Here is a 50857-nt window from a genome sequence, read left to right as displayed (position 1 = left end):
CGCTCGTGTCTCGGCGGCTCGGCCGAGTCCGCACCTCATCTTCTCCACACGCGTCTAATCCATTTCCCGACAAAAGTCGACTCGGCGAAAACTGTCGACGGTCTGACACTAATAGGCTGTCTGTCCGTCCTTTTCATGCGTGCATCGTGGTCTCGGGAGAACCCAGTAGCTGTGTGTGTTCATACACTGAGCCGGGTTTCAAACTAGGGAGCCAGAAATCCTTCATGCTAATTTTAACTTCATTTGCTGAGGACAAGCGCTTTAGAAATGGACTGGGTGGAAATGGGGAGTTCTTAATCGATGGAGAAATGTCAAAATGCATGACGTACTCAGTTTACGGGAGTGACAAAAATGATGAGGGTCATTGCAAGATTGGAGGACAATTTAGGCACAAGCATCTGAAAAAAAAAACTCCATCGGAAATATTGCAATAGAAATCCTTCACACTTTTGTGTTATTCTAATGATGGTAACGGGTTTAAAACTCAATGATTTTTTTTTTCCTCGGGTACCTGCTAGCTGTTAGATGTTATTGTATATGTTAGATGATGCTCACTAACTGGCCAAGATTTACAGGACCTACTATAACCACACAAAAGAAAAAGATCTTTATCAAGATATTGTTTTCTGATCATAATAAGTAAAAATGCCACAGCCAACTCGTGCCGCTTTCCTAACAACGCTGCCAACACAATTTCATATTACACTCGAATACCGAATTTCTGAGCATTAGCAACACACGGTGTCATGTCAAACCTGCAAAAAAAGAAGAAGATAATTGCTTCACTGGTCCTCCTCATTGGTCACACTGATCAATTCCCATCATGAGAAATAATATATGCGTGGGTGCATGCCAGTCACACATCGCTCATCACGTGGTGTTCAATTCCCCGTCAGACTGGCTCTATTTGTCAAGTCGCAGCCGTGCTACTGGCTGGAGATGAATGAGCGCCGCCACCGCTGTGACTTTTCTCCTGGATCCCTTGGGTGTCATTCCACCTTGCTCAAATCTCTTTGGTCTTTTGCCATTATCATCAGCTAACACAATTGTCACGTTTCCATATCGCGAGTAACAACTCCCTCGTTCTAAATTCCAAACGAGTGCCATCGTGATCTGTTTTCTCCGTCAATTCATATCGCTTTGTATTTGTTCTGAAATAAAGCGAGCCTCTTGTGAAGTCGCGACGCATTTCCATTTGAAGGGGTGACAAGCCAGAACTGATATCTTAGACCATTTCAGACCTCCGGGGCCAAAAACATCAGCCAATTTCTACACTACATGTGATGTTGCTGGCAAAGGTTTATTAAATTACATTTACATTCATCTTCATATTTTCTTTTAAATGGGAGCACCGTGGCACGATGAGAAAAATAGTGATGCTCACATAACCTAATCATTGATTTTGGCTCCCAATAGTTTTTTGATGCGATTTTTTGAGGCGCAAACATAATCCGCACAAGAACCATTCCGACGTGATATAGGAATGAATCTGTGTGGCGGCATTAAAAGAAGAACCCAAAGGCATGTTGATGACATTTGCATTTCCAACAGGTGCTGAGCGAATCCTCCGCCTGAATGCCTCTTAAACAGGCTGCCCATGAAAGTTTATGTTCATTTTGCGTGTGGATGGGAAGTTAAACCACGTTGGCTTTGTATCGTGGCACTCAATTCACAATTGGACCGTCTCCTTTTAAACAGTGAGTGTGTGATCCCTCTAATGGGAAAGCGCAAAGGAATGCTAGAGGAATGTGTGTTATTCCAAAATGGAAGTGGGATTGAATTATGACGGATTCTTGGTGGGGGGCTGAGAACGGCGCCACAAAGTGACCGCTCTCTCACGCTTTTCAAGGTCGCCTTTGTCCAACCGTGTTGAGGTAAGAAGACTCTTCACTGAATGTACGTAGGTATTTCAAATTCAGTTATAAACATTGACATCTCATTTGTATCTTTTGTTGACTTTCTTTTTTCTTTGAATGATTCCAGACTCGAAGGGCAGTGTGTGGACCTGGACCTTTGGTGCTCACATGGACATTTTAGAATCATGGCCAGCGGTGAGTGTGCGCATTACCCTGACTCACTTCCTCATATATTTTCAATTTTGTCATTCAAAATTGGCAGGTTTACAACAGCATTCTTTTCGTGGTGATACAAATTTGCAACAAGAGATTTGGCATTTGATCAATCAGAGACTTTGTACTTAAGTATTATTATCGAATGGAATATTATTTGAAAATACATATGACCTAATAGTCCACACAGAACAAAATTCAATCAAGGAGTCCTTCAGGCTATTATATTCACAAGCACATTAATAAAGTGTCATTATAGGAGATGACACTATGCACGAGCATCACTCTGATTAATCTGTGCCTCTGTCAAGGTCTTTTTTTTTTTTTTAACTCAGTGGGTTGACAATAGAGAGAAATACATAGGAGAAAAATAAGTTGTCTCAAATTGCTTTGTGGTGACTTGATTGTGTTGAAAATCATATGGTGTTCTGACCCGATGTGTTAAATTGGTGATGGATTTCAAGCAGTGCCATTTTCAAATGCTGCAAGATGTCTGCAGTGGAAAACGTGAGAGTGGCAGAATCTCTTGTGTACGTCTCCATAAGTGGGTTAATCGTCCAGCTTTTCTCCACCCACCGCCATCCTAAAGTAATTCAAAAGGAGAATTGCTCTCTGATTAGTTCTGCACAAGAAAAGCTACATTTCTCATTTGTGACGCCCCGAGAAGTCAAGCATTATGGCTGCTATGGCATTATGATTTGTTCTTGCATATTGTATCCCTCTGTGCTCAGCTTGTTTATATACCCCCCTTTTCTCGCTTCTTCTCATGCTTCATAAAATTGCCCCCCCTCCCCTCATTTTAATCATCTGCCAGTCAATGCCTTGCACGGCGGGGGGGGGGGGGGGTTCGATATTACACATGAACTTGTGGAAGATGAACGTAGTGGTAAAGATGTGTCAAAGTCAACGGGAGTTACCGTTTCAATGAGTTGTGACGACTAAAAAAATGTGTGACTTCCAATTCACAAGGTTTGGTTTGGTCTAGGTAATCATTGGAAGTGCTCTCTTTGTGTCCTTGTCAAGATTTATTTGTTTGGTCAATATGTTTTGTTTTTGTTCTGTGTTCCACCGCTCGAAATGTCAAACAGGGAAGAGATCACAACCCTAACCTTGAGGTTGACATTGTGAGGTAAGTCTGGAAAGTAAGGCTGACCTCTTTGAATTCCACAAGGTGACTGAGGTGTTATTAGCATACTTTGAAATGTAGGTCATGCTGTGAAATATACGCTAGCAGAAGGCCACGCACAATACAATTTGATGCATCACAACAAAGACGACGTGGAAAGTTCTTTGCCTCAATAGGGCCCCCAGTCACCATCTTTTTTCTTTTTTTTTTTTATCGCTCTCGCTGGTCTCCCCAGCTTCCCCTTGCTTCCTGGTCCTCATTAGAAGGCCTTTCATGGCCAGGTCCAATAAAACTTCAATGGGAAGAAAACATGGCTGCTGAGCGTTAATTATACAGATCTTCATGGCAGACAGTGAAGGGCCAATCAGTTTCTCCACTACTGAACGATGGCCACATGTAGTAACACTCTTTAAAGCCAGCTTGTTCCTCTCTGCTCATATCACGTGACGGGGTTCAGGCCTATGAGCAGAATAGCCAACAAAAAGTAACATTGGTGATTTGCACATTGCAAATTGTAATAATGTGACTTCAAACCATTCAAAAAAGGCAAATATTTGACGCAATACATGAAATGGTTTCACAATGATGCTTAAAATGCCTTTGTGGGATAATTGGTTGGAAACATGTCTTTCCCATGCAATGTCATAGGCTAAGTAGGCTAACAATCAGTTCAATCAGTGGTATGTAGGCCCTATTCCATTCACAATATTTGTTGGGAAATGTTACTCTTTTCATGCTATGGTATGCCAATTTTGTGCTCAAATGTGTTCGTTGGTACAAATAATGCGATTTATTTGATGTAGAAATAAAAGTATCATCCACTATGACGTTTCAAGTTCTTTTCTTTGGTGGCATATTATGTGGCACACTATGACAATTTAGCCACGTAATAATGTCATCCCTCCTGCCGTTCCCTCCCTCCCTCCCTCCCTCCCTCTTTTGCTCTCTCTCTTTCTCACCTTTAGTGTTTGTGTGACTGCCTGATGCTTATTTCCAGCAACAAGCGAGCGTCTCCATGTGTCAAAGCCATAATGCGTGGTGGCGTCCTCGTCCACAAACAATCCATAAAAAGCATCTCCCACGCAAGTGGCATCATCAGACCGTCTGCTTCCAATTCACACACCCCGACGTGACTAAAGGGATTTTTTTTCCCCCCTCCCCTCCACATTGAATGAAAGTATCGTTGATAATCGAGTATGTGAATGAAAATGTCAGGCTAAAGCCATAGGGAGAGTTCACATGTGACTTGAATTTGACCTTTGAATCGATTCTATATTGCTGCACTAGATATGGTAGGAACTGAATTTTGGGACCAATGCTGTCCTTCAGGCCCTTGCAGGATGAAATTGATCCAGTTTTTTCTGCGCCTTGTGTATCCAGCCTCATTACAGTTGCAAGTGAGTTGAAGCCCATGCCAGCCGCCTTTGGGCAGGCAAACAACTTTTCTCACTCACGTTCACCCCCAGTGGGCAATTTCAAGCTGTCAAGGTGAAGAAGTCCTTTAGGCCTTTTTAGCCTGTGGGACTCCGGTGACAGCTGATGGGTAACCGGCAGGCCGAGCGGAATTCAACTTTGGTGGTCAGTGAGGGAGGATTTAACTTGGCGTGGGAGGAGGTCATTGAGGCCACGGAGAACCACGTACTGACGGCCCCCGCATCTTGGGGGCGCCGGTTCAGCATCAGGCTCCCGGAGGGCTCAGGAAAGTTGGCCCATAAAGTGCTTGGTGGACTTTTGGTGGAATATTCTAGACACTATGGGGTACCCCTTTTTTTTTTTTTTTTTTTATATCGACTGTTCAGTCCCTCTATGACAAGTCTCAGAATTTGGTTAGACTCTTTCCCAGTGAGGGGTTCGAGTGATTCCGTTCATATCCTTTGATAAGCGGATGAAAATGGATGAATCTCCCATGCATAGTTTTGTCATGGGGAGGAAGCCCAAGTATCCGGAGAAAAGAAACACAAGCATTAGGAAAAATGCAAACAGCGCACAGGAAGAGCGGAGCCACACACTAAAAGTGCCTGCCTGCCTGCTTGATTTTGAAATGCCATTCATTTTGGTGAAAAAAGAGCCATCATTCCAGTTTGTCCATACGTAGGCATGCACTGTCACCTACAAATGTGATTCCAATGTTTCTTAGTGTCTTAGGCCTCCTGCGCTGTTGGAGAAACTGATTGGAGCTTCTGTACAATGAGCACACAGCTGCTTGGCACACAGGAGAAGAACACAAGAAGAAACATATTAATGAAGGTGAACCGTGTCAAGCAAAAGCGGGGGAACTCCAGCAGGTGACAGGTGAAAGGCACGCTGGGACTCGTGGGCTGGCTGTTAAATTGCGCCGCGAGGAGTGATGTGGCCGCATGTACGTGTTCGGCAGAGTGAGGAGGAAGATCAGCGCTGACCTGCTCTGTACCGATGGTGGGAGGGCGCGGGATGATAGGGCGAGGCGGGGCGGGGCGGGGCGGGCACGTACGTACGTACGCACGCACGCACGCACGCACGCACGCACGCACGCCTACAGCTCACCTGGGACAAAATCAAGATGTCAAAATGCCTCGTAAACATTCCTACACCACGCTCAGCCTCAGCCTGCTGTAAAATGACACGTTTCTTTGAATAGCAATCGCTTGTCGTGCAATCCCAAAACATGGCCTGATTGTTGAGTTTGATGCAAATCGCCCTGCCTGGTTGTCGTAAAAAATGCAGCAACACATGTAGACTGTTAATGTAACAATATTCACATGCACATATTCTTTATCCTCTGTGGAAACATGACAAGCATCTTACTCATTAGTTGTGAAGGTCTCCGTCACTGCCAACTGCAGCCAGTCAGTCTCACATTTACACCTGGACAATTTAGAACAGCATGTTATGTTGGAGTAGGGAGACATATGTCCACGCCGGGTGCGCTGTATGTTTGGATTGAATATTTTGGTCATATTTGCATTTGGTTTTACCCCCTTCCCATACTTCTACAGCTAACCCCGCTTGTGTTCCCACGGCGCATCAGAGCATTTGACACCCCACAGAGGGACAAGCGTTAACTGTGCGCACCTCCCAGTTCAGATGAGACCCCCCCCTCCGCGCGCGCCTTAACGCCTCCTTCCCTCCCTCCTTCCTTCCCTCCCTCCCTCCCTCCCTCCCTCCTTCCTTCCCTCCTTCCTTCCTTCCCTCCCTCCCCGAGTCCTTCCTACCCTCCCGGCTCGTCCTAATTGCCGGTACAGACGTTTCGTGCATGGGGCTGCGCAAAAGCAGACCACCGCACATCGTCAAACTCCATGCCGGATTATTTCTGAGTGGACTGGTTGGGTTGATTCTATAGCTCATTGTGAGTTCCCTTTTCTCAGCAGGACCTCTCAAACAAAGTGCGGACTCGTTTTTAGCGCACCGCGTGACGCGGGTTTATATATATTTTCTCTCTCCCTTTTTTTGGGGGTGGGGGGTGGGGGGCACCGGACGTCTGCCGTCACTTTATTGAACGCTTCGTGAGACGACTGTCTTCAGTCTCTATTTTCCTCAATTGCTTTCCTCCTCAATTTTATTTTTGCACTTGACTGTTGACATTGTGCCGGGATGGATTCCTTCATCGTGGCAGCTCTGGTACTGTGCTCGCTCACGGCCACAGCCTGCGGGGACAAAGGCGCCAGCAAAGCCAGGAGTTGTTCGGATATAAGCCACTTTTATACCGGCAAAGGATTCGCAGTGAACGGCATTCCTCAGTCCGAAATATCGGGTGAGTGTGAACACATCCGACCCTTGACTCGGTCCCTGAATGCACCACGAGCTGTCAAAAATGATTTGAAAAAAGTGACACAAAACGAACAAAAACACTGTTGTTCTGCACTTCACTTTGTTAAAGTCTAATCGGGGGGGGAAAAAGGGCGCATTCAATTCTTATATTGATCCAATCGACGTCGTGTCAAAAACATGAGTTGCCTTGCATCAAATGAAGTTGAAATGCATTGTAAAACAGAGATGGTAATGAATCCTTTTAGTTGAAAGATCTATTTACCCCACATCTACGTGCAGTTCGAACACATGTTGCATAGTGTGTGGCAATGCAGAACTAAAATCAGTGAATAGGCATTAAGAGTAAGTAAGCATAATCGCTTCTGGGATGATCAGAAATGCGTTGAACACGTTGAAGCGGCCGTTTCTGTGCGGTTCTACGCGCGAGCGCGCGCCTGACTGCTGGGAATTGCTGCTTATTATAAATGAGCAGCCAGTCACTTGAGCGTGATCGGTGAGAGCACCGTGTTACTCATCGCTGTGTCATCTGCAGTCTCATGTCAGCCTCTCTGCAGCTTAGACGTGCGCTGCGCGTCTTCTGGAATCCGGTGGATGGCTTTTAAAACACAGTGGGGAGGGAACATGCAGTGACAGGAAAGACAGCAGGTCCTGATGATGCATGCTTATGCGATTTTCCTACATCGAAAGAAAACGCTTTCTGGACATAGGGCACCTACGTGATGTTTGAATGTGCCCTCAGTATAGGGGTTGTTGTCGGAGCGAAATAAATAGACAGGTATGTTCCCAAGCTGTCATTCCAAGGTATCACCTCCAGTGACAAGCCAATGGACCATGTCTAATCAAACACAGGAGAATATCTAAGGCAGAATACAATATATTTCAATCCATTTTTCCAATTCAAACATGATACAGTTTGGACGATAACTGCTAAACACATAAATGTGCGTCTAAAATGGGGCCCAGCGACACATTTGGGGCCCAGCATGAATCGCTCACTTGAGCCCATTCAGATTGTCCGCTGGCTCGGTTGCTTTAAAGCGCCACGTTGTCAGCCGTGAGTGTGTGCTCAGTCCTTTTTTCACACCCCCACTAGCTTTTTGATATACATAAAAAGAAAATGTCATTTTCCATATATGCTACGGACCGCTACAAAATGGCGGTTGGCCCGCAAATGGCCATCAGGCCGTAGTTTGGACACCACCGCTGGTGTAGTAGCTCACGTTGATCAAAGAGGAGGCCAGTTAGTATCACAACCCGGGCTTCCTTAGCAAGAATGTCAAGTTTAAAAGTGTGAAGACTGCTGGCTTTGTCATGAAACTTTTCATGTCACCATACATCAAAAGGTGCAAAGGACCAAGTAGTAACCCGAGACTTTATGGCCGACCAGCCGGCTGTAGTGAAATAACGAATGCCCGAGCTCTTCCTCGCTATGTTTTTCCCCCTTCGAATGTGTGTCATCCATAATGCATTAAAGAAAGACCTCCTCCTTTCTTGAAATCAATAAAACGGAGCTGTACTCAAGTTCAGGTGGCACAGGCAGAGGAACGGAAGCTTTGACCATTTTCCTCCTCCTCCTCGTTTCTCCGTCTCCAGCCTGGAGGACATAAATAAGCACTCTGGAGTGGCTCTCGTCTGGCATATTAAACACCTGGGTAAAAACATGAAAGCTTCACTTGATGCTTCTCAATTCTGAGCCACCTGAATATCGAGGCTGAGGATGTGACACCGGACTCACGGCTGCACTCGAGGTCACCCGGCCTGGTGTGTGTCCCGACCGCCCGTATACAAATATCCATTTGCGCCACTGACTCGCTGGTTCGTTTCTGTGAAATGTTGGCGCCAGGTTTAATGAAGCGAGCAAATCAGTCTGTTGGCCAGAAACAAAAGTCTTGCAATGAAGGAATTTCTCCGTAGAGTGTCATTAGTTGTGGACCCGGCTTTCTTGTCATTGTTTTGTCGAAAAAGAAGGATGATTGATTGTCCTCCTCCCGCGAGAGGATAATTAGCATCAGCGCAACTTCTCTTTTGCTCAGTGATGAATGCTCCTCAACTCACGTTTTCTTTCTTCCTTTCTACTCTGGAGTGCACTTGAAATGAGATAAAAGAGTCGGACCGTTGATTGCAAGAAAAAAACAAGACGAGCTGCCCGAGACATGTGCAGACGGGGCTGGTAACGTTTTGCTCCGCCAGTGCGGGCATCCCCGTGCTGCCTTTTTGTTGTTGTTGATTGCCGCTTGCCAGAGGCTGACAGTGTGCCGCTCTGTGCTCTGAAATGTCATCTGGAAGTGCTGTGCGAGATTGTTGCTCGCCACCCCTGCTAGGAGCTGCACACTGACTCCACTGTGGTAGAGTTGGAGCGACAGACACGGGGAGCGACAGACACGGGGAGCGACAGACACAGAGAGCGACAAAGACAGACGCAGAGAGAGACAGAGAGAGAGACAGAGAGAGAGACAGAGAGAGAGACAGAGAGACAGAGAGAGAGACAGAGAGAGAGACAGAGAGAGAGACAGAGAGAGAGACAGAGAGAGAGACAGAGAGAGAGACAGAGAGAGAGACAGAGAGAGAGACAGGCCGGTCGCTCGGTCGGTAGGTACGGTCGCCCACAGCGACGGGCTTGTTTTGAACTCGGCAAGCCCAGAAATGTTTAATAAACACATCTCGGCTTGAAATTGCTCTTATACGTTTGACGGAGCCTAATGATAAGACCTTAACTAGCGGATGACTTTGGTTAAAGTCCTCACTGATTCAATCTTAGGAATGGCATTTGTCGTGCATCAAACATCCTTTAGCCCCTTATTGGGAAATGTACTAAATTTGGTAACTGAAGCAGGAGCTGCTAAAGGAGCTGGCTTTCAGACAGGAGAAAAACAATCCTATTGGCTCATAGGTTTATCCAACTAAAATATGTCATATAAAATATGTATTTTCGAATAGGAGTTTTTTTTTTATTTGCTTTAATTGCGAGCCGAATTAGGTGGGACAAAAAGATCAATTCGGGACCTAAACATGACTGAGAGGCAATTCTCTTCCCTCCTATGAAGCCCCCCATTTAAAGGGTGCAAGGTGTTATGATGCCTTTCAGCTAGCGAACTTCCCCGAGCCCATCAGGCAGCCACGCAGGCAGGCAGCCACGCAGGCAGCCACGCAGGCAGGCAGGCAGCCACGCAGGCAGCCACGCAGGCAGGCAGGCAGGCAGGCAGCCACGCAGCCACGCAGCCACGCAGGCAGGCAGGCAGGCAGGCAGGCAGGCAGGCAGGCAGCCACGCAGCCACGCAGCCACGCAGGCAGGCAGGCAGGCAGGCAGGCAGGCAGGCAGGCAGGCAGGCAGGCAGGCAGGCAGGCAGGCAGGCAGGCAGGCAGGCAGGCAGGCAGGCAGGCAGGCAGGCAGCCAGGCAGGCAGGCAGGCAGGCAGCCAAGCAGCTACAGACCAGCACTCTATTACAGCGAATTCACAAAAGAAGAAAAGGCTTGGAAAAAAGGAAGCCTCAGTTAAATATGTTGAAGAAGCTTTTCATTCCATGATGATTTCTATGAATGAATGGCTTGTTTTCACCTTGTCGTGGAAATAAAACTTCATCTGGAATGGCACTCAGGAGTGCACAAATGGGTGAAGTCATTTATGCATCATCCTGCTTATTGGTGATAAAATTCAGGCTTGTTCAAAGCAGATGTAGAATAAAAAAGTGAAACGACAAGTGCCGATATAAAGCCGAGCTAAACAAAGGGAAAAATGGAGCTAAACATTTGGCATTCCAATTCCAAACAGATGTTCACACTCCACTCCATTCCATTCCATTTCATTCATAGATTTACATGAAACCGTGCCACGCGGCGGTATTGTGAGTAGAATTCATTAGCAGATAAGCCAGCGCGCCCAAGCCTAATTGGAGATTGTCAGCGGAAAGGCGAGGAGACATCAACACTTGTTTGTATCTTGACTTGAAGGCCAATCTTGCCATCGCGTCTCTTGTCTGAGCTTGTTGACGCGTGTGCGTGACAGCCTTGTGTGTGTGTGTGTGTGTGTGTGTGTGTGTGTGTGTGTGTGTGTGTGTGTGTGTACGGGCAAATTGCGCAGCATAGTTGTTTGCTTTTTTTTTTTTTTTTTATCTTAATTGTCATTCCAGTGTACAAAGTTAAACACTGCAACACACCTTCAGTTCCATTGTTCATTCTTTGGAATAAGTGCTGCCGGAAAAAAAAAAGCAAAAGGTTAATCCGTTCTTAACTGAGCTTCTACTGAGGTATGCTATCTCAAATACCGCACAAGGGCATAACTTTAAAATTAAACTTGTAGGATTATCACAAAAAAGAAAAGAAAGAACACACCCGACTACCTTACAGAAAACTTTACAGCAAGGCTAACTTTTGAAATGACTTTGTATTTATTGAAGATGTGACTTCACCGTTCAAGATGATCATATTCAGATCATCGGACGGCACTTCACAGCGCAGATGGATAATAACCTGAAGTATACTGTGAAAGCAACCTAGCACTTGATCTACGTTAAAGTAAGTGTAGCACTTTGCTATCATCTAGTGCACAGGCGGGTGTCAAACCCAAGGCCCGGGGAACACATACGGCCAACCATATGGACAAATCCAAATCATTCATTACATTTTAAAAAGAATCTTTTTCAATGATTTGAACAGCTTTTACTGGTCTGATTTGGAAAACCAGTTGTTTTTCTTTTGTCGCTTATATCGGTGGAATCGGGCGCTCTACTAATTAGCATTGCAAAGCCGAGATCGAAAAAAAAAACCATGCGATCGAGCGGTCGGCAAGTCCCAGCTTTTCCCATGTACTGTATATATATAGCAAATGCTCCAAGTGACTCATTTGTGGAGAGCAAAAGTGTTGAGTAAAAATGAGCGGCTAAATCACAAGCGCATACAGTCCACGTCTCGGTCCCGGCTTTGGCTTCTAAATGTGCGCCACATGTTTGCTGTTCATTTGGCACGCTTCCACACCACAGGAAATGTGCCATGAAGGCGTCGTTTGGCCACCGCTTCTGCTCGTGTCCTCCCTTCAAACAGTCTACTGACTGATCAAGGAAGTGCTGCAAATGTACTGATAAGGGACAACATCTGCCCATCTCTGGTTTTGGTTCGAAGATCCTTACAGTGTGTATTTGATTCACGTGGCTATCAATTTGAGCAAGTACGTATATCTTTGTTTCAACCAAAAGTAATTGGAAAAAACAGCTTTGAATCTTGGGTCCAGATATCCATTGTCGCGTTTCCATGTTCTTGCCTGGATTTTATTCCTCCATTCCCCAGATACTGCTGTTTCATTCTTAGCTACTTTCCACCATTGGAAACGTGAGATCAGAACTTCTGCCATCCGGCGAAAAATCATATGGAAAACATCTAAACGTTAACGAGCTTCAGTGGGATTTGAACCTACGCCTCGGCGTCGACGCTACTCGGCGACACTCGCTCGACCGTTAGGGCTTTGTTTTACGACCCTCAACGTCACGTGAACTTGTGAACTTGTGCGCTTCTGCTTACGGCCACGGTGCTGACCCGACTTTCGACGGCGTATTAAAGCACAGTGTGACGTCTGCAGGCCCGACACACGGCTCTGCAGTTGTGCAATGAACTTTCTGGCATCTGCTTCTTTGCACTGAGGGAGAAGTTGTCACTATGGCAACTGCACAAGCAATGACACTGCTTGATGATTTGTTACCTCCGATGTTTTGGTGAGTTGTTAGGTCTTCTATTCTTCCATCTATTTTCTTTGTCTTCATTACGCTCATGCGTAAGATGGAATGAGGCCAGCTAGACCCTTGACTAGCGTTCACTGTCATGGAGACTAAGGAATGAATGAACCAACCAACCAACCAACCAAGGCATGCGTACGTATTTTTGGTTTGTAGGCGAAAGCCTCAAATCTAAAATAGCCACTGCAAATCCCGAAGCACCCGTCACATTCAAAAGACAGCGTGTATTCCACTTTGACCTCACGGAGGGCAAATGGAAGTTTGCTCCCCACTCACTCCTCCTGCGTGGGCAAGTGCCGCTTATCGGAAGCAAACGCTAATGCGAATGTGTGTTTCCAACAACTGGCCGTCTTTAGCTTTGACTTAGACTACCTGACGTCGTCAAGCAGTCAGCTCAGAATCTTTGCTCAGCCTCGTGGCTCTTTGGCCCAGAGCACAAACAGAACAGGACAGAACAGGACAGAACAGAACAGAACAGCTCACTTTAACACAAGTTTTCAGAAGTAGGAAAAGATTCACTCTTTTCCATTCTTTATTTCTGTCACTATTGTATATTTATAGATATTGTAAATATATATATATTTATATGAGTGCTATTTTCCTCAATAACCCACATTCCCCAAAAATGTTTTTGGGAAGGCAGGAAGGGATTAATGGCACTTCCATTCATTTCAATAGGGAAAAGTGTATTGAGAATCAAGTGTTTTACTGTTGAATTCTTTTTATACAATGAAAAAAAATAATTTGTAAATTGAGAAAATCTCCTTTCATCTCTGATCATACACTGTATTTCTCTCTAGCCAAGATCCAGTTATTTGATAGGAAATGTAATCAATAGATTGACATCTTCTGCTGTTTTATTGCGCGAGCGAGTCAGACATCAAAAACCTGCCTGCCGATGGCTCGGCGATATCATCTGTTCCTGTCTCTTTACATTCAACACTATCTGCTCTCTTCCCCAAGCTTTTATGTGTGTCTCCACCACAAGATCTCAATTTGAGATCAGCGAGGTGGCGTCTGATCGGTGAACCAATCAGCGAAATATGTTTGGCTCCTGATGTCTGGCTCCCACGACGCCGATTTAATAAAGATGAGACGCGGCAGGCAGCTCGTGTCCTTTTTATGCTCACACTCTAGCTATTAACATAGACGATCTCACTGAGAGTGGAAATAATTAAGGGTGCGTGTTTGTCAGTGTGTGAGAGCAACGCGGCAGGTGGGTCAGTACTTGTGAATATGTTCTTTGTGTCCAGCTTGCACCCAAGAGGTGCAAACATCAGCCTCCGTAATCACTGGCAAAGCAGCTGCGTGTTTCCAGTTGCGATGCTCACTCACTCCCACATTGCTGCTGACAGCTCCTTCTGGCTAGTACAGTGGCGGGTACAGTTTTGGGGAAAGGAGCACACGTGGGATCTCACAGCCCAGAGATCCCAAGTTGGAGTTTTAGAAGGATTACAATGAGCATCAAAAAGCGCATTTTCTATGGGTGTGAATGAATGCTTTGGTCTGTCTGTTGACCAGTCCGGAGTGTGGAGTAGTCTGCTTTTCGCTGGCGCACTCAGCTGCCATAGCTCACCTAGGCCAAATGCCACAGCTTGATTTTAGAAATTGTGGTTAGTATGCCTGGCTCTTAAAAACACATTTTTCTCCTCTTCTTTCCCATTTTGTATTTATGTTTTTGAAAATTCTTTCCGACACACTAATACGCTTTGAATGTTTTTGGATGGCTGTTTATGGTTTTGCATCATCAATTTCCAGCAGGCTTTTTAATTGCCTCGAAGATGAAAGCAACTTGTTTTGACAGAAGAGTGTTTTATTTCACGAATGCTTTATTTTCTTGATCTTTCTGTGGGAATCTATTTCTCGTCTCCCCACCCGAACTTTACGGACTTTCTGGAAAGCAAACAAACGCTTCTTTGCATTTGAGAGCACTTTCATGGTAAGCCTTGAGATCAGCGCTTTTCCTCTGCATGAAGTTCTTCTCATGACTAAAGCACTATTTGCTGTATTTGTGGCGAGCTGTCTTCCACTTTCCCTCAGCTGCCCACTCCCATGCCAACTCGCATCCGCTATGCTGTCTTCAGCACATTTTTGGGCGTAATTCGATAGAAAGATCTGCTTTGATGCTGACATCATTTGTGCGTGGCTCACAAAAATCCCAGTCGTGGTTTTCTTGTTGGGCTTGACCATCGCGGCTCTCTGGACCATGGAAGTAGCTGATGGAAGAGTGGGCATGACCGAAGCGTTACGAAGGTCTCGGAAGACGCGTAACCCGTAGGCAAGCTTATAATTACAAGCAATTACTGTCAATGTCATCCTGTTTGCTGGTAAAAGATGTGTTTTCATGACCTAAATGGCCTTTTTTTTTTTGCTCGCTTACACTATGTCTCGTCTGGTCTGCTGCCTTGCTGTCTCACTTGTTCCAGTCCCTTTCATTTGTTCATCTTCCCCTCGGTTTTTATAAAACATTATTTTGATAGGTAGGGTACATCCTCGATCCGTCGGCAGCCATTCACTTTGATTTACTTGCAGGGATGATTTTGCCGGATCATCAAGAAACCAACTAAAATTACAAATAGATAAATTAAAGTAGATAAGATGTTGGAGCGGCTAAAAGCAGGCCCAAGTTGTGGCCCGAGGCCTAGATTTGATTGAGGGGCCGACCAATAGATGCCGAGTTCCACCAACATGATATTGGTATGGTATTCTATTCACGAACGTGGCAATCGTGTCCATCGACCAGTTAAGTAGTTGTGTAACTTTTGTGTTTGCCTGATCTTTACCAATATGAATAGATTGTATCTTTGAGTTGAGTTTCCTCCTCAGTCTGCTAGGAACATTTTAAAAATCAGTTAAGAGGTTACATCTCTGTGTCTTGCCTTAAGCAAGCTGATAGTAAGAAAAAGGTTCCCAGCCACAGTCAATTCTCTTGTGTAACTACTTTATTTTACTAGCTGAAACGTCGCTCGTAACAAGTGGTTCAGTCTATAATATGCACACCCGACAGACATCCCCCCACCCCACCCCAGCCCACCCCACCCCAGGGCTGAAGGCAAGCGGTGAGCTAATGAACTTGAAATGACAGTGACTGATTTAGATCTGTTTTTTCTCCCGCTCAGTCAAAACGGAGGACGCTTGGTTTCGTTTGTCTCGGCGTGCCGGCGTTTTGGTCTCCCCTTATTTTCCCATCTTCCTCGCTCCCTCCCCCAGCACAGTCCTCCTCTCTCATGCATATTTGACATCTTCCAAATGAACTCCCTCAACTTGAGCTTAGCGCATGGCTGCTCACCTTGTGCGCTTTCTTAATGCGTTTGCTTTGCCCGTTGGACTGTGTGGAGATTTCAATCCATTGTTTTTTGGTTTCGCTCCGATTTAGAAAGGTTCATGCGAGCCCCTATGTAAAGTGGTAAAGGCCATATCGAGGGATATCTATATGTCTGTGTATGGACGTGCGTGTTCACCTTTCACCTGATGACTTAACGCCATAATTTTTGTCTGTGATATCCTCTGCTGTATTTTGTGCGAGCGTGTGTGCTTCTCTTGGCCAGCATGTGGTTTTAACTAAAAGCCTCGGGTGTAAATCTTTCATTGGTTTTGCTACCTTGCAGCTGCTTAAAAAAAAGAGCGAGAACGACATGGTGCTAGGTTGGTTAAACTGCTACTTTAATGATGAGTCATTTTGTGAGTGCTTGTGAAAATAATAGTTATTAGTTTTGAAGATTGGTCATCGCTCTGACACAAATGATTTGTGTGTAGTACAAGTTGTTATGTTTCATCTGGCGCATGTTTACGGGATCTGTCCATATCTGCGGTGTTAGAGTGCGCGACTTCCCGCTGTGGTGTGTGTCTTCTTAGTGGGCCTGCTATACTGCTAACACCATCACATTCTTCCCTTGAGGTCCGTTCTATTGCTCAGTCAGAAGTTGACTCTCAACTGGAGATGTGCAATGATGGATGAAATGCCGCCCGTTGAATGAAATGTGGTTTACAGTGGTAGTCACGATTTTCACAGTTTACGGATTCGTAGGTGAACATTTATTCAATGATTGATTGAAAAAAAAGTTTGTATTATTTTCCTTTTTTTCTTTGGACCATATCCACCCTATTCGTTGATAAAGTCACATTTGTCATTTTTGTGTGTCACATTATGGCAATGAACTAAGTTATATTGAATTGGGGGGCTTCATTTTGGCAAAAGCGGTGCTTTGCCACCATCTCGTGGCATCTATAGGCAATATAGATTGATGATCCATATCTTGCCGGATATGTACAAAGGGGTTTCAATGGCTGCTTGCCAATCGGTCGAAAGGTGCTTCTTTCATACGCGTAGGATCAAGTTGAACAACGAACTTTAAGCGTCGTTTTCTCCTGAAAACATTGAATGCTCGTAAAGTTGAATTTGGGTTTTTCCCCGCATATTCACATCCCAGCTTGAAGCTCCCTCCCTCTTTCCTTCCAAGCTTCCTTGCCAGCCTCACCTCACCTCATCTCATCTCTGCTGGCTCTGTGTCCTTGATGAAGCACAGCTGCTCATCCCTTTTTTTGTTTTCCGACAGTCGGGATAAATGGCCTGGGCGTCTTTCACGTTGCTGATGTGGAAGGACGGCGAGACGTTTTGGCTATTTGTGTCCCCGCAGCTCCTTGCTTAGGCTCCGGTTTCTCGACTGCTACATAAGTGGATGTACGTGTTTGCGCTTCTAAGTTTGGATTCAAATCACTCTCCGCCTACAGTATGAATTCATTCAGTATCATCAGATCTAACTTATTTAGATGTACGTATTTATCAGGCCACGCAACCATTTGTGGATGGCAACAGTTTTCCACACGCTGTGTTTTCCATTCAGTCATCTCAACTTTCTGACGCCATGTGACATTGCCCTCGGTCCGCTGTTTGTAGCCGCACGTTTTACGGCTCTCGTTGTTTATATGCGTGTTTATATGCGTGCGGCTTGTGTACTGCAAGAATCCGCCGTTCTCTCTTGGTGCCAATGCCGCAGCGGTGCTGAGAGCCACCAAGGTCAAGCAAAGGTGAGACAACTTTGACATACGTATTTTTTCCCCATCTGTTTGTTCGTGATCTCCGTATTTGAAATGGTTATTGTGCAAGAAGGCGCTACCACAAGATGGCGATAAAGGGCCACCTTTTTGTCAATGAAGCTCCTCAGCTCGCTTCAACATAGTTTCCCGGCACCGACAAAAATGGTAAATAGTCCAATAACGGAGGACAGATTCAAAAAGACAACCAGTGAGCTGTGGGTTGTTTAAAAACAACAAATCGACTTTTGCTCAGTGCTGCATTTGAGCATTCCTAAGTCATGACATGATCAAACATCAGAGTGAACTGACAACAAGATACATGGCTATGTATGCTTTTTGGATTATATTTATAGCTGTGTGTGTGTGTGTGTGTGTTTTGTTATGGTTTCCCTCTATAGAATAGCATGGAATGGATTCTAAATGTAACCTCCAGGGACATTATCGACTGGAGTTGCTCTGATGAAGCGCATTCACCTGTCAGGTTGCAATCTCTCCCCGCATGCAGCTTTCGCCATTGTTACCTTTTCACAAAAGCACTTTAGTGTCTCTCCAACGGCCACGGATGGTTATTGTGTTTGGCGGCTAAATAACATGCTGCGGTCGGTCGCTTGCTCCAAATGGGCCCGCTTGTACTGACGCCCCCCCCCCACCCCGTGCATTTTGCAAATAGCCCACCCACATCCCTCTGGAGAACACTGCGGCTAATGCACAATTGCACTGCTATAAATACACACTCACTCAAGTAGTCTTATATGTGATTATTATTTTATTACCACCTGTGAGAAGGGCTTTTTTTTTTGTGGTCGGTCCCCGAACCGGAGCGGGGTTAGGAGAAAATCGATGACTTAGTCCCATGAGTCTGACTATTAGTAGCGTTTGTGAAGCAAATGGCAAATGTGTGTTAACAGCATCCCACTGAATTGTGCATTGCTAATTGCCTTGCCAGCAGACATTTTTATTGGTGTGCAAGAGCTCTGCCTGCTTGTGTTCAAAAGGATGAGCACTGTGCAATTGGGCAATAAATGGTGGCATCTGCACAATGTTGACTAGAGCTTTTCTCATAGTCACTTACAAAATGCACTGACTACCTGTAGTAGTCTTCTGTCACTGTCTGTCTGTCTGTCTCGCTCTCTCTCTACCTACCTACCTACCTACCTACCTACCTACCTACCTACCTACCTACCTACCTACCTACCTACCTACCTACCTACCTACTGTCATCCAGTGATGCTACGCGGGAATACCGCACTGAAAGGCCACACTCTCTGCAGGGATTGTGGAATATGAAGCGACCAATGTAGAAGCACACTCGGTGGGCGTGTATTCCCTCAACTGCTTTCATGTGCGTGCAAATTGAAATGATGTTTTTGCACTCAGCAGCAGGTATATATATTTTTTTAATGTTTGAATTTTTGCTTTCAATAACAGATGTTACACAAGGTCACTGCTACGTGTCCTCTGGAGATTTTTTGGTCAACTTGTTGAAATGATATTTTGCAGTTTTTTTTTGTTTTTTTTAAGAAATATGATTGATCGTACCTTCAAGGATGAGTGTGCATTTGTAAAACAACCCGGAGTTTTTATGAGGAAATGTGTCCTTGCTGTTCAAAGAGCCGGTGGCACTTTCCTTGGTTGCGCACACACACGCACGGTGATTTTGAGGACACACAAATTACCGGGTGAGCTGGCAAACCATCCCTGCAGCCATTACTGCAGTTGGGAAAGGAAAGCTAACGTGCTGCCTTGAGACACGTGCCATAATAAGACTCCCCAAAAGGTCTCCAAAGTAAATGTTTTTTTTCTTCTCCACTCAACTTCGGAACGTTTAAATTTTTCTCTCGAGCATTTTTCGACGTAGTAGTGAACATAGGCTGTAACTCCTGGCAAGCTCTGCCTCTATTTCTCACCCAAAGTAGACTTTGATGCTATTCTGACGTGATGTTGTTTTGCGGCAAAAGAAACACCTAAACTCTGTTTTCCCTCCTTAATGCCATCTTGCTTTCTTTTTCTTTTTAAACGCTGCAGCTTTGCAAAAACAAACCCAAAAAGCAATTTGTCTGCAATTTGTTCAGGTGTACCTTAAACTGGGATGTTCTGAACGCATGCCCTAGCAGCTAACATAAGCAGTTGCTGGGAAATAGCCCATCAACCTGAGCAGATAACGTTAGCACGGCGTAGGCAATTTTACTTATCCTATACTCGTTGACTTCTCAAACTCAAGTTCGAACTTTGAAATGAGCGCAAATGTTTCAGCAGCATCTGCTATATGGCTGAATATGGCCATTCAATGATTCCAAGCAGCAAAACACAGGCCTGGTTATGGGCCGTGACACTGGCTGTTACCGTGGAAACACTGCACTCTCCTTCAAAGCTAATGTGGTAACATATTTATGCGTGTACTGTAATGTAGGTCAGGTTTTGCTCTTGAGAAGCTCAATTTAATATTCGTTATCTACGTCTAATGGAGGAAACCATGGACTGAAAGTACTTATTAGTATTTATTGATTTGGTTTCTGCAGCTCCTGATGATTAACACAAGCCCTGCAGAGCAGTCAGATCATGAGAAGAAAATGTTGTTTTCCTGGTCCCCATATTACAATTGCTGCATTAATAACTGGGCTTGTAAATTGAACTTGCACAAAGTGATGACTCATTTGGGGGCATGAGCAAAATGACTACACTTAATTGTGGATGCCATCTTTCATTGAAATGGCATCCATCATTTGTGGGCGATAGGGACCAAACCCTGCTGGGAATAGTGGAAACACAAGGACGAATGATAACCGCAACAAAAAATGTTGATTCACTAATTGCCTACATTGATAGTTTACATCAAATTAAATGACACCAAAATGACTTGGATTTACGATCCATTACCCTGAAATATTGCCTACAGATTATCCATCCATTCATTCATTTTCCGAACCGCTTTGTCCCCGCGGGGAGGTGGAATCGAACCCGCACCCTCCTAACTGTGAGGCGGACGTGTTACCCAGTGCACCACCGAGCCGCCGCCTACAGATTATTTGATTTCGAAAAACATGTGCATGTGTATTTTTTTTTTTTAAAGTATGCACATGTTGTAATAAGATGTTTTTTTAATTCTATACAATGCTATTTTTATTTATTTAAAATATATATATACACACACACACACACACACTCATACAGTTTTGCTCTGGATGTTTTGATGCAGCTTCGTGGAGAGAAGTCGACACATCCACAGAACATCTCCAGTCCGGGCGTGTAGAAAGCTCAGTCTCCAGAAGTTGTATAAACACAGCACACCTGTTACACAGACGCAGCGGGGCGCACGTCTGAGATAAAAGCCAAACCGCGCCCTACGTCTTCCAATGTCAATCTGTGAAAACAACCACAACTTGCGGTGTTCTTCTCTTTGTCCACCTCACCACAAAGTAGAGCAAGATCTAACGTGCCTGCTCTGCCTTGGCTTGGTGCTTGCTGATAGATGTGAAGTTAATGAAGGGTGTTCTTTTTGTCTGATGACTGATGCCAGCGAGCAGCATTTTTTGTACAACGGTGGGCTTTGTAAGGCAGCCAGAGGCTACGTGATGTCAGACCAGCGCTGGCCTTGAGTCACGTATTGAAGAACTGCAATCTACCATCTAGTTTTTATTACTCCTCCTCACAGCTGGCTGAGAGTTAGGGGTGGGTGGCGGAAAAGTAGCGCTTAATTCTAGCGCTTGATATGGCGTAGACACTATGGAGAGTGAGATGTATTTTAATAGGGCTTTTGCGTCAGACGGCGTCACGCTCTTGGCAGTCGAGTCGCTGGTGGAGAGAGGGATCCACTGGCAATTCCCGGGAGCCAAAATAAATGGAGATGATTTATCACACTTATTTTAGCTTGTTGCCAGGCTTGCTTGCTTCCTTCCTCTTTTTTTTAGGAAATGACTTTCCAATGGACAGCAGAGCCAATCGCCATTTTTCCTTTAACGTATTCCCATCGCTAGTGTCCCTGCGACTTCAATATTTCAATTCATTCAATCTGTGGACCTTTTCGTTGTGATTAGCAAACAACTTAAGAGTGGCACTTAAGCATGCTGTGGAAAGTAGAAATTGTTCTTTCTACCCAAAAATACAGCTGGAATGAATGATCGCATATGCAAGTATCCCAATTGCACAAAGCAAAATGGCGGCGGCTTCCTTCAGCGTGTCAACATAGTCTCTGTGATTGTGCCCACCGACAGCCTCCCTCGCCGTCTTCCAGTCTAGGCTTTTGCTCAGAGCCATTGGCCTGTCCGTCTCCCTCCCTGCGGCCTCCCTTTTAGCGTTCCCTCGCTGCTTCTCAGGCAGGCAGGCAGGCAGGCAGGCAGGCAGGCAGGCCTTAACTCCCCTCCGAGAGGAGAAACCGTCAAAGCTTTCAGCCCGGGCCAGCACTTTCTAATGACTCTTTCCAGTGAGCGAGAAGCTTTGTCCCGCTCCCATTACCACATCCCAGTCATTCATGAAAGCTACATTTTTTCCAGCCTTTTTTTTTTTTTTTTGCTAACCGAGGAAAGGACATGATTCTGCTGTTTATATTGGGAAGATGAGCTGTGATCAAACTTTTTCCTGTCTAATTTCCAAACTTAGTCGTTCATTTGCTCTTCCAGCATTCAATTAGAAATCACATGGCTGACTACATCTGATAATTACATTTCTTCTCTGCAGCGAGCAGCCGCCGCCGGGATGCGTTTGGAAATCTTAATCCAGTGCAGTGAAACAGAAGGAAAACTATTCCCACCAATTTTGCCAGTTCTATTCATAATTCATAAGGAGGGCTTTTTGTTTTTGTCAGAAAACTACAAGATGCCTTCACGCAGGTGGGTGCTTGACAAGAACGAGGAGTCAAATAAGAATGGCAAGACTTCAAACACTTTGATACTGAGGGGAATCTAAAATAGAATTATTTTCATCTGAAAAAAGCGGGCGTGTCGAACAAAATCTAAGGATAACAGCGGCAGCGAGGAGCAAAGCTTTGCGGGGAACACAAAATCACCTGGCAAATGATGGAAAAAAACAACATCTAAAACCTTGAAGTCAAAGTGCACATAAACACAGAGAGGAAAGAACTCAAAGTTCAGCAGAGCAGAATTTCTTTCTTTCTTGTGTGTGTGTGTGTGTCAAAGAAGAACCTATGAAAAGGCCTCTTTCAGGCCGGGATTGAAAGAGGGATTAGGTGGAGGCACACTGAGCGAAAAACACAAACATTCCTTGGCACATTTACCTGTCATAAAGAAACTCTGGCATGGGAGCTCGGACAAGCCTTTCGATTGCAAATGCTTCAGGCGTGTCGCTAAAAGGCTTCATCGGCCGCAAATGACCAAATCCGAGCTAATATTTATATCGTGTGCAAAACACTCGGCAAGCATTTGCACTGAGAGTCGCAAATGAATGTTCCACTTTGTCACAGTCTTGCGTTCTGGTTTGAATTGCGAGTGGCTTGATGTAATTGCCATTTGGCCGCATGGTAATTTCCTCCAGACGTCTTGTTGAGGTGCTGTCACCTTCAAATATGATGACATGTATACAAATAATGATTGTTCAAGATGCATAGTCAGCTACGGGGATAAATCCATCAAATGACTCGATGGTGTTTTCCACCGTCACGATGGTACTTTCCTCACATATCGTGGAACCATGTCACCTCAAATGAATTCTTATGTCATTATTTTGGTGCACCGCAGACATCCTGAAAGGGCAGTACAACTTCCCACAAAGTTCAACTTCATCGATTTTTTTTCAAAGTAAGTAAGGGCACAGCTGGTGCTCACTGTTCAATGGCCACACTGTTGCCGGCCCGGGATGACATTTGCTACATGAACGGTGGCGGTGGCCTGCGTAAGAACAATGACACGAGATTGATCAAAATTGAGATCGTTGTTTTGGCGTCATCCCCAGCATTTGTCTTTTTTTGCTGGCCTTTTTACCTCTCTATGTCGTCAGTGCGTATATTACATTTTGCTGAGTGGCGGTGAGGAAGAAAGGCGAGAAAGCGCGAGCGAGCTTGTCCTGACCTGACTTCAAACTAGACAGCTTGGCACGCATACGCTTTGGCATAACAGTGCTTGCCTTGTGTCAGGCCTGTTTTCAGATCTGACTTTTGATGTGACTCACGAGTGATGAGAGCAGATTGAGAACATACACAAGGAGCGTAAAAGGAGGGAATATACAACACTCTCACTTTGGAGGAAGCCATTGCCTTGTTCATTTAGGATCAAATATTGATCCTGTTTTATTGAAAAATGATGATGCTTCAGGATCAGCGGCGAAGGATGACTGAATTGAGATTGAGAGATAGGGCCTCACTATCACCTGATAAGTTACAAAATTCCCTCTGGTCAGAGTGAATCCAATATTTAACATCATTCTTATTTTATGATGTGGATTAAAGCGCAGATTGATTGAAGTTTGAACTTTGGAATCGCTCACCGTAGAAGCAGCAAAGAGACATCAAGCGAGATTCAATCAAAGGACTGGACCGATGCAGTAGGCGTCTCCGTTCCATTTCGCTCATTTGTGTGAAAAGAATGAGGTTGAGTGGAGACGCTCGGGTGTGCTCGGATGTGCTCGGGTGTGCTCGGGTGTGCTCGGGTGTGCCTCGGGTGGGCCTCGGGTGGGCTCGGGTGCGCTCGGGTGCGCTCGGGTGCGCTCGGGTGTGCCTCGGGTGTGCCTCGGGTGGGCTCGGGTGCGCTCGGGTGCGCTCGGGTGCGCTCGGGTGCGCTCGGGTGCGCTCGGGTGTTTTGTGCTATTTCATTGAAAGTGAGGAATTGTTACAGTAAGACGCAAAGGTTGAACCTTGTTTTCCAAAAGTATTCAATAATGACAGGCTATAATTGGACTAACAATTGATGTTCTTTTTACTCAGTGGCTTGACTTTTCCCTTTGCATAAACCTTCCAACTGCTTTTCAAAAGTCCCAGCTCACACTGTGCACTTTAGCCGCACCCCAACGTGAGTTCTTGTTTCTTTGACTGGCCCAGACGACAGCGGGTCTTCTTCTATTCTGCTGAGGTGCACGGAGCAGCGAGCTCGACTGCTTTGTTTGCTCTGTCACCATCGACAAAGAAAGGCTTGGACGGGAGAGGAGTCAAATCTTTTTCTCTCTCTTGCATACCTGTGCACAAGCACAGAGCTGCCTGGATTCACTCTCGGTTTCTATGCCGCCGCCATAGTTAAACGTTGCAACAATTTCATAGTGTCGTAGCCATCTGTGAATGGAGCGCTTGTGTTATTCACAAGTGCTGATTCAAATACTGACAAAACAGAATGTTGGGAAGATGAAGAATGTAGTTTTGGTTATCTCAAAAGTTCCCGCCTAGCTTTTATTGACGTTACCCTACTGTATGTTGTCAAAGTCAATCCCGAATAAGAACGCCGACTTTTCCCACCTGGAGGTCCAAAGTTGTTGATTTTTGTGTGCACGTTATATGACAGTTGTGTGTCGGTGTTGACGGCCTCTGCCAAAAACTCCATCCGTCCGTCCGTCCATCCGTCCGTCCATCCATCCATCATCCATCCATCCATCCATCCATCCATCCATCCATCCATCCATCCATCCATCCATCCATCCATCCATCCATCCATCCATCTATCCCGTTCACACAAATACAGCATAACACCACAGCAGTCAGTTCTCCAGACTCTGAAATGAGGTCACCCTGTCCAAAGTTACTCCCTTTCTTTGACATTTGCTCCCTTTTTGACTTTGCACTCATTTTCCACCTCCCCACAAAATGACACATGGACAAGCTCAAGTTGAGACATGTATTCCATCTGCAAGAGAAGGGTACAACTGGGCCGCTGTGTGTGTGTGTTCTGCATATTTGCCTAAAATGAATTTTGGTCAGCAAACACATTCAGGTTGGGGGGGAACAGGCGAAGAGCGGAATAAACCAAGTAAAAATAAGACTTGTCGAGGGAGATTGCTGGGAAAAGCGTTTCTTGCTCAGTGTTTCCACCAATGAGAACAGCTGTCCACATGCGTTGGCTCGCTGCGTCCCAGCGATAGAACCGGACAAGAAAACAACACAAAGTACTTAGAGGGCAAGAAAAGTCGACACCTGTGTGCTTATCAGAGCAGTCGGTCGATCACAACAAATTCACTACCGACGCATTCTTAATCCCCTTTGTCACTTGTAAACGTCGCCGGCCCCTTTTGAGCACAGCGACGCAAATATTATTCAGTGTTCTGGGCTGAGTTGCTTAACCTTGGGAGGAGTGTTTCATTAAATCAGATTTGTGTAAGTCAGCTTGGGTTACGATACTAATATGGCCAATGTGCCGGTAGAGGTCAGATCAAGTTTTGAGAGCCAGGGGAAGATGCCTTTAACTTTAGAAGATTAACTTTCAATGTTAAAGAAGACTTTGACTTTTTAACTTGAAAAATTCACGTGTGCTTGAGTGTAGTTGTTGGGATGTAATCTTGCATTATCAATTAAAGCAAGGAAATGAAGCCACGAGAGCTTCTCAAAATACCGTCCCTCGTCTCCATGGCTCCATGGTTCAGTTGTCTTGAACTTGATGTCAAATATGTTAGCATTTCATCTTGGAGTGACTGTTTTTGAATTGAAATGGTCTTTTTTTTTTCTCCTATAATTAAGTGCACTGTTATTATTAAAACTATTTGAAATAGCATTTCCCTCTTAGTCTTGTTCCCACACTCAGTCTTTGCACCATTCCATGTTTTATACACACGTACATGTCACGTGTGTAACATGACCCGTGGCCATATCGAATCCATTTCCTCGTTAACGCTGACATTGTCACACTTGCTCTCAAGTCGGATATCACAGCATCTGTTTTACATTTGTTGCTATGGCTGATCATAAAAAAGTGCCAGTTGACACATTTTGTGGTTTTACATACCTTATGTTTACATTTAATTTCATGTTGCATATAAAATCGATAAAACATACTAGCTTTGTTTGAGCCAAAAGGTAATCGTCACTGGGCTGCTCTTTTTTGTTCTTTGAGCCTGCAGAATGTAACAACTATTTTCTAATCAAATTTGAAAAACATGATGATATACCATCACACACTCACTCGTCGTAAATGCGAGTGACCTATGGCAACCGTGAACTGTGCCTGAGGCAAAAAGAAAATCAAACCACATATTTGAGAAAGTAAGATGTTGAAACCAAGCAGGAAATAATGAATCCCCAAATGAAACTGTGAAGTGCACATAAAAAGAAGTGCTGCATCAGTGGGTGTCCAAGAGGAGTCACCCAACATAAATTGAATGTATCCCGATGGGGTGTAATAACGTGGCATCGCTTCTCTTAACGGTACAAAAGGTCGACTGCTCTGCCGGCGGAGCAGGATCAAATTATGATCAAAGTCTCCGTGCTGGAAGCTATTTCTGTGAGCCCGCCCGCGGTCGGTTTACGTTACCAGACCAGTCCGGCAGCCTGGGTCGGCGGCGGGGTCGTCGGGTATACGGGGGCCGGTGGGACACATTTCAATAGTGCAACATAGTCTTATGTCGGTGGCTACATTCGTAATGCCCTGTTCAAGTGCGCCTTTGTTTATTGTTCGCCAAGGAATGGATTCGGCCGCTAATCTCGGAGTAGCGTGGGTACCCATTTTTCTATGACTCTCGTCGTAGAGTCCAGGTTTGTTTGGAATGACTGAAAAGAATTCTAATTGTGAGCAAGATGCGTCCAATCGTTTGAACCTGTAACAGGAATTCACATTGTAAGTAGCATGAAAAGAACTGTGTGTTATCATCATAAATCTACTGACATCATACTGACAAAAATGTCAGTCATAAAAAAATCTGTTGAAACCACATGAGCAAGGCCATTAAAGCACACCATCACACTTCCAAAAACAATTGTCAAGACAAAGTGCACAATCCTGCTTGGATTAGATTTCTCCACGTCTGCTGTCAAAGGCCGTGCATTGGAACTGCTGTTAAATAGGAGCATTCCACCCCCGTGAACAACAATAAGCACATAGTTAAGGAATTCTTCTCCAGTTAGTTGGCCTGACGCAGTTAAGGGCTTCAAATGAAAACTAGCCCTTATTAAATAAATCATCACGCATGCACACACACACACACACACACACACACTCATTAGAGGGTCGTTCGGGGTGGCTGATTGGCTTGCTGCCTCCATGCTGATTGGCCTCACAGCGGGAGGTTGATGAAAGAAGAACAGCAACCCTGTTGATTTCAATATATTTGAATAGATCATTGAATTTGCTGCGGGTTATTCATGTGTGCTTCTGTGTATGCTCATTTGTATGCAGGAAGCGTTTGTATTATGAGCATGTTTGGCCCATCAATCATGCCTGCAATGACGTTTATTCAGGCTTCCGGGATGATTTGGAAGCAATAAAGACAGGAAACGACAAAAACAGGCTAATCTCCAATGTATGAGAAGCAGATTTTGACTATGGAATGAAAGCAGGCTTTTGGCTGTCGCTTCACGTCTGATATTGGAAGCGTAAACATCCCGAGTGGTGTTCATTCAAAACAGACCTCCGTCCGTCTTGGTGATTTTCCACTTCATCTTCGAGTTCTGCACCAGCATTCAGCGCAAACTAATGGTGGTGTTCTCATTCAAGAGAACCATCCAAATAAAGCATTAACTGCTGCACTGGCTCGATTGTTTACAAAAGGATGCTTTTAAAGGGTTAAAACAACCGATTCAAATCAATTGTTAGCTAGGTCATTCATTTTCAAACTTGCAAACCAGGTACTGAGCTCTGTACCTAACAAACAAGATACTATAGCTGCCCAGCCGCCAACGGAAGCCAGCGGGCGGGAAGCAAGGCGTCTGTCTGTTCACGCCCTCAACGGCGCAAACATCCGTTTCTGTGTGCAAATTCTAACTGTGTGCGTCTAGAAAATAGCACAGGGAAGAAAAGACTCAGAGATGGTGATATATTTGATATGATGACATTTTCAGTTGACAACGTATCAGACCGAGAGCTGTTTGTTCTGCTTACCTTCGAGGAGTCCAATTTGAAAACACGCATTTGCTTACTCGGAACACCTTCCCCGTTCACTTTGTTTGAAGTGCTTGAACCGATGTCCGCAAACACACCGATGTTTATAGAGTCGGCCGTGTTTGTGTCACGAGCCACCTCCGACCGTTATGCTCTATTGCAGCTGACCTTTTCTAGCTGTGAGGCTCGTGAGTGCGCCCTTATGTGTGTGTGTGTGTGTGTGTGTGTGTGTGTGTGTGTGTGTGTGTGTGCGTGCGTGTGCGCGTGTGCGTGTGCGTGCGTGCCTACGTGCTTGCGTGCGTGCATGCGCGCGTGGGTGTGCCCTTGCACGTGTGTTTACACCTACAGACTTGCTGGAAAACAATCATGCTGAGTTTTATTTATAGAGACTTGACACGAATACTGCCAGTGTGTGTGTGTGTGTGTGTGTGTGTGTGTGTGTGTGTGTGTGTGTGTGTGTGTGTGTGTGTGTGTGTGTGAGTATTCTTTGCATGTCCTTTCAAATGACATGCGGAGGGAGGGAGGGAGGGAGGGTGGGAGAGCAGGTTGTACTGGAGGAAAGTGGGTGCAGGTATTTCAAGAAGCAGCCCAGGGGGTGACAGATTGCAGCTGACCTCTGAACAGACTGTATATTATTTCAACCTAAATCTTCCCCGTTCTCATTCCCTTGTTTTCTCCCACTGTTTTCTTCTCTGCTTCTTTGCGCTCTCTCTCATCTGCACTAGGGTATGTACTTATTCTCCCTGGGCATATTCTTCCTCTTCTCACTCTCCACTGGCGGCGGTGTGTGTGTGTGTGTGTGTGTGTGTGTGTGTGTGTGTGTGTGTGTGTGTGTGTGTGTGTGTGTGTGTGTGTGTGTGTGTGTGTGTGTGTGTGTGTGTGTGTGTGTGTGTGTGTGTGTGTGTGTGTGTGTGTGTGTGTGTGTGTGTGTGTGTGTGGCTGAGAGTCACAGCGTGACCAGTTGAGAAGGTGCTGAGAGGTGGGCACCATTTTACTTTTGGTGTTTGAGCAGGGTGAAATTGCCTTTACATTTGGCCCCAATGAGGTGCTTGAAAGGCACTTAGCGAAACTTGGCAGACACATAATCATTGACACGCGCACACACACACACACACCGGGAGTATCAAATTCACCTGAGATGTCTAGCTTAGACTACTTATTATCTAAGTTGAGCCAAATCAGTTAATTGTGGCTGCAAACATGCTTACTTTTAATGATCTAGCTGCTCCATATTAAAGTCAAATGTTTTCTAAGGAGGAGGCGGGATCAATGTCACAGCAAAGTTTGTCAGGTTAACAGCGTTTGTCAGGTTAACAGCGTTTGTACTGTACAAAGTAAGCTAGCTGGTAAGCTTGTTCTTTATAGTCTACACGCATCAAGGGCCAAGTGACTCAGCAACCTACGATGCTTTTAAGATGTTCTAGTTTCATATTTCCCCTCATCGTAATCGACGGGTGAGAGATGCCGAGCATTATGATGATGATTATCTCTGCAAAGGCGACACCGTTCTTTGAAAATCTCCCAACACAATCACGTTAGACCGTGCGAGTGTGCCAGCGAGAGTTTGTGCCTGAAAAATGAAGTCGATCTCTTGAAATGTAAATGAACGCCGCCACGCCACCCGCATGTTGCAGCCATCAAAAAGCCTGGCTTGACTGAAGTGCAATTTGCCTTTTACACGCTTTTCTCCTGATTTGTGTCGCAGATTGACTTGAGAGCAAACAGGGAAGCCGTGACAGGGAAGCTGTGACAGGGAAGCTGTGACGGGGAAGCTGTGACAGGTCGCGTTTGCTATTTGATTGTATGCGTTTATAGTATGCCAAAAACCTGTCTGCATCTCGCCAGGTAATCAGACAAGTGAGCCCGAGCCTCCTCCGATGCCAGCACGGCTTATCCCAGATAGTCGCGTCTACAGACGATTAGAAAGCGGCAAAGTGGCTGACACCGGTGACAGAGCCAGTTTTACTCATGCCTTTCTTCTGCTGTTTTTCCCCACCCAAATTCCCTCTCTCCAGGAGAGCACCTGCGCATCTGTCCTCAGGGTTACACCTGCTGCACCAGCGACATGGAGGACAGCCTAGCCGTCCTGAGCCGAGGAGAGATGGAGGGACTCCTCAAAGACGCCGGACGCTCCTTGCAGGTCTCCCTCGGAGGACAGTATAAGGCCTTTGATGGTGAGTTTTTCAACTAGTTTGCAAATGACACAACAGATGAACTTGCTTTGCAGTTCCTTATGAATGTACTTTGCGGCGAGTATTTCTGCTGTCATTGGTCAAGAAGGCAGCTGTGTTCGCTCCCACTATGACGCAAACGCCCCTTTCTAACTGCGAGGAAAATACCTGAAGAAAGAAACTGGATCGTTTTTTTTACAGTGATAAATCTCATAACCTTCTGACCACTTGAAAGGATATATATATATATATATATATATATATATATATATATATATATATATATATATATATATATATATATATATATATATATATATATATATATTAGGTGGGAAAATGATGGTTTTCTTGGTTTTGTAAAAATATTGGGTCTCTTGAATGACACCAATCATGTGTGAAATGAATGTAGCATCTAACTCTTGTGCATTTCCCCCGCACATAACAATAACATTGGGGCAAATTTACATAATATGCAATCTTTCAAATATTACCACCACAACGGTGGTGTCTCTAAGGAGATGGAAGCAGCAACTTGTTGTTATTCACAGTTTCCATCATTTCCTAAGTCAGAATTTCTATGAATAATTCTTATTGACACCAGCCATGATTTTTTATTATCATTTTTTTTTGATATCACATGCAGCGCATGTCGCCATCAGCCCGAATTGCAGAATTGCTCTTACAGACAAGCCACCCTGGAGCTGGACTAGAATGGCGATAGATCTTTTCAGATGAGGCTTTTCGCTACTTGGTCTGACCTTTTAGCCATCGCCATGATTGGTGGCCCAATGACGTTTGTTTACTTTCCCTCTATCGGACCGAGTTCCTCATTCCGGCGGTCCCGCTCCTTTTCACGGCGGGTGTCGCTGCCGCCGTGCCAAAGGAATACCGCTGCGGGGCCAAAATACACAAAGCTTTCCAAGACGTGCAAATTCCATAGTTGGCTGTTGGTTGTTAACCTTTGGAATTTGGGTGAAACACCTCATTTAGCAAAAGAGGAGCCAGTAAACAATGCTGACGCCACATAAACACCACTCGGCTTCATTCTGTAAACATTTGATGCTTTTACCTCACAAACTATGTGAAGAAATTGACTTTGACTTGCATCTTTTGTTGCTTCATAATGGAGCCATTTGCACAGTGTTGTGTTCATTTGGATTCCATTGAATTGTACAGCTGGTAAACATTGTCATACTTGAAGTGCACATTCATTGTCTCCTCTTGGTTCTTGGCTGCGTATTATTGGTGTGCCCTTACTTCACCCCATCAGATGGGAACTCCAGAGTTGGTGGTGGTCTGGAATGGAGTTTATGGGGACATTGAGGTCTAAAAAACATCTGTCGACTCCTCGGTAGGTACGAGAGTTGAACAATGGACTGGAACTATCTGGGCCAAAACAAGATATGTGGCAAGCCTGAAGTGTCCCCAGGTTTGTCAGAATGACACCTGAAACCGTGACTTTTGGGACCTCTTCGATATTCCGACGATAAGCAGACGTTTGCGGCGAGGAATTCATATTTTCTTCCTTGTTCACGTACACGAATCCTCTTTTTGATCTTTCAAACTTCCGACCACTTACTTCGTCCAAAGGGCTGCGCCAGTGACACTATAGCACGCTACCAGTCCTGACACATCTGGCTATGTTTAGCAGGGTGTGGACTAGCTAGCGCCATGTGACTAAGTGTAGGGTGTTACTGCTCCAGCCCAGGCAGCCTAGAGCTTTTTTTGCTCCACGGACGTTGGAAACGCTCCCAACCAAGCCACCAGACCACAGATTAGAGGACCAGCATGCACACATGGAGGATCTGGGTCTTACCAGTAGATGAACTCTATATGTGAGCGTGCTGATGTGGCTTTATTTCTTTGTCAGCTTGTAATTTGACTTGCAGGGAACCGCTGAGAGGAGACGGACTTTTTGTTCGAGCGTGTACACGTTGGGCTTTAGGCGCAAAGCTTTTAAAATGGTGGAACAATGCAGAAAAGGGGATGGATAAATAGGTTCAAGAGACGGATGAGTAAGCGCTAAACAGATGGGAGAGGAAATTGATGGTACAGGAAAGTGTTGAGACCCCCAAAAAATCTTGGCTTCTAAATTGAAAGTACAATGTAAAAGGTCATCCAGGACACGTGGCGTAATGGTGGATGGCAGCCAGGTGTGCAGGACAGACGGAGCCTCCAAAGCGGCCAGGTGGTGAGAAAACCCGCCGGAGCCATTACTGGCATCTTGCAACGTAGCCAGCGCCTCTTTGTGTTTGTCTACTCTCACTGGGCACAACATTAGGTACGCCTCCACAATCTGAGGAGAACCAAAACAAGATAGGTGGCAACCATTCTGCCTCTACAAATCCAAGAATGCTGGTTGCGAATGGATTGCAGTGATTTTTTGTTTTTGTTGTTTTACCATCTAGCTGGCACACCTAATGTGGCCATTGAATGTGGAAAAATAAAAGAAATCAAAACCAAAACATATAACGATGAATACGTAACAATGGTTTCTTTGGGGTAAAATATCAACTCCATCCATAATTCTGATCAATCATGATGTACTTGCTTGATATAGTTCAAGGTTGTTTTGTCCATCAACATTGAAATTCCCTTCCTCTCCCCAACTTGAAAGTTTCCCCCGATTTCTTCCCAGCCTGGGAGCTATCGCAAAAATAAAACGCTGATCCCGAGCTGGCACATCAAGGCATTGTCGGCACCACTGGCAGGTGATGGCCAGTCAAAGGACTTTTCTTTCCTGTGTTCTCAACTCATTTCACTTCAAGGCATTCGTGGATGTGGAGTTTCTCAACTACTCCTGAGTAGCAAAGGCAGCCAGCGAGCGCGACGGCTGTCTGACAGCTGGAGAGCATCAGAAGCAAGGGCATCGTCATAAGTGCGCTCGTTGTCATATCCGTTGTCATGTCCGCATCGGCTCCATCATTGGTCATGGAGCTTGTCAAGAAATGGCTTTCCCACAATTTTGCCAAGACTAAAATCATCGTTACGGTCGAGTTCAAAGGATCAGTGCCTGTCCTAAATGCTTCGACAACTATGACATGACCTTGGTGAAAGAAAGCTTTCTTACAGCGCTCTGTGTTGGCCAAATCTATCATCGTGTACCATTTGCGAATCATGCTATGTTTGTTTATCCTGTCTGCTGCCTTTCTTATTATTTTACTCAAGAAAGCAAACTGGACAAATAATAGTTACGAAACACGCTGCCTTCGACATTGATTGGGCTCTCATTGAAATATCTAAAAGCCTAGAAAATAAAGCAGTAGGATGAAATTGCTTTCATGCAGAGTCAGCATCGACCAAATTGCTGTTTGCTGTGACGTGAGTTGAATTGTATTTTAGTGAAAAGAATAAATTACGACTCAGTTTCTTGTGCATTACAAGCACAATGACACGACACCTCGGCCTGCGTTCTTCAGCCGGTCATTTCCGGATGTTACCGGAAACCTATCACGGCACTCGATTGTCTCAGTTGATGCAAATCACACTTTCCATTGGCCCGAAGAAACTCATCACTCTTACAATGATGGATAGCAAGCCAGAGCGCAACGAGCGCAGCCGGCGGGCGGCTGACGTGATGGCGACACAAACAAACCGTGGGGATGAAGCGGAAAAGAAAAGCCCCATAGGTGCCAAGCAAATGGCCTCAGTGAGTGATGACACTGTGTCTGATGGCGCCTAAATGGTCCGTCATCTGTGCATTCGGTGTGCCCGGCCGGGACAGCCGTGTTTGCTGATGTCTCTTCTCTTTATTTTACTTTGAGCGCCTTTGCACAGATGGAGAGCCATAAGCGGAAAGATGCTGCGGAGAACGTTAGATGCTCTTGGGAAAGGCATCTGCAAGAACAAAAATGGACGCCAAACAATGTCTCCAGTATGGAGGAGAAAACGTCAGAGACTAGACTATGGGTCCAAAATAACAGGTCAGCGTGAGGCTGCTATGGTGTGCAGAGCAAACCATTGACACCTCAGTCAATCTGGTCAGTCTGGTGCGGTCGTTTTCTTATAAATCCAAATGAACCTGCGGGATGGGACCAGAGAGGGGATGACTTTGGAATCATCTGAAATTGCTAGCGATGATGGGCTTTGATCAGATCCCGCATGAAGTGTTTGCGCAACCTTGAGCTTTTGCCATACATTTCCTTTCATTACCATCGAAGTAAGCCACTCAGTATTCAGAAGGAAGGTTGTCAGATGTCAAAGTGATGTGAAATTGTTGGTAGCTTGGGCCTTCTTTTGTCTCTGGCCTCCATTGACATGATTTCTGCTCTTTCCTTTCCCTCACATTTCTAGTGCCCTGTCAGAGTCAATAAGCGTCCTATTCTAAATTCAGCAGCGCCTTTTACTCTGATGGAAAATTACCTTGTCAGTCCTCTAGTCCGAGCCTACTTACGATCCGCTTTAGCGGTTTATTTGATGTATTTGTCAGGCTATTTTTTTCCACTGCTGCCAAATGGTCCCGTTATTTGGCCTAAAATTCAATTTTACAAGTCAGCCTCAGTCATCCCACTCAGTTGTTCCCTAAAGCTTTGTATCAGTTCTTGCACATGCAGAGATGATAACAGCCGGACGACAAATCTTGTGGGCAACAAATCTTAACGAGGCTTGTCGATGTTTTTTTTCCCTCTAAACACTGCTCCAAAAATGTTATGGATGATGCACAGATAAGAACAGAATACATTCTCTCTTTATTAGGTGCACCTGCACAGTGCACCCTTGGGATCATATCACACAGCAATATGTTTATTGCTAAGTCTTCTGTTGTGTTTCTTTCTCAGAAACACAATCAGGTTCTCAGCTTAGCTTGACTCTGGGTCCTGTTTAATCATCCCAAAGTATCAATATTTGACCTCTCCTGGATCATAATACATTGGACCTGACGTTCATATTCATCTTTGGCAGTGAACGGCAGTTTGAGCTTTGTATTTCACCCTTTTGACTTCAAGCTATTCAGCGGCATAGAAAAGCCATGCGTGAGAAAAACGATTCTGAATGGAGATGCAATGAGCTCTCTCCATTGTCGAATCCTTCTGCGGGATAAACACGGACGGGCTCAGTTCAAGCCTCGATTGACTGACACTCGAAGGAACGTCGATGCTCGAGCTTCATTACAGCAGCTCTCGTGTCAGTAACTTCACACGAGATCAGCTTGACGACTGTGCTGCTGGGGCAGGTTGATGGCAAACCCGCCTGTCTCTGTACTCCGTTTTACCTGAAGGAACCCAATAAAAGAGCTCGGGAATAGACACGGTAGGCATTTCGATGCAGACCGATGGATGAAAGTGTAGCTTTTCAATGTTGTGAAAAAAGATCGTCCAACAACCTAATTGGACGCTTTGAAGTTCCCGACCGTAGTTTGCACTGTGTGTCCTACAAAGTTAGACGGGCTCTCCCATTGCTCCTTCCCTGCAGAGCAGAGCAGAGCAGAGCAGAGCAGAGGGATGCTGAGCTTTCCATTTTGAAAGTGGATTTGGGAGACAGCAAGACAGGCGTCGCTACCTTTATTGTCCTGGGCACAATCGGAAGGATGGGAAAGGTCATCCGTTGCACGCAAAAAAAAACCCATACAGGCACACTTTTGACAGGCTCTTTGTGTCATTCTAATGACCATCATTATTCACTCCTTCTCAAGGGCAACGAAAACGTGGACGACTTGCAGCCGTAGCTGCCTTTCATGTGTACCAAGGAGACATTTTCATCAAGTTTCTAATACTTCCATCAGATGAAATTGCTTCAATTCCCTTACAAGTCACGTGACAATGGCATTTCGATCCCCAGCTCATGTGTCTATTAGAATGCGAGACAGCTTGCTATCGAGCTGCCTTTCATTTCGACCAAGAAGACATTTTATTCAAGTATCTAGTACTTCCATCGCATGCTAATGTGGAGATATGATGATTAGGACTCGGTGTCTATTAGAATGCTATTTGGGGGAATCGGAAGGCGGCGTAGTATATTTCATATCGAAAGCTCAAAATAACTAGCCGGAGTGTCTAAGCTAAGATGGCACTTTTGAAGTCACTCTCTCACGTTTGAGGAGACACGTGTGCATCTCTGCTGTCACTTGCGAGAATGTTAGCGTGCTCTTTTGGTGGCTTGCTCGTGAGCGACTGGATATGTTCCCTCCTCCATCGGCTAAATTGGCCTCATGACCTTCTGGTTTGAGACAGCATCTACTCAGTCTAATCAAGATTTGAAATGTTTTGAGCTTGGCTTTCAACAGCTCTGCTTATGTCTGTGAAGGAGTGTGAGTCCAGGATGGAAACTAAGCAAGGCAAGGCAAGGCAAGGCAAGGCAAGGCAAGGAGAAGCGAGGCCACTGCTTGGATAATTCCAGCCAGGCGGGTCAGGATGAGCTTAGCATTTGAACATGTTATGTAACTAAGTGCTGTGAATGTCCCCAGGCACTGCACATATGGGCAAGTTTTTCCCACAACAGGCAAACCACCTCGTGAAAAAAAAAAAAAAGGAAATGCTGGCCTGCCTGCAAATGAACCGCATGTCCATCCGAGTGCTTTATCCTCGCAATACTTTTCATGCATGTTTCCAGGTTACTTTCTGGAGCTGCTGAACAACTCGGCCCTCACACTACAGGAGACGTTCACGTCCACCTGGAGGTCTTTCTACTCCCAGAACGCTCTTGTGTTCAGCGACCTCTACACGGATTTGAGGCACTACTACCGTGGCTCCAACATTAACCTGGAAGATGCGCTCAATGAATTCTGGGCAAGGCTTCTGGAGAGACTCTTCTTCCATGCAAACAAGCAGTATTCCATCGGTAAACACCTTAAAGCAGTGTCGCTAAACACTTTCTTCTTCTCGTATATCGATTGATGGGTTTTCTTTCCTCCAGGGGACGAGTACTTGGAGTGCGTCTCGAAGCAGCTGGAGACGCTTCACCCTTTCGGAGAGGTGCCCCGTGACCTCAAGATGAAGGTTACCCGCACGTTCGTGGCCGCCCGGTCCTTTGTTCAAGGTCTGGTCGTCAGTGGAGAGGTGGTCCGTAAAGTGTCCCAGGTAATATTTTCATTTCTCGTCCTTTATTTTCTGGGCCACCTATTTCTTGGACGCCACGGTGCCTTAACAGAGAAACGGCGCTCATTGTTACGACCCTGTTTTTCCACCGTGCGTACTGCCTCCCTCATTTTTATTGTTGTTGCTGAAAATGACTCCTATGCTCATAAAGCTTTTTCATCTCTACCGCAGCTGATATTTTCTGTTATTTATGTGTTGCATCGTTCATTTTAATGTCGCTATAATGCAATCACTTGAGCTCCTCCTCGTGCGAATATTGACTATATTGGCCACAAAACTATTGAATGCATTTGGTTGTTTCGTTATTCCCATTCGACTGCCTTTCCTGTTGAGGATCACCCTGGCTTTGCAATTAGTAAAAGACAAAAAGATCATTTGAGATAAATACCTTTGTAAAGAGGCATTCCACTCTTGATTAATTCCATATTTTGTATCAAATGGGTGGAGCACACCTTAGTCGCATATTCCAATCCGGGTTGAAGGCAAAACTTGATAGAAGGTCACCTACACCTGAGTGGGCGTGGAAGTTGGCAAAAATACCATGAATTTTGCTTCTAACTTGCCTCATTCGCATAAAGATATCAAAAGCTACACTGAAATGTGCATGCTGATTGCAGGGCAGGATTATCAAGCCGAGTTGTTGTGTGTAAATTATTCATAGGAAATATACGTTTCTCTGCTATAAGCCATCTCTGAAGGCACTTCAGTGAATTTGGCAGTCCATGCAGATTATTGAGTGGCCTTCTTTTGTGGGCACACCTGTGTAATATTCATGCTGTCACAAGTGTCAAGTGGATACAGACCTGCAGAGTCACCAATTTGTTGATTGTTTTTTATTTCTCAATACATTTTTGGGATCTTTTGAAAAATATAAATCAGTGGAGAGCCAAGCCCTTGTTTTTAATTGGAGGTCTGTCAGCTTTATATAGAGAAATGTATCTCTCTGTATACATTTCAATGGTCAAGTCCACACAGACGGATCCAAGCAGATTGGAAAGTCAATGTTTTTTCCCTCACAGTATCTGCCACTGCGTGTTATTTGATCAAGGCAATTTATTTCTTACGTATATATCCACACGCGCCCATGTTTTTGTGTGCGCGGGTGTGTGTTTCTACACGCTGTTTGCTTGGACATTTATTCGACTTTTTATTACGAGAAGGTCCGGAGCATACATCTCTCTCACTTACTCCCAGCGGGCAGTGTCGTGGAAAAGGCTGGGAACCCTGCATAAAATAACCTCGGCAAATATGTAGCTGATACATAAATAGACGCGTGAGGCCAACCTTGATATGTGAACATGCCAAAAGGTACGCTTTGCAAACTTAAGGATGGCTCATTTGCAAGAAACGTGTACGCTCGGCGTTACTCTTCACCAGCGACTCTATGAAGTATGGCCCTGGGCTCAGGGAGTGATCCCCCGCAACACCACTTAATGTCAACTCCCCCGCTAAAAATTGTCTGCCGGGTGGGTCCAGTTAATATCCCCCGAGAGAAATGCTATTCACCCTGCCGTGTATAAGAAAGGAGTACGGTTAAGATCAGAGCGAGACGGTGAAATCATTTTGGCTCGTAGAATGGGAGGCTCGCTATTGATGCGGGGTGAATAATATCTTTGGTGGGGGCGAGAGGGCTGTCAAGGGTGCTGCTCCCATGAGCAATTCATATGTCATGTAGGAAAACAGATGCTGCAGCAGAGGTGAATAATACAGCTCTTCACTTGATGATATATATATATATATAAATACAGTGAGGACAGATATTAGCGCCACTTGTTATGCTACTGTTTGACAACGCGAGGCCCATATGGTCGCTGCGGATCAGATCAGGAAGAGTCGCGGATCAGCGTGTCGTCATGTGTCGTAATAGGTATAACGCGGTGAGGTTTCAAAATAAAGAATTCAAAATCGATTTTTAAAATGCAGCATTTCTTCTCTCACATTTTCACAACTGATGATGTTTCATTGGAGCTGAGAGATAGTGAGTGATGACGTCATGAAAGCATCCCAGCTTGGAAATTGTGGAAATAATTGGCCCATGAAATGACAAATTGTCACGTCAGCACGAATATCCGGACACCCGAAATTAGGTCGTGCCCTATTTCGATGCTCTCGGGGAGTAAAATAACAGCAAAAGCCTCTAGTCAATGTCTGTTAGAGACAAATTGACCAAAAAAAAAAGTCAAAGACACAATATAAAATCGGTGTTTGTGTGAAGGCTCTGAATAATGTATCGAACACATTCACAAGATGAATGAGTCAGCCGGTGAGAAAAGCAGCGACAGAAACATCGTAAGAATGCTTCTCACTTGTCTGTCAACCATCCATCCATCCATCCTGCCAAGTGTCTCCTCTTGAACAAATGAGTTTTTCCTCCTTTGCTCACTGTCTTCAGCTGCTTTATTTATAGCTTTTCTGTGTTGCAAAGTGTGCCGTGCACCTTGTATGGGACTTTGTTACAATTAGGACGGCAATGGTAAGGAGACAAGCTACGCTATCATAATCTCAAGGGGAAAGTCCAAGTCGTGTGACTTAAATGACAGATGTTTAATCTCCCTTGTAAAATATGAATCACGGACATTTTTCTTCTCTTGCGGGAGGGAGGGAGTGCACCAAGTAGGCCATGAGGAGTGTGGATCAGCTCAACTGTTACATATTATCTATGTGAGGTTGGTCAGGTGCAAGCAAGGACACAGGCAAATTGCGCCCTAGATATTACTAGATGCTTGAATCAACATAATGGTACCAAAATGGTGTTTGCTAATTGAAGCCATTATCATGATTTTGTCATTGTACCATGCAGTGGATTGAGAAGAACAATGTGACTCTGTCTTCGTATATGATCGTAAATAAGTAAAACCGAGATAGGTCAATGAAACGAGACCTAGTACAGACCCCCGAGGGACAACATTTTCAACAGACGAGGCGGTTCACCAAAGAGCGTCAAGCCCAACTCTTAGAACTCTACATCGTGCAATAGGCGAGTGCTTTCATTTTGCAGGCCAGTGCAGGCTGGCCCATCCGACAGATGTGCGGGCTGCACCACAGACAGCTGACTTCACTTAAACCGCATCAAAGCGAGTCCTCTCATTCCTTTCGAATGTTGCGCACTCGCTGTCGCATGGTGACACGGCACCGTTTTGTGTGCGTAATCCCGCCCATCCGCGTGTGAGAGAAGCATTGTTCTGTTGGCCAGAACGGACGGCTCCTCTCCTTAAATACACAATGAGCTGAGAATAGCCACTTGTGTCTTAAATATGGTTGTGTGCGACCTGATGAAATTCTCCAGCACTCTACTTTCTCCAAAGACACCATCTCGGCGCAAACACGCCCACCGAGCATTTGCCCATTCCACCCCAGATGTGCTGTGTACAAGAAGAGAGCCCTTTGTGTCATTTCAATGCTTTGAAGACATCCCAATATCTCTGAGATGAGACTTTGTGGTCAACAGTGTCAAAAGCCTTTGCCTTCTTTTGAATCATTCGTCGTCATGATGTCATTCAACACTGTCGGCGCTGTGTTTTGTTCTGAAAGCGGACTGTCATCCATTTCCAATGTTTTTGTCACCACCCTAAACAGGCCTATTTGCATCTCGACCCATAATGAGCAATAGGGTGATTTGCACATTGAAAATGTATTTCTTATTTGAGTTTGACTTCCAAATGGTGTGCCAAATATTGTCAGCGGCAACCTCTCCTTCGCAGTGCTTAGTGAGAATTACAGTAAACCTCTAATGAGCAGGGCGAAGATTTTTTTCGTTTCCGTATCCGTCATTCCCGACCCCAAATTCCCAGCATTAATATGTACGAGCGAGGAAATCAGATGAAGGAACGCCTGCTCTTGAACTAGCATCGATATCACCCCGAGTTTTTTTAAGCCCTTAACTCCACTGCCAATCTCTCTTGGTGGAACTTTTAAAAACATTCTGCATCATCCTGTTTTCTTTTCTTTCAGACGTTACACTTCCTTCTTTGCAATTTCCCTTTCTCCGCAAAAAGTATTTGTCTGACTCATCCCTGGCTAATAAGTGGCAGGGCGAGGATGGGAGGAAAGGAGAGTTTGCAGTAAGGATGTGACTCATGTCTCATCTGACTTTAGATTAAGCCCGGGAATGCGCTTATTGCTTTTCTGTGTCGCTCATTCCACGCAAATTCATCATCAAGCTTTAGCATGTCGTTATTTTTTGCACAGTTTTTCACCTCATGGAAAGCTCAGCGATGGTATTTTCAAAGTAAAAAGAAAATTAAAAAATGGAATACCACTCCTCCTTTTTGAAGTTTGCATATAGCTAAAGCCTATCTGAGCTGACTTTGGGCTAACGGTGGAATACACCCTCGATTGGTCGTCAGTCAATCACATGTAGCGACTATTCATCACTGAAAAGAACTGCAGACATGTCAGTATGAAAAATCTTTACGTACCTCCTCACTGGAAGACAAACATTCAAAGCAGCAGTGTCAACCATTCACATTAGAACTTATCATAGTTAATAAGGTGGAAGCTTTTGTGGTGTTTGTGTTATGTAAAAACAAAACAAAAAAACCCCACACACACACGTTTTGGGCAAATGTGCCGAGTGAATCGTCTGACACATTTTAGTCTCGGGAAAATATCCAAAGCCTTTCTGACTGCTTTCAGGCTTGCCATTTTTAGCTCTGAGGTAGCGCAAATACTCTTACTATTAATAACATGATGATGTATTCTAGCAAGGGACGTTCGTAGTTCTGTCCACTCTTTCTGCCGATGCGCTTTTTTCCTGAACATGATTTGAATCTAGGTTTCACTATATCATCATAATGATCAAACCTTTGCTTTTAGGTGTGACCGTAATGTGACAAGCAGTGTTTCCTAAAAAAAAAAAAAAAAGCATCAGCCTGGCCCAGCATTTATTTCTATGCATACATCCTTCCTTCTCTCCCTCACGTTCACATCGAAGGTTTTGCATGCATCGCCGTACGCCCTCGTGAGCCAGGCTTACTGGTATTAACCCGGTTTCGCTTTTCACGCACGAAGGCCCTTTCCTGAGGGCGCAGCCTTGTGGGACAGAAAGGATGGATGGAGTGAGGCATGGCCTTTGCATACTTGTATGAATGTCAGAGCCTTTTCATTCACCGCCTCCAAACCAATAAAGGAGGTAGTCCTACAAAGTTGTCGATTTTCACGGGGAATGAAAATGCCTTGCCGAGTGGTCACTCAAAGGCGATAACCTACCACCCCTCGTGTGCTTGCAGCTTTTGTGTTCTTCTGTTGACATCGAGCAGAACTATATGCACGTCTTTCATGCCAATTCTTCTCATGTTTTTGACGCAGGTGCAACTGAGTCAGGAGTGCATGCGAGCCATCATGAGGATGACTTACTGTCCCCACTGCCGAGGCATGCCCACCGCCAGACCTTGCGTCAACTACTGCAGCAACGTCTTGAAGGGTTGCCTGGCCAACCAGGCGGACCTCAACACCGAATGGCGGCACTTGGCAGGTTGGAGGAGAAAGTTTTTTTTCTTTTTTTTCGGCGTGCACTCAACACTTGCATGATGATGATGGCTGACTCCCGTCTTTGTAGAAACTATGATGCAGGTGTCCAATCGCTTCGACGGCCCATCCGGTGTGGATGTTGTGGTCCTCTCCCTTCCCTACCGCATATCAGAAGCTATGACGACCATGGTGGAACATTTGGAGTCCACCAACAGCAAGGTCAGAACATTGACATTTTGGATGACTTCATCTTAATTTGTCTGTTCGGTTGGGGGTGCAGTTTCAGCTGGTGCGCAAGCTCTGGGTGTCAAACGCAGCCTCAGCTACTAACTGGAGAGAAAGTCAAGACCACTGATGTTGATAAAGTGTTTGATATTTACGGCAGATGACTTCCCGGTCGGTCACATAAGCCAATGACGGCGTTACTCTACGTTGTTTTGTTGACGCCTTCCTAAGAGCAAAGCGCAGGGTGGACACGCAGGATGTTGCCGAGCCAGTGTCAGTGTGCCCGAAAGTCATTTGCAGCCTTCCTTCTGTTTTAGCACCATACCTCCTCTGGTGACACTTCCATCTACAATGAGCCTCGGTGAGATTTAGGGGACAGGATTATTCATTTGGAGTTATGTGTGAACGTTCAAAGACTGGAGGCTATCCTAAGAGGGCCAGACTGGATGACAGACAGATTTATTGCGCTCTTACAGTATTCCCAGCGCTCCATTTATATCATGCCGGTGGGGATCCTTTATTTCTCAACTGTCATCCGATTGACTCATGCAAATAAGGAGGGACGCTTATTTGGATTTGTGTCTCGGGCTAGCTCGGATGCGCCGCTATATTTGGACGATGAAATGACAGCCAATGCAGTTCCACCGTTGGATGTTAGCGTCGATAAGGTATGCCAAATTCAATATGCATCGTGCAATCTGTATGTGAAGCTAAACTATGACATCATTTCCTCTTAATTGACACGTTGACTGTGCGCTGGCTTTGAAAATGAGAATTGGGTCTTTAGCGGTCTGATTTAGGATGTCGCACCAGTGTCATGCCTTAACAATTGTGTTCGATTCTGGTTGCATCGCTTTGGATTGGAGATTGGCACACATCTTGAGTAGAAAGATAAACATTTTAGAAGTTGTCATAAGTCACTGTTCACAAAAAGGTTTTTTTTTTCCTGGTCACAGAAGGTAGTCTACGTTTTGGGTAGGTTCACTACTTATATTTGAAGACATTACAAGGGAAAGAGTAAGCTGTTGACATTGATTGTTACTTTTCTGTCCTTCCAATGTGCCCCTTGTCCTAACTACTTTGTTTGAATCAAACTTCTATTCACCTTTCTCAACATGTTCTTTCTCCATTTCTGCCTGTTCTTTTCTTCCTCCTTCTCGATCACAACCCAGTTGATTCTGGCGTGCGGCCCGCTCCGAGAAAAATCCGTCGGCGCCGCAGAAGCCGACGTCTTCCCGAAGAACGAAAAGGTCACAATCGAGGAGAGGTCGGCGAGCAGCGCGAACAAACTTGGCCGACTGGTGAGCTGCGAAATATTACGGAGATGACTCTCTGATGACAAAGTCTGGCCAATACCACAGGATGTTTTATGGGGCAGAAAGAACTGCTAAGCACAGACAATTACATTCTTTTTATGGTCCTTCCACCTTTCCACTCATGAGGTCATTCCACGTTTGGGTGGATGAATCGAGCGCACGGCTCACTTGGAGGACGACGGGACTTGTTCCCTCCCGTCCCTCCGTGGAATATGGTGATGGCAATTTGGGGCCAAAGTAGAAAAGAACATCTGTTGTCCTTCACTGTGTTCCAGGTGTCTGAAGTAACTATGAGGCTGAGGGACATGCAGCCATATTGGATTTCTCTCCCGGGAATGCTGTGCAGCGATCGAGTGGCCACGGGCGCGGGTGCTGAAGATAGGTGCTGGAACGGAATGACCCGCGCCAGGTAGGGGACGGAGATTTCACATTGATCCAAGAGACTCCATTCGTTTCATTTGGCCTCTGCCGGCCGGCCTTTTTTTCTTGAGCTAAAACCTTCCAAATGGGATTTAGGGAGTTTGCAGCAAGAACCCTTGAACCCTGAATGAGTCCCGTAGCCCACTCTACGGTTGGTGGTCTGTGTTCAACTTATCAAATGAATCACGTAGAGGACCGGACCTGCCGCTCAAGGCTAGGAATGCTCGGCTTTCAACCCTTTTGAATGTAAGCTAGATTTACAAATGAACTGTATTTTTGTCCGCTGTATCAATATAAAAAACAAAGACGATTAATCGTGTACACCCACCCAATGAACAATGCAAAGCGAACGAACAGCATCCATTTCTGTCAAATACTTTAAGCAACAGATATTTGTGCGCAAGTGGTGCAATATAACAAATACAGCAAAACACCTCTGCAAAACAACCTCGTATCACTGGTGCTTCCTGACTTTTGAGAGACAGGGAGACAGAGAGAGCGAGAGAGCGAGCGAGAGAGAGAGAGAGAGAGAGAGAGAGAGAGAGAGAGAGAGACCGTTTTTTGTTTGCATCTGAATGACTCTATCGCAATACACTGCCTGCTGGTGGCCAGGTTGTGCACATGCGAAAGAGGCACAACATCGGCTTGCACAAATTGTGTCCCTTTCTCTTCTCACTGCAAATAGGCTGTGCCCGCTAATGCCATTTTCTTCAATTCAAGTCCAAATCTCATGGCATCGCTGCTGTATAAATAGAAATACTGTAAATCGAACTCATTTGGCGCAGAACAAAAATGCCACATATCTGAAATGGCAGACTCCCAATAACCAGATCCTTTGTCAGAATACATTCCATTTCTCACTTTTCTTTAGCGTGCAGCAGTTGCATGCTTCTCACTCGTAAACATTTGTGTTCCAGATACCTCCCCGAAGTCATCGGCGACGGCCTGGCGAGCCAAATCAACAACCCCGAAGTGGAAATCGACATCACCAAGCCAGACATGGCAATAAGGCAGCAGATCATGCAGCTGAAGATCATGACGCACCGCCTAAAGAATGCGCTGAATGGCAACGATGTCGACTTCCAGGACACCAGTGAGTACGAGCGCCACGAAGCTCAACAGCACGTTTCACAAAAATGACATATCCAGAATTCTGCCTTTTCCAAAATAACTCGGAAGGCCCGATCGCAGACGACCGCAGTGCGTCTGTCCCATTGTGGATGAAGTAAATGATACCTCCAACTTTTGGCAGAAAGTCTCATAAATCTGTCAACGTGACAAATGCCACGAAGGAAGGACTGTACAATAGGCGAGGCGTGTCAGAAAAGCTCCGGGATCGATCCAATCTCTCAGTGTCTGCTTTCTACAGGTGTAGAGGTGCACTGCAATAATACGAGCACCCCGCACGCGCCTTTGCGATCGCCGGGCGTCTCCATAAGATTATCCCGAGCCGTTGTTTTGGGCTTTGAGATGTGTGAAGGCATCTCGACTGAGTCATCTTGAGCAAAGTCGAGCAGGAAACCCGCGAGTCACATTTTCCTCATCCTGTGTGGGGTTAGAAAAAGATTGCCTTGTGTCCATAGGCGATGATTCCAGCGGCTCCGGAAGCGGCGCCATTTGCACCGACGAAGCGTGTTCCCGATCCCATCGCATCGTGGTGCCCGTCACCGAGCGACCCGTGTACCCCTACCCTCCCGAAAACAAGAAGGTGGTGAAAGGCTCGGCCGGTCAGAACCTCCCTTCCGTCTCCACTTCTCTCCTTGCCCTGCTTGTTTTGCTGCTGCGGCTGCGATAATGGCCAGCGAGGAGAGCCGCCGGCTGAGACTGACTGAGGTTGGGACCGGCTTTGGGCTTGGTGATGCTTCGAGAAGGGGGGTGCGGGGCGGGGCGGGGCGGGGCGGGGCGGGGCGGGGGAGACGAGAGGTCCGGGTGTTAGTTACTCTGCCAAAACCTCTCTTTGTATCAAGAATTTGGACGGACTTTGTTTTGAGTTGGGATGAGAAGAAAAATGGAATTACAAGTCTTCAAAAATGCGCTCTTGTCTTTCATCTCTCGCTATAATACGACACCGTTCGAGCTGTTTTGGGGATTTTTTGTTTTTTAAACGGTGTTTGGGGCAATTGTACCGAAAAGTCGTGTTTCACACTAACACCCTTGGCATGCATTTCTTAGCTCTCCTTTAATGGCACTTAGTGAGTGATTTGATGGTATTATTTATTTGTTGAGAACTGACCCCGAGTGATTTAATCACTCCCTAATTTGAGGAGGTGGGCAAACTAACCATTATTTGCATACAAATGTCAACTCTACGTGCAATTTTCTTCATCTGACTCAGCTGCCCTCAAAATTGGGTCATTCTCCCTCCCTCATTCCTCACGTCACATGACCTTTGTTCTTTTCTGATAAAGCACGCCTTTGTGCGTCAAACCTCAATGTCAGGATTTTCGGCCCGTCTCGTTCTGGAGAGAAAGAAGCTCGCGGGGGAGTTCCAAAATAATCTTGATTGTCAAAAAACCCTGATTTTGACTGATTTTAGTATTCCCCCGGCGACTCGCGGCAGGGCTGGGTCCCTGGCGAGTAAGTGACACGCCCCCCACCGAGGAATTGCAAAAGCAGTACTTTTGTCTCAAAGCGGAAGTCATGTCGTTTGGTTTTTTTTACTTGACTCCCACTTGAATGACGCTCCACATCTCACTTCTCCATGATTTCTTGCAGCACCACTTTTGTCCAAACAGAGCTACGCACACACACACTTACAGCAATATAAGTACCCTGGAACTGAGATAGCGCCAAAGCACTACCTTTGTCTAAATGAAGCTCCTCAACTTACTTCAATGCAGTGCTTTTTTTTTTCTTTGCTTTTATTTTTCAAGAGAACCATTGCTTCTGCAGTAGACGGGGGCTATCCACTATAATCCAAAATGCTACTTTTTTGATGGATTATTTCTTTGTCGTAGCAATGCTTCTTGCCAGTTTATCGTGTATATTTATTTCCGTGGCAAAGGATGGCCCGTGCGTAAGGAACAGCACAATCCCGTCGAGAACGTGTCAAATCTTTGTATGGTCACAACTCCAAAAAAAAAAAAAAAATCAACAAACCACAATCTTTTAGTTTTCTGCTTCTATGAAAAGAAAAAAAAATGCACCTGTGTCTATGATACTGCAGCTCCATGTTAAGATGTCGAGACTTTTGTCTAAGTTTAACAAGCACATTTTTGAATGATAGTTCTGAAATGGGATCTCGTCATGCGTGTTTGTGTAGCACGGATGTGTGTACGTGTGTGTGTGTGTGTGTGTGTGTGTGTGTGTGTGTGTGTGTGTGTGTGTGTGTGTGTGTGTGTGTGTGTGTGTGTGTGTGTGTGTGTGTGTGTGTGAGTTTGCGTCGTGAAATGACGTCTGCCTTCGACTGCCTTTGTCACTTTGCCCGGCGTTGGGGCTCAAGTCTGACATTTGAAACAGTTGCGAATAAGATAATTAAGAAAAAGAAAGTAAGAACGCTATAGGATTTTTTTTCCCTCGAGATAAATCCGAATGTGAAATTACACGTTTGTCTTTATAATGAATGAGAAGGAATCCAGCTGTGATGGTGACATTCCAATTCAAATAGCACGTCCATCTTTACACTAGCGGCGTCACAGCTTGAACGCTCAGATTCTTCACCCGCATCTTCTGTCTTTGGCTCCTTTGCTTTTTGATTCGACTCCAAGCCACCCCCTACTATTTTTTATTGAAAACCTGCACTTTTTATGTGGCCGATAAGTGACACGAGGCCAAGTATGCAAAGTCAACACCCTCATGAGATGAACGATCGATTCGAAGATGAGCGTATGCAAATGAGCACGGCCAGGTGAGACGTCTCTAAGGTGACAACGCAAAGCGAGAGCGAGGTGTGTGTGCTTTGACGCTGCTCTCCAGTCATTCACGGAGGCGCCGTGTTGCAAATATGCTTTGAAAGAACCTCAATGCTCCACTCAGTTCAATTTGGAGGGAGAAAGAAATAGCAACGACATGTTTGGCTTTCTTGTTTTGATTGACTTGATGGTTCCGTTGTTATGGGAAATCTGTGGCGAGAACAAATGCCAGAGAGAGGTTGGAAAAGAACAATGCAGATGTCTTGTTTGCTGTTGTATCTAAACTTGTCAATTATAAACATTATACGATTTTCAATTTGTGAGTGTCCTGTTTCATTCCTACGATTTGCATTCCTCTTTGTGTTCATTGCATATCTAAAACTGGGAGACAAGAAGTATAATGAAGGGATTCAAATGCTTTATTTCAATAAGGGAACTCATTTTTCTGCCTTTATTTCTAATTCATTTAATTGTAATTCATAAAACATCTGCGGGATTCAACAACGTTGTTGAGACCTTCTTGTCTGAATCTTAGGAATGTGGCGTCAAAGTGTGTTGGTAAGGCTTTGCAAATGCTTTCACTTCCATCTCGTGGTGAGTTTGGATGAATACAATATAGGGCTTCCAAATGTGAGTATGCAGAACCAACTTGACTGTTTACACTCGCGAGTGTGCCTGCATATTCATTCGAGGATACCAATGACATGACAGAAATGTCCCAATTGTTTAAAAAAAAAAAAGAAAAAAACCCCGCAGAAACGAGTTCTTAAATTGCCCTTCCCCGACCTTATTCATCAAACTGCACTACGTAATCTTGGCCGCTAACGGGCGCCAAAAGCCCACATGTTGCTTCAGTTGACGACTGCTTTCTTACAGTGGATGTTTTTTTAAATTGAAATGATAATGACTCGAGTGGCGCTGTAGGTGCTTCACATTTCAATGTCGATGCATTTTAGAGATAGACCTTTGGCAATACAATACTAAAATAAATCATGATTTATAAATCAAATGACATTCCATTTCCTTCCTTCCTTCCTTCATTCATGAATGATTGTTTTGACCCTAAACCTAACACTTAACGCCAACTTATGTCATACGGTCGTTTTGCATGCCTGTTTTTTGCAACCTGATTTCTCTTGCCACATACATATCACCTCTCTCATCCATCATCGAGCCCTCAATGAGCTGACAAAACGGGCGCACGGTCCTAAATGGAAAAATCATTGAGTGGGAACCTACCAAGTAACGAGGGCCACAAGTATGGAGGTATTCACTCATGTTCCCCTTTCTTGTTTCATCTTTGGAAAGATTGAGGAGTATTTTGTGGTGCTGGTTGTTCATTGTTTGTGACATTTAGAATGTGTAAGCCTACAATGGATCCATCAAGCATCACTTATTGATTTGCTGATGCGGGATTGCAGTTGCCTCCAAAGGTCAATGTTATTATCAAAAGGTCCAACCGTGGGTTTCGCTCCTGTACTTTACTGCCGTCGGTTATCTTTGTCATAAATAAATATTCATGCGTTGGGGCTCGCGCCAGTGATTTCACCGCTTCTTTGACTTTGTGTTTGTTCATTTGGGCACAAAAAAATAATAATAACAACAACCAATGCAGCTAATTAAATGACACACTTGTCACAAATTATTCGTGAAGAATAAAAACAAAACAAATGTAGCAAATTAAATGATGTACTCACACTTGACACAA

The 50857-nt window shown here is 45.1% G+C and overlaps 1 protein-coding gene across 1 annotated transcript; it reads left to right on the top strand.

Annotated features, from left to right (window-relative positions):
• Positions 1–6617: 6617 nt before the first annotated feature.
• Positions 6618–49465, top strand: gpc1b (glypican 1b). Its single transcript, XM_085930590.1, has 10 exons — positions 6618–6925; positions 30676–30834; positions 37384–37611; positions 37687–37850; positions 43176–43341; positions 43426–43556; positions 44735–44863; positions 45154–45287; positions 46216–46391; positions 46882–49465. Exons 1-10 carry the CDS (start codon positions 6766–6768, stop codon positions 47091–47093), a joined length of 1659 nt encoding a protein of 552 aa, XP_085786716.1. The 5' UTR covers positions 6618–6765; the 3' UTR covers positions 47094–49465.
• The last annotated feature ends 1392 nt before the right edge of the window (positions 49466–50857 follow it).

Source organism: Syngnathus leptorhynchus, chromosome 14, assembly GCF_054491065.1.
Source record: "Syngnathus leptorhynchus isolate UIUO chromosome 14, UIUO_Slep, whole genome shotgun sequence".
Classification (NCBI taxonomy): domain Eukaryota; kingdom Metazoa; phylum Chordata; class Actinopteri; order Syngnathiformes; family Syngnathidae; genus Syngnathus; species Syngnathus leptorhynchus.
Note: the sequence above shows the minus strand (reverse complement) of the source record. Positions and strands in the feature narration are given on the sequence as shown.

Bases quoted from the DNA above. Each gene is read 5' to 3' on its own strand.
- gpc1b (XM_085930590.1), top strand. From the start codon at position 6,766: ATGGATTCCTTCATCGTGGCAGCTCTGGTACTGTGCTCGCTCACGGCC. The intron at 43,342-43,425 runs GTTGGAGGAGAA...CCGTCTTTGTAG, and splicing joins CGAATGGCGGCACTTGGCAG to AAACTATGATGCAGGTGTCC. The intron at 44,864-45,153 runs GTGAGCTGCGAA...ACTGTGTTCCAG, and splicing joins CGAACAAACTTGGCCGACTG to GTGTCTGAAGTAACTATGAG.